A 63510-nucleotide genomic window follows, 5' to 3' on the forward strand; every position below is an offset into this window, starting at 1 on the left:
CAGCCGTAGGCGCCGTACGCAAGTGAGTGTTTCAGTACAGTCAAAGTGTACGCCATGCAACCTTTTCCATTTTAAATGTATGGACGTAAATTACGCGACTGGTTCTAACGATCTCGACAACAGTTCAAACGATTTTTGTTTTTGTAATCTAACTGGTTGTATTTTGACGGAATGCGGAAGGTTTCGTCTAACCACAATAACGCATACTGAAGTTATTTCGAACTCGCCTGCACTTGCTACTCGTCATGTGCTGTTCTCGGCATGTGAGACTGCGTTCTTTAGTAGTCAGTTGTTGCGAGGCAAAATGTTGATCACCGTATGTGTCGTGCAGCCTTTGAAATCTGGCACTTTCCGCTTCTTTCAGGCCACTCATTGCATTGTACGTTCCTTCCAGTTCCACAATGTCCGGCCGGGCCCCAGCAGGAAAGGCATCTAAGAACACCAAGGGCAAGTCTCGGTCCTCGAGGGCGGGCCTCCAGTTCCCTGTGGGGCGTATCCACCGGCTGCTGAGCAAAGGGAACTACGCCGACCGAATAGGTGCCGGCGCCCCGGTCTACATGGCCGCGGTTCTCGAATACCTCACGGCCGAGGTTCTCGAGCTGGCGGGCAACGCGGCACGCGACAATCACAAGACGCGCATCACTCCGCGACACTTGCAGCTGGCCGTCCGTAACGACGAGGAGCTGAGCAAGCTTCTGTCGGGCGTCACCATCTCGGAGGGCGGCGTGCTTCCCAACATCCCGCAGGAGCTGCTGCCGAAGAAGACCGGCGCCAGTCAACCACCGCAGGGCAGCCACAAAGGCAGCGACGGGCCCGGTGGAAGTCAGTCATACTGACCAGCCTCGTCTGAGATGCTCCGTTCAACGGTAGCAAAGTTGAAAATAAATTATTTTTGCTATGGAAGTTTTTGGTCGATTTTTGGGTGTGTAAAGTTTAGAGAACCTTGCTGTAGTTTCTCGGGGAGAGCACCCGGTGGGTCTTAATTGCTTATATATCAATTGCTGCATTCATATCGCAATTGTTACAATCTGTAAATGTAAAGCCGTTATCGACTATCCGTCTTTCAGTATTGGGAGAGCAAACATACACTACGTCTGTACGTACTCGTTATCTGAACGATAAAATAGACGCACCGACGTGGATCGGTTACGTCAACGCGATCGTCCCTGCACATTTGTTGGAGGGCGACAGTAACATGCAGACGTGCTTTTCAATCTCGCATCTTACTGCCACGAGTATGTAGTTGCTCGACAGCAATAAGCTGGCCATTCAGAGGGAAAATTTCGATATATAAGTTTGTAGACTGCCAAAGACGCGCGCGCGAATTATTTGACCCCGTCAATGGCTCAAGCTAGGACACCCGTGTATTCGAAAAAATTGCTGCAGGCCTGCTACTTAGTGACTGAAAGATGGAATAGCGGCCGTTCTAGAGCGAGACATCTTTACGGCCATTATAGTAGAAGTACTATCGTAAGATATGAGCCTGAACACACAAACGCGTGGCGAATACACTCGTAAAGAGAAGTTAGTTAAAATGTAGCAACTGCAAGCAAATAGGTAGTGATTGCAGTGGTTACTACCTATCTTGGACCGTTACTACCCTTTTGCTACCTGTTTACTACCTTCGTAAGTAAACAATACGTAACTGCAATGAAAAAGGTAGTAATTCGTTGGAAACATTCAACGACCATGCAGCTCGTTTCACAATTCGCGTTGAGCAACACCTTGTTGTTCGTCTATTTTAACAGGGCATTTACCAGCTTGGGACGATTCCTTGCTCAATATGACGGCTGTATAGGGTACTTTTTATGAGTTTGAAGCACCATCGTTGCTCTGTTGTAGAACGATCCACCACCACCACCCAGAGGGCTGAAAGTTTAAATCCCATTCGACCGTGTAAACCTTTTCTTTACATTTCAATTTTTTTTCTTACATCGGGCGATAGCGCGCGGACACCATTAGCGGCGGTGGACAAGTACCAGGGGTGACGCTAGCTGAAAAACACTGGAGGGGGTGAGCTAGATTTGAACCCCCTAAACTTTCATCTGGCTTCATGCCCCTTCAAGAGCGAACGTAACCAAAACGGAACGCAGGATTTACTCGCCGTCGTGCCATTACAGAGGAACTTGCTTGTGGGTGCCGCCCCAGTAACAAGAATCCTGGCACCGCTGCTTGCAAGTATACGGAAGCCAAATCGGCAGTTCTTGTATTGTAACACCTTTCGCCATGAAATCGGGCTACAGAAAGTTCTGCGCGCTTCCGCGGATCGAATCTGGCCTCGCGCGGCTGTTGCACGAGACTCGATGGGCGCAAAGGAACAAACAGACATGCTAATGCAAGTTTCGCAAGGAAGTGTGCGCCGTTTCATGATACTACGCAATCAGCGTCAGCCCTTCACTTTCCACCCGCCTTTTCCCTATCCTTAGATTTTTACATTACTTCGTCAACGTGTGCTGTCGAAACGTTAAAGATTGATCGATTTTATATGTGGGCTTTAACGTCCCGAAACCACCATATGATTGTCAGATACGCCGTAGTGGAGGCCTCCACAAATTTCCACCACCTGGGGTTCTTTAACGTGCACCCGAATCTGGGCACATGGGCCTACAGCATTTTCGCCTTCTTCAAGAATGTAGCCGCCGTAGCAGTGACTCTATCCCGCAACCTGTGGGTCAGCAGCCGAGTACCTTCCGCTATAGACCACCGCAAGGGGACGTCGTCAGCCTTTTCGTTTGTTTCGCGGCACACCACTCTCGCACATGTCCATACCTGGCTTTTTACTAAGAACTCGAAACACACCATTTGGAAGATTATAGAGATACCTGTATATTTATACAAATGATCGAGTAAAAAAAAAAAAAGCAGCACAGCGGTGCACTGGTCAAGTAGAAACAACTTGGTTTTCATTTCAGCCGCGTGTTCATAATCGCAGTGGGAGATGGAATGAAACATTCACATCCAATAATAATAATAATAATAATAATAATAATAATAATAATAATAATAATAATAATAATAATAATAATAATAATATAATTTCTTCGGCCATAATAACGTCTCGAAATATTATGATAATGAGAGTTCGACCCCCTGCACGGGGTTCTTTCGACATGCACCTAAATCTAAGCACACGAGCCTCAACCATTCTCGCCTCCATCGAAAATGCGGTTCAAATCCCGGCTGCGGCGGCTGCATTTCCGATGGAGGCGGAAATGTTGTAGGCCCGTGTGCTCAGATTTGGGTGCACGTTAAAGAACCCCAGGTGGTCAAAATTTCCGGAGCCCTCCACTACGGCGTCTCTCATAATCATATGGTGGTTTTGGGACGTTAAACCCCACATATCAATCAATTCATCGAAAATGCGACCGCCGCGGCCGTGACTCGACCTTGCGGCCTTGATTGTCACATCTCTGCAAAGAACCCTTTTTTTTTTTTTTTGAACGTCTACACCTCAGATGAGAAGCGCATGCAGGGAACAACATTTCGCCTTTGCAAAGCGGATGAGTTTTTACGTTCAGAGGACAAATGAGGTTTTAAGTTCAACGAACTTCGATAGAGTGTTCTAATCCAGTTGTGCCAGCGCCATGGGCGTCGGCAGTGGTTGGGTAGCTAGAATGCAAAAGGAGCACTTGCCCCCCTTAAGCTTCACCGGCCTTTGCCCTCAACCAAGCTGCACCACTGCTCTCCCCCTCCCGCAGCCGCGATAGAAACACTGGCTAGCAGTCCCCAAAAGAATACGCCGAGAACTGACCAGCACAGGATTAGAACCGGATGTGGACGTACACGGACATTTGGTTTTGTTCTCAGTGTGGACAGTGGTTCTTCCTCTTTTTTGCTTTCTTTTTTATTTTTTTATTTCATTCTTTTCGTCTTTTTGTTCACCTTTTTCCCTTTCTTTCTTTCTTTTTTTAGTTCTCTCTCACTCTCGCAAACATCTTCCAAGGCGAGAGGGACGCGGCAGCAACGAAGTTTGGAAGTCCATGTCAGTATAACTCATCCCCTGATGAAGGGAGGACCCCTCCCGAAACTGTTGGGAAATAAATATATTTATCCTCGTTGACAACGCTCCCGTTGTGCCATATATATATTTATATATATATAAATTATTCCTAAATTGGCCCTAAGAAAATCCTTGGGTTGCAACAAAAATCCATAGATTATATTTTAATGCCATTATTCAGGCTAATGGACTGTTACCAAAATATTAGGATAGTGCCCTCAGTGGCCAAGTTCTTCTGAATCTTTTTAAATCTTGTTAAAAGTTATTCTGAATCTTGTTAAAAGACCATCTATCAAGCTTTTTTTTTTCTACACCTACTGTGGAGTTGCATATAAAGTGCTTGCAAATGGCACCTGTTGCCACTGAGACAGATGTGCATGTCAAATTAACTTTGCACATGCATTGAAGACATAGATGTGATCATTTGGGTCAACCGCAAGTCTGTAGCCGCGCCTTTCTTGTGCTTGCAGCTTGAGAGCTAATGATCTATTCTTAATTTTCCACGTTTGCAATCACTGTTGCAATATTTTCAGTTTATGTAAGTGGGGGCTCTATCACGGGCTGATAGCTGCGCTTTTCTACTGTACTTTCCATCAGCTCCCTGTTTGGCGAAATCTATTCGTAACTTTTTTGCTCTTACGTGAAGGGCATGACCGCAAGACTGAAACACCCTTACAGTCATGTTCCTTTCATCACAACGTTTCTGCGATATTCCAGCCGTACCACCTTACCAAACGTTCAGTCCTACTTTCGCTCTGTTCTGCTATAATATTCCTGGTTATTTCAGATGGAGACATTGCTCGGCAAAGGCACGCATTGAGCGTAATCTTAACACGTGTTCATGTGCACTATAAAACAACATTTATCTGTTTCACAGTGTATGAATCACTCAAGGAGCTCATGATATTTGACTGCTTAACTTTTATGACTACAGAGTTTAATTGTCTACACTATTCAGAGTATATACCAATCTCACGTCATAAAGCTGCTATCCCTTTCACGCGTACCACGAGAATGCCAAGACTGTTCTAAATAGAACAAAAACATGAAATAGCCTAAATTATCATTTTTAAGTCTTTCTAGTTGAAAGAGGATGATAACTTCGTAACGCCTTCAATCATGCTGCATCCAGCACCTTATAAGAATCCCCCGATTCAACAAAAAGACGCCAAATCTCTAAAGAAGAATAAAATGTCTAGATCTAAGGATAAATCCCTAGTGCTGGCACCACTGTCTACCACTTACCCCTGTTGTGTTGACGATCATCTTGGGTGGAGCTATCGGGTTTTCAGCATTACCAGCAAGATGGCGCAATAAGTGCGCGTAGCCACATCGTCAAGACGTGGCGGCACGTGCTCTCATCTCCCATGCGTACTTTGCCCCGCAGAGAGGAAAGGCCTAGACGCTCTCTCGCGTGCCTTTAACTCGCGGTGGGGAGGGTCATACGTCTGGCTAGCCTCGGGCTTTCCCTGGAACAATTTTGTTGTAGTTACCAGGCGCACAAGATTCACTACAATCATTGCAGCCCCCGTTTGCGAAAAGGGCACGCTTTTCAGACGCAGCGAAGTAACAACTGACACACTTATTCGCCTTCATTTGTACCTGCGAGTACGTTTCGTGCGTAATTTGTGCGTGAGAAACGCGGGGCACGTTCTGATCTGCTCGCCATTCTGCGCGTGACCTTCCAATTTGATGCTATCGCATTTATTGCTTTGCTTTTGCGGCAAAGCTGTGACTTTATTAAGTTTAAAAGCTTGTTAGACTGGCTCGTATGCTCTAAGTAGAGTAAATTTGAAAATGTAACATATACGTGTTATCACTTGCATTCTGCCGAAAGTGAAATCCTGTTATTATTCAAAGTTACATCTACTTCATTTGAATCCAAAAGAAGATGACACTTGCTCATGCCTAGTTTCAATATAAAAAAAAGAAATATTGCCAAAACTGCCAAAGAAATATTGCCAATATTGCCAATATAGTCACTTTTCTTTACGATATGTGATATATAGTACTTCGATTCGATTGAAAATTATTCGAACCAAATCAGCGTTTGCTTCTAATTCACTTTGACTCTAAAATTTACTATGCGCAAGCCTATCATTCTATGATTGTGGCCTCCCCTGGAACTTTTTTGGGTGGCAGCGACACAGCGTCTTTCTCATTTCTAGCGTTTGTCAGCGTTTGGAACGGCCCAATGAAAAATTCATCTCGGGATCATCGGAAGTTCAACGCATGTCTGACATTAAATTCTTGCAAAGTCAGAATTTTCCTAAACTGTACAATTCTAAAAGCAGCTAAGTTGTGTAATGTAAAGGTATCCTGAATGTCGTTGGGCGTATGAAGCCATGAAGGCTGAGAACCCTCATTGGTGAAAACGAAAGTGATTAAAATTGTCGTGAAGGGCGACAACAGATATGATGGATGCACTAGGCTACCCTGGTGCTCGGTGGACAAGTAGAGTAGCGTAAATATATCATTAAATATACACACCTCTAGGGTTATTCAAGGTGGCCTGTATTTCTGCTTCTGTTGTAAATACTCATTTTGTGATGTTCAATTGCATCAAGTTACTTCAATAAGGGCCACATAGCCATGAAAGGTGCAAACAATCTGCCTGCATACTGAATCTATATCCTTAGCGTCCACAGCAAAGCACAAAGGCAAATGTGGAAGTTGAAGTAGGCAGCCTGGTTTCACCTGGAACGCTCAAATTTTATTTGGTCCCATGACATTTACTTTTCAGCCGCATACCTTAAGGCGACAGAGCAGTGATTTTCAGAGTCCATGGGCTCATTTGAGAAACCTAAGCAGGACATCTCCATTCCCGCTTACTAAATCTGTCGCTATATTCACTGGAGCCCAAGTGTGTGTAGATGAGTTTGATGCAAAAAATGTTTTCTTATCTGCCACTGCCTCGGACGTCTCTCTGTCCAGGAAACATATTTGGCGTTCATATTAACGAGCAATATTGAGGTGAGGCGAGGGGGTCATGTTCACTCACTCCACTCCGACATCTTGACAACATTTGATGAGACTCTCGAAGAGAGAACCTACCTTTATTCTGCCAGGTATCACAATGCTTTCACTTTGTTGTTGTTCCTACATTTCTCGAGCTGTCTTCGCTGTGAATTCAGGCAGACACCCACAAGAGACAAGTGACAGCCCTAAGATGCATGACAAGCGGAGACAATGAGTGAAGCACCGACTGCTAACCTTGTCAGTTATGGCTGACTGAAGGAGCTTATGCATTACTTCAGACTGGAGTATGGGCAAATGCCTATTTTGTTTCTTGTTTTCCTATCTTGCCACTCTAATAAGTGAGCATGAATTAGAGGTCAAGAAGAGCTTTTAAAGTGTTCTTGTAGTGCCTATATAATGCTCATTTTTGACGTTTGTGCCTAAATTCCCCTAGGTGCCTATAAACGCCCATTTTCAAATTTAGCGCCTATATGAACCCTACTTAACTTCCGGTTTCGCTTTCGGGTATAGTTGGAGACCAGAATTAATATTACTGGCCAATATTGAGCTTTTGGAACTCCACGGGGCACAACCTACACTCTATCTCAGAAGTTTATTTCAGCACTGTCAAGGCTACAAGACCCCGTAGCGAATATAAACACCCATTAGCCTCCACACAGGAATTATCCGTGTTGCCTCGTCTGCTCGGCATCTTCCCAGCATGAAACAAGAGGTGCTTCTGTGCCGTGTCATGAGGGGATGATAGGATAGATAAAAAAAAAAAAACACATGTCCACAGATTTTTCTTCTGTTAGTCATTTATTTCTTAAAAGCACTGCACCACGTCACCAGAAAAATTTTATTTAGACACGAGATATTGTTGCCAGTCACCGCTTTGTACCATAGAATTCCTTGATTGGTTCATTACGAGCCAGGAAAGCATGATGCAAAAAGGTGAGCTTGACAAGTTTGCCACTTGCCCGGTGTAGACTTCGCAAGTCAAATTCCTTCCCTGCCCTTCTTGGTATTGGAGCAACTCGGAGCCAGAAGATCACACAACGCAGGTGCATCAACACACCATGCACATGAAAGATTACATTTGCTTGACACACCCAAGTCATTTCGACGTTCTCTGTATTCTATATGCTGCCTGTTTCTGTAGGATGCAACTCTCTATGCACGCACGTTTGGAGAGACTGGCATGGATCGTGTACCCTTACCACGACACGCAGAGTCCAACGCGGTAACTGCTCCAAGGGTCGACACGCTAAAAATACACCAAGCATTATCAGCGCTGGCACCGGCGCGATTCGAGAACAGCGGTAACACCAATGTAGACGAAATGTAGGCAGCTTAGTCTCGCATCCCGCTTGATACGAAGGCTTTGGCACACCCCAGCTCTGACACAATTTCCTGAGTAACACCATGCAACTTCCTCACTGATATACTCCACTAGTCGACTGTCACGGTAAGTATCGATCCCACCATTATGAACGGCATCCATGCCTTCACTGCGGTTCCAGAGAACTTGTTCGGTGTCGCATTACTTCGCACAAAATGCACACAGGCTCGTCTTGCCTAGGGACGGAGTGCATGCCTCCTCGGCACCTGTTAGCCTCTCAACCCTTCAAGCACTCTTATTGACGGTGTCCAGGCCTCCTCGGTGACTGAACATTGCTTCATGGACGCGGCAATACTATTGCACAACACAACAGATGGGTTTTGCTTGCCTTAGAATGCTGTTGACCGTTCCAGCCCTATCTCTTTAACTGCATCATTCAACAGCGCCGCTGAACTGCAGCACACTATCGTGCTACTCCGCGTCCCGTCTAGCGCCTTAATAGCGTCGAGCTTATAGCTCTCACCTGCAGCCTTGCCCGAATTGTATGCCATTCATGCCATGCTGGGTGTAGCTGCCACACATGACTTTGAGGCGAACTCACCCGAGAACTGCTGTGAGCTCCGGTGTTCTCTCATGGAGCTCTCAGTCGAACTGCGCTGCCTGGCATCAGCACACCCTGGATTTTCGCCTGGCATCTTACCATCGCCGCTTCCCGGTGGAATCCCACGGTTCCGCGTAGATTTTAGGACCATGCCAGGAATTGGGTGGCGACTATCAATGCAGTTGGTGCTCGCAAAGCCTGGACTGACCAGCAGAAGTTGTAGGTGGCCATCGATCACCTTCGCAGTGCTGCCAAAGCCTGCCACACCTATGAAGGCATCATGCTAAGATCCTGAACTGAATGGTGCACCTGGTATACTTATGTATTTCAGCCACTTTTCCATGCCTTCGACACTATTTCTATCGACCCAGGCTCTACCATGGAGGGGGCTTTGCGACACACCACCACGACAGTGCAGCTCTGGTGCCCATCAACCTGCCCTCCTTCGGAGGATAGAGCTCACCACGGTAGAGCGACAAGAAGTGGTACTTCTCATTTTGACTCGATTATAGAATAGGCCCCCAATTTCACGTTTGCTGCAGGTGCACCTGCAGACGCCAGCTTCCCTTGTGCCTGACATGCCACCGGAGTTGGGAGAGCCCACTACAATGATAAATGTGCATGCAGACCAACCGAGGCTGCTTCCACAGATTCGACAGCAGTCGTTGGTACTCGGTCACCTTCGGCCGAGCGGAATGGGTCACCCGGACAAGCCCAAGGAAGTTGCCGAGTCGAAGACCTTACTGTTCGTCGATGTGCCATTAACTATTTCTAGGAAGCCTGCAGTGGACTCCTCAGCCAGGCTACCTGCTGTGCTACCTAGCCACCTTCAGAAGTGCCAGACAATGATGAAGAGCAGAACCAGCGACGGGCCTCCTGGTACTATAACGTGGTTGCATTTGTAAAAAACAGTTTCTCTATGTTTCAGAAGCTACCAAAAGCTCCTTTTGCTGACGAGGGTTCTAACCGTCCACATAGAGTTGACCAGAATGCGAATGTGAACTGCCTTGAAGAAGCAGAATATAACAGCTGGCCCATTGCAAAGGGTGCTGTCTCTGCCTCCTTCTTTTACAATACAAATGAAATGTATGCCTATCACTAAAGAACAATCTATGAACCCTGAATTAAATTAAATTTGTGTTTTTTGGAGAGGCAGAGAAAGTATAAAACATGAATTTAGTTTGATTGGGGCATTACATTCATAGTTGTATGTCCCCTCAGTGACTTCAATCTACCTCTTATAATTGGTGAATGAATACATTCACCATGTCTAGTAGCATGAAGTGAATGTCTCATGCGAGCTTGGAGTAATCACAAGATACAAAGAATGATAACAAGCGAAAGAAATATACATTTCTTTCACCTTAATTGAGAAGATGGCTCCAATGCACCATTATTGGCAACTGGCATTAAGTGGCAGCACTCTAAATATTTTATAAACTGAACAATTGTTTCTGAAAATCGGTCACCTGAGCATACATGCTTCCAAATCTATAAGAACTTACAAATAAGCCAAGAATCAGCAGCAGCAGTAGGCCCATACTACATGGTCACACATCCCAATTCGTCAAGGTGTGGGAATACACCCCACACATAGTTTACTTGAAGCCCTCAGCCGGCCTTCTCCAAAAAGTATTTTTGTTGAATATATATACAAGCACTTCCTTCTTGAAGTGAAGTACAGTCGTTTTCATAATTTTTATAGATTTCAAAGAAATTCATGTTCAAAAAGGTGTAAGGTTCCAACATTTATTGATTATGCAGGCTTTGTACTGTATTTAACAAACAAATTGAGCTCAATAAAACCTAGTTAATTAAAGCTCGGTATTTCGAAATCCCGCGTAAGTCAAGGATTTCTGCGGTTCTGCGTTTTTCAATATAAACCTGAGTGGATAATTTAAAACGGCGGTCCGCACCACTTCGATTATTTGAAAAAACTTTTGATGCCGTGTGCATATTCCCGATCCCAATTTCACCGCGAATTCGCGACAACGGCGGCCTTTAAGAGTCACGAGTCGATAAGATGTAGCGACATTAATGAGTGGCAGATCAAGCACCCAAGCTACGCTGCTGCTGCAAAAAAAAAAAAAAAAAACAACTTGCAATCAATTTGAGCGTGCACCTGCGGAAGACGTGCTTCACTGCACTATAGTGGTGACACGCGGGCAGCACGTCACATGCTTCCCACTACGTCAGCGCATCAATATTTACCCATTATTTATGGGAATGAGATGAAATTGACCAAGATCAGTCCGAAGAAGTTCGCGATGTATGCGAACTTCCGATTGGTGGTTGCTCTAGCAATTTGCGCACTTGCACTGCTGGCGGAGTTCCTGCATTTAACGCCTAGTTCGAAAACTCCATCAGAAAAGTTCAATAATCACGTTTTCCAGCCGAAACACTTCGCGAATCTCATCACACTGACCATTATTAAATAGTTAATTTTACCGGGAAAATTGGGCAAATGGTCGCATCACGACGCGCTGACGCTGCAAAGAGCCGATTATATGCTGCCCGCGTGTCACCGCTGTCTTACAAAAAAGCAAATCCTCTTTTCCGCAGGCACACATTTCAGCGGCGGGCAGCAGCGGTGCCCGTCGCTTACCAGCGTTGGTGACAGAATCGGGCTCACGTATCGCGGGAAGCCCATTGAACTGCAAATTAGCCGACACATCAAACAACTACCTCTGAATACTTCTTCCAAGTTCCTTGCTTCGCACTTTTTAGTATGTTTAGTTAATTCGAAAACCCCCTCAATTCGAAGATCTTTCGTAATCCAAGTGACTTCAAATTAACGAGGTCTTACTTTATATTGCTTTCATCATCATCATCATCCTGACTACGTCTACTGCAGGACAAAGGCCTCTCCCATGTTCTGCCAGTTAACTTGGTTCTGTGCTTGCTGCTGCCTATTTATACCCGCAAACTTTTTAATCTCATCTGCCCACCTAACCTTCTGTCTCCCCCTAACCCGCTTGCCTTCTCTGGGTATCCAGTTAGTTACCCTTAATGACCAGCGGTTATCCTGTCTACGGGCTACATGCCCGGCCCATGTCCATTTCCTCTTCTTGATTTCAACTATAATATCCTTAACCCCCCTTTGTTCCCTAATCCACTCTGCTCTCTTCTTGTTTCTTAAAGTTACACCTACCATTTTTCTTTCCATTGCTCGCTGCGTCGTCCTCAATTTAAGCTGAACCCTCTTTGTAAGTCTCCAAGTTTTTGCTCCGTAGCTAAGTACTGGCAAGATACAGCTGTATTATACCTTCCTCTTGAGGGATAGTGGCAATATACCTGTCATAACTTGAGAGTGCTTGCCAAATGTGCTCCACCCCATTCTTATTCTTCTAGTTACTTCAATCTCGTGGTTCGGCTCCAAGGTTATTACCTGCCCTAAGTAGACATAGTCTTTTACTACTTGAAGTGCACTATTACCTATCTCGAAGCGCTTCTCTTTTCCAAGGTTGTTGTACATTACTTTTGTTTTCTTCAGATTAATTTGACATGCTTATTTGATTAATTGACATGCATACGTCAATTAACTCACAGCCCTCAGTCCCCAGCAGCTGCGAAGCAACTGACCACGGCGCGGGCAGATCTGCAACGCAGCAGAAGGTGCTAAGAATCTCTGGATCCGGACAGGCCGCCATTGGAACCTGAACTTGGCAACGTTTAACGCTATAACATTATCTAGTGAGGGAAATCCAGCTATACTATTCGAGGAGCTAGAGTGTGTTAATTGGGATATAATAGGGCTCAGTGAGATTAGGAGGACAGATGAGGCATATACAGTGCTACAGAATGGGCACGTCTTTTGCTATCGGGGCTTGGCTGACGGAAGAAAACTGGGAGTGGGGTTCCTAATTCACAGAAACATAGCTGGCAACATAGAGGAATACTATAGCATTATGAAGGGTGGTAGGTATTGTAATTAAACTGAATAAGAGATATAAGATGAAGGTGGTACAGGCTTACGCGCCTACATCCAGCCATGATGACGCTTCAGTTGAAAGCTTTTATGAAGACGTGGAATCAGCAATGAGTAAGGTAAAAACACAGTATACTACACTGATGGGAGACTTTAATGCAAGTGTTGGGAAGAAGCAGGCTGGAGACCAGGTAGTAGGAGATTTTGGCATCTGTACTAGAAACGCCAGAGGAGAGCTACTAGTAGAATTCGCATAACGCAATAATTTAAGGATTTTGAATACCTTCTACCGAAAACGAGGAAACCACGAGTGGACATGGAGGAGCCCTAATGGCGAAAATAAGAACGAAATAGACTTTATAATGAGTGCACACCCAGGCATCGTGCAGGATGCGGAAGTGGTTGGCAAGGTACGATGCAGTGACCATAGAATGGTACGGTCTCGAATTCGCCTAGACTTGGGAAAGGAATGACAGAAACTGATACGCAAGAAGCCAATCAATGAGCTAGCACTGAGAGGGAAAGTACAGGAATTCAGAGTTTCGCTTCAGAACAGGTACTTGGCTCTTAGTGAGGAAACCAACCTTAGCATAGATAGAATGAATGATAATCTGACGAGTATCATTACGGAGTGTGCAGTGAAAGTTCGAGGCAAGGCAGCTAGACAGGGACAACCACTACCTTAATGCTACAGGAACTAGCAGTAACCCAAATGACACCCCACCAGTAATGATAGAAGTCAGAAAAGCTTTGGAGAGCATGCAAAGAGGCAAAGCTGCTGGTGAGGATCAGGTAACATCAGATCTGCTGAAAGATGAAGGACAGATTGTGTTAGGAAAACTAGCCGCCCTGTTTACGAGGTGACTCGTGACGAGAAGAGCACCCTTGGAAGAATGCTAACATCAACTTAATACATAAGAAAGGAGATGGCAAGGACTTGAAGAATTACAGGCCGATCAGCTTGCTCTCTGTAGTACACCAGCTATTTACAAAGGTACTTGCTAACAGAGTAAAGAAAACATTAGAATTCAATCAACAAAAGGAACAAGCAGGATTTCTAACAGGCTACTCAACAAACGACCACATTCATACTATCAATCAGGTAATAGAGAAATGCTCAGAATACAGCCACCCACTATACATAGCTTTCATTAATTATGAGAAGGCATTTGATTCAGTATAAATATCAGCAGTCATGCAGACACTGCGGAATCAGGGCGTCGATGAAGCATATATAAACATCCTGAAAGAAATCTACAGGGATCAACTGCTACCATCGTGATTGATAAAGAAAGCAACGGAATACCAATCAAGAAGGGTCTAAGGCAAGGGAACACAATCTCCCCAATGCTATTTACCGCATGCTTACAGAAGGTTTTCAGAAGCCTAGACTGGGAACAGTTAAAGATAAGAGTTAATGGAGAGCACCTCAGTAACCTACGCTTCGCCGATGAAATTGTATTGCTGAGTAACTCAGGGGACGAATTGAAACTCATCATTACGGAGTTAGACAAGGACAGCAGAAAGGTGGGTCTTATATTGCTTTAAGCAGCTGAAACTCAGTGCTGTAGCTACCTGGGCAGGTTGGCTGACAGAGCAGCCATCCCTCAAAGGTTGTTTTCTTAGGCTCAGAGTAATTTTTTCCCATGAATCCCTCAAGTTCCTCAAAATTAAAACATTATTATTGATCCGTTTATAGCACAAGCTGCAAAGTAAATTGATTCACCTTGGTTTGGCATTTAAACGTTAGGCCTATATGCACCTTTCCAGGGCAATCTTCCAACCACCCGAGCTAACCATGAGGCTAACAAACGACAGCACAAGGCATGTTTTTTTGCAATCACAAGCATTTTCATACAATACTTGCATTTGTCTTTGCCTTAGAACACACCAAGTTGCTCAAACAGGCAGCTCATATATTTGGAACATAAAAGAAAGCTACTAAAGTGCCACTAAAACAATCTAGACTGTTTGTCACAACAATTTATTAGCTTCCTGTTTAAAAAAAAACAGAAAAAACTGCTGCTTGTACATGATAGTTGAAGAATTTGCCGACTGTACAGTGCATGAAATTATTTTATAGACAGGTAGTCTTGCCATTGTTTGCTGCACAGGTTACGGAACTATAGAGGAAGAATTGTGACCTCTTCAAGATGGCGTCGGTGGTATAGATCAGAACAATTTCTACATTACAAGATTTAATACAGTACAGGACTGTGAAAATGATATATTTCTTGACAAATGGCTGTATAAACCAACAGTATCAGGATTTGCTATAGCAAAAATTGAAATGTATTCACAGCAGGAGCGAATGTGTGTTTGCTGAAACATTTACTTAAAGATATTGTCAACCGAAACTGATGTTACGTTATTTTGCTCTGCAAAGGCCTGCATCAGTCAGCAAAAGCAATCAATGCTGTGACTTGGTTCCTCCTAGCTCGGTCATTACAAGGTTCAACTTAAAAAAAATATTCTCTTTCACAGGAGCCTCTTGTGACAGGAATAGAAGACAACAGCTGAAGAATGTGATTAAACTTACCTAAAACTGGCATTGCTGAAACCATTGTAGCCTGCTAAGAATAGTTGAGAGCAACACAACCTTATTTGATTAACTAGGACGAGCCCTTATTCAAACCTGCCCAACTTGTTCTTCTTCACTCACTGGCCTCCTTCATACCACCTCATATGGTTCTCCAAAGCAGCACCAGAAGAAAGAGCACACCATGGGTACCCAGCCCATCTTCAGACAAGCATCCATGGTCACTTGAAGAATTGTTACATGCTGACGATGCAGGCAAACTTGATTCTACCAAAAGTGAAAGTGTCCTCCAGCCCATTGCATAGTACACTCAACGAATGTGAAGGGGTCCTCATAGTGAAAATTAAGAGGACAATGAATGCGTTCATATGGATAAAAATATGAGAGGACATTCGGAGGCTTGAGAGCAGGAAAACATTGCAAGGACTCGTGTGAGCATGAGCTGGCAAAGGACGCAATGTCTGCATGAAAGCTTGTAAGCGATGGACGAAATACAATGGATAATAAGCGTGTGGTACGGGAGAAGCGGCAGCAAGATCACTGCACAAATAAAGGGCACAGCTGTGAACCATTGTGGCTAAAAAGCAGAATGTTGTGTTTTGAGCTATGGAACAAAGCGGGCAGTGAACACCACACATGATTTCGCAAAGGGCAGTGCCTTTATTTTGTTTTGTTTTTTTGCCTTCACTTGGCTGGCTGTACTATGCAGGAGAGCCCTTGTCAAAAGGTGGAGTGTAGTCCTATGTCATCAGTGGATGCTTATGCCACAAGTGGTGCTTTGAACTTCCAGTTCTACTTCAGTTCTTCTCTATAACTTTAGTGAGTTGGACCTTTCATGTCGTTTTAAATGTGCAGAATTATGACACCGCATCTTTTTTGACAACAATGGCAACTAAGACTACGTGGTGTTGCATTTAAAGAACCATTTACAACCTATCTTCACCCCCAAAGAGCCAGAGACAAGTAGCAAGCCACTGTGAGAAGTACGTTATCACTTCATCTGCATTTTTGTTTTTCTGATCATCAAAAATAGGGTGAGGTTGGGGGATGGAGGGCTGGATTAGAACTTGCCCCTCCCCCCCCCCCCCCCCTCAATTATGGAATGCCCGGTGCACACCTGTGCAAGCAGTGAAACTGTATGCAACCCAGAGGAGATGTTAGGGATGTGAAAACTGATAACTAAGCTTCCTTGCCATGATGAGTACTAGTCAACTCTTACAGGATCTCAAAACAGCTGACCCAGGTAAACAAGAGAGTATGGGCAACTATCTCAACAGTGACGTCAGGCATGAAAGCTGCTTCAGGCCACCAGAGGCACTGATAAGTAGACATAAGCAAAGATGTACAACTTCTAGGATATCGACAAAGGTTTGATAATATCCAGATGAATGGTGTAGAAGCAAGGTTATTAGGAAGTAAAAATTGTTCCTATGAAGCCTTGATGTGCTGTTTCCCTTTAAAGTACTGGTAGACTGTGCAGGCATTAACATTGTCATGCATAAAGTGAAGTAGTATTGGAGGCCAGTTCTGATGTTGGACAACAATGGCCTGTGTGACACATGGATCTGAGAGGCACGGAGTGCGCATTGAATGGGAAACAGCGTGATAAGCAAGAGATGGTTTGGAGATAGTGCAACCAGCTTAAATGTTCAGCCAGAGCATGATACCATAGTCGTGGCACGGAAATCATTACATTATGCCTTAGCGACGTAGAGGTCAGAAGCGTGGAAGGTCGGAGTCATGTACAAGTGTTGTTTACGAGCGGAGACAAGGTGAGATAAGGGGTGTACGTCACGTCCTTGGTGCTAAGCTGGCTCAAAGCAACAGCTGAACTGTTGAGGCTGCCTTTGGCGTAGCATATGTCTGTCATAAATTCAGCTATAAAAACAAAATGCCAAAGCTATTACTAGAGCCCTTTAATACATTTACTGGTCGTGAAGCTTCGGTGAAAGTTTGATATAGAGACAGAAGCAACCGCTAGGGGCGCCCTCGCCTGTGCTCGGGCATCAGAGAAACCTTGGCGCTGCAATTGTACAGGATGCATCAGCACACTTGCAAAACGTGATAAAATGTACCTGTGAAGGTTGATTACATTTTCAGAGTGATGTTACCTTCAAGCGAATCTGGGGACGCTCTATTACAGTGAAATTTAATGTCGTATGAGGCCATGAAGCTGAAAATTTAATGGAAAAAAGTGCATGCTGCTTCTGCTGCGAAATAGTATGCTACCGCTGTAAAAGCATGCTTCTTTTTTCCTGAGGCATCTAATGAATACTTGTGAACAATTCGAAGTCCTTCAAGGACTCTGGGAGATCTTAACGCATTGTGGAAGTGCAGTAGTTGCAACTCTTGACACCCCATTTCAAATCTTTCAGGCTATATTTACATTTAGTTATTGTATAGCAAGATTTCTAAAAATAGGTTCGTATTTATCAAACCAACAACCAGTCTGAATGAATCAGTTCTTTGAACATAGCAATTTATGAGGATCAAAGAATACTTAATACAGCTTTTTCCCTGTTTTTGTGTTTTGTTTTGTGTTGATTTATCACTATGGCTGCATAGCGCGTTTGAGGTTTGGTTGCTCATGCAATGTAGTTTCTCAGTCCTTTACTCTGCTGTGTAGCTTACTCATGCTGTGTTTATTGTTTTTATTGTTAACGCGGAAGCCTTAGACGCTTCATGAAACGTGAAAATTGATCATTGGCTGCATCCCTTGCTGGCGACGTGAACACGTGATGCAAAAAATTTTCTTCTCGTGCTCATGACGCTTTGATCTGAAATTTACATTTCACACTCTGACCGCCCGAACATGTTTTGTACAGTTTTTTGGTGCATCTTGTCTTGCGCAGTTACCCTAGCAAGCTTCAATTGGTAGCGCTGAAGCCTCTGTTCCAAGCAACAAATGTGTGCTTATAATTTTTAAAGCTGCGAGGAGCTGAATGTAGCTCCATCTGTTTGGTATGCCACCTCTTAACTTTCGGTCTTCTTGGCACCCGTATAAAAGCAAACAGCAAGAACTCCACTCATTTAACTTCTGTATTACTGGCATGCAACAAGGAAGAAGCGGTCAGTATGCGCACATTCACTAACCGCATCATCATCCACAGCATCTGTGTCAAAGGGGCTCGTGCACAGTGTCGGTTCACCCTCGACGGTCTCCAGCTCTGTCGATGGTTCCCAGCAACCCCTGGTAGGAGAGGCTCTGAACATTTTTGCATTAAACGTGCCGGGTGGCCATGGAAAAATCCTCAGCACAGCGCCCGGCAAATGTTTCGGTTCATCGGGCGGCAACTTCACAAATCTTCTGGTGAAACAATGGTCCGTGTGAAAGATCTCACTCTCATCCAAGTGCTTTTCACACACGCGCAGTTGCAGGGAATCAAAATTAAATCCACTAGTTCATCATACATTATGATTCGTTTACACTTTTCCCACTGTTCGCTGTATAAGCGGCCAGAACCTAGACATTTTTTTGTCATTTCCCTTGTAGCCGCATCGACACTCGGGTACACAGCAGGTACATGGCATCCTTTCCAATCTTCAGGCACAACAGGCACAGTAACAGGCATACAATGAAAACTGCGTGGTGGCATGCCACGATATTTGGCAGCAATGCTGCCATCTGCCCGATGCTACTGACGGCCCTTGCGAGGACGCAGCAACACCCCCTTCCACTTGCAGCACACAAACTTTTCCCATGCAGTTACATCGGAGCTTCATGATTAGTAAGTTTACTAAAGGACTCTGCTTTTAATATTATTAGGGAGAGTGGTTGGCATTGAGAAACATAGGGTAAAACAGGCTTGTCATTGCTAGCGGAGAAAAATTCTCACGCATCACTGCATTGCAAGCAGTTATGATATAAGGTGCTAAATTGAACCCCTTGATGAGAGACATGCACCAGGGAGCTATTTCTGTCTTTCATGTGAGGTGTCACTTATAAGCAGGGTACCACATTTGCATTTTCTTATCAACCAATATTTTAATGTGCGTGTGCATCTGTTATAATAAAATGTTTGTTACATCAGTGTCCCTTATAAAGGGTTCCGGCTGCATATCAGTGCTCAGTACCACACTACTTTCAAAGAAAATAAAAAGATGAGAACCCATGTACCAATAAGCCACCAATGAAAAATTCACCTTGAGGAAGGACGTGGCAATGAAAATTATCTTTGTTATTTATGAAGCTAACTGGATGAAATTCGGCATGCACATGTCATTTGTTGTGCTGATATCATAACTGAAATTGATTTTGAGCTATCTAATATAGCTTTTGAGTTACAACACTAGATAGACTCTCATTGTCACCCCAAAACTAATTAGCTAATTAGACACAAGTTTGTCCATTTTTTGCATGAGGATATTTACAAGGGTCAATTTTGTGCCATAATGCCATTGGTTTATTTTTAATATTTTTAATAAGTACACAAAATTTTTTTCTGAATGTCCTGGACATATTGTCTTACCAACAACTTTTACAAAAAGCCAATGACAAAAGTCTGTTCGATGTTCACATAAATATGGACAGCTTTACGGTGCTCACCAATGTCTCAGATTCCAAGTGCAGGAAACAGACTGGTTGATTGATTGATAAGTGGGGTTTAACGTCCCAAAACCACTATATGATTATGAGAGACGCCGTAGTGGAGGGCTCCGGAAATTTTGACCACCTGGGGCTCTTTAACATGCACCCAAATCTGAGCACACGGGCCTACAGCATTTTCGCCTCCATCGGAAATGCAGCCGCCGCAGCCGGGATTCGATCTTGCCAGTTTCGGGTCAGCAGCCGAGTACCTTAGCCATTAGACCACCGCGGCGGGCGAAATAGAATGGCTATAGCTTAATTTCTTGTGAAATGGCACAAGGATGACTGACCGCAACAACTCAAAAAAAAAAAAAAACCTGAGAAAATGGAGCTCAAAAAAATTGGAGCTACAAGCTCACAAAACAGATCTCTGAAAGAAACTGGCTTTATTTTTCATAGGAGAAATGCACCTTTGTGGCTATCTTGAGCTCCCATCTGTCATCTTTATGATGTAGCCAATATGGTGGCACTTTGCCAAGGGAAACTGCAAATTTGCATTTTGCTATGCCAAATTTGCACATAGCTTTTGACAACAGCCCACCAATAAAATGCTTGTTTGTCGACTTCTACAACTTATTTCAATCTAAAATCACACTATAATATAAAACATAGTTTCAGGATTACAGAAAAGAAATTAATTGAAAAACTGAACATTTTGACTAAATTTACGATCCCCATTGTCACATCCCAACTCAAGGGGGCAAAAACACAATTATTTTCATTTCTTACTTTCTAATGTCAAATGACAGGCCAAACCCTCAAAATCTCAGAAAAAGTAGTGCTAAGCATGAGTGAACCCTGAAAAAAAGTAATTACAGTATGTTTTCAAAAGCTAGTTTCAGTTCCTACGTCAACCTGGCGATGCAACACGGTATGAGCTTCTTGTCACATGCTCGTGCAAGATATACTGACGTTTTCATGACTGCCCCACCCAATGGCTCTGTTGGTGACGCACAAGCAGCCATCTTTGAAGTTCCAATATCTCACGTCATCAAAACTAGCCAGATTGTAATATGAAGTCACCAGACTTGGTAGCCTGCCGTCAAGGTATAGTCGATGTCTGTAAGTATCCCATGAAAAAATTGACTTTAATATTAAAATATAATATCTCATCGGCTTTTACTGAGCGTCACACAATCTCAAAGTCATCTCTATATACAGGAGATTTGTACGACAGAGTGAACTCACCTCCAAAAAAAAAAGGTGTAAGTACCCTTTAAGGTTAGTGAGAGCACACCATAAAGGGGTGATGCAGGAGGGTGGCTTGGCCAAGTTTGTCTTAACAATGGCTAAGCTCGGAACAATGAGAGAGTCTTATTGCAGCATAGTGTACTCACTTTACGAAGCATATAGGAGCACTTCAAGGGCTTTAAAAATGTAGACCATGTATGAATGAGGCGGCTATATTATTTGATGAGACTGAAAAATATATGCAGGCTCCATATGGATGCTGGTAGCAGATACAGTAAAAGCTTGTTAATTCGAATTCCATGGGAACGCTGAGCAATTTCGAATTAAACGAAATTCGAAATAATGAAAGTGAGCAAAAATGGGTGGATTTCAGGGGTGGGGTCACGAAAAATATTTATTGGCCAAAAAAGTCCGTGATGACCATCTGCTTCTTTTCTCTGAATGCCACAGCTGCGGCACTCTGTTCCAGCACGCGGACGCGGCGCAGGGAATTCTCTTCACCATCTTCAAAGCTGAAAAAGAGACGCGCCACATTAAGTGCCTCCATCACCGCAGAAGCCGACGGGCGCACAGGCGCTTCGTCATTTTTGTCTTCCTACCTTCTGGCTCTTCAGCATCAGGCTGCGCACCGGCTACTTGAGCGATAATGTCCTCATCAGTCAGGGCATCACACACCGATGCACCGGTGTCAACATCAACATACCTAATCGGCAAAACGTACGCCCAGAAGAGTGTCGCGCAATGCCAGTGGCATGAGCTCCTCAGCCCCATCCACATCGACGTCACAACTATCCTGCACACTTCCAGCTGCAAATCCACTGTGGCGGAAACAGTTTGCGATTGTGGTCGCGGTCACCTGTTCCCACGCGCGCCAACATGTGCATGGCAGTGAGCAGAGTAATGCCGAAGTCCTTCCTGTCGCCCGCGCACAAAATCATTCTCTCCAGCACGTGATGCCTACAAAAGCACTTAATGTTCCTTATCACACCCTGGTCCATTGGCTGTAGGGCCGCAGTCGTATTTGTTGGAAGGAACACCAACTTGGTTGCTCTCAGCTCAACGTCGACTTTGTGCGCTGAACAGTTGTCGACGACAAGAAGAACGCGTCTGCCGCCCAGTTCCATTCGCCTGTCGAATTTCAGTAGCCACTTCCTGAATAAGTCACCTGTAATCCAGGCTTTCTTGTTTGCGGCGTACTCCGTCGGCAGTGAGCGAATGTTTTTGAAGCACCGTGGCTTGAGTGCTTTGCCAATCACAAAAAGGGGGACCTTTTCCGTACCGGTCATATTTGCGGCGACCAGAACAGTGACACGCTCTTTGCTGCACTTGCCACCGGCACAGCTGTCTCCCTTGTTTGTCTCCCTTGTTTGCGATCGTCTTGTCTGGCTGCAACTTGAAAAATAACGCTGTCTCGCTGTGAGACAAAAATAACGCTGTGAAAAATAACGCTGTGAGTAGCTCTCCAAGTACTGCTGCAGGGTGTCGCTTCTCCAAGTAGCGCATGTTTTGGCGTCCACTTCCTTTGCCTCGCCGAATAACGCGCGGAATACGAGATTGTGCCGCTCCCTGAAACGATGAAACTATCCCTCGGAGGCGACAAAGTGTTCAATGTCCAAGCGCAGGGCGAAATCGGCTGCCTTGGCCATGATGATAGAGCCGCTCAATGCGATACTCTGGGCTTTCATTTCTTTAACCCAGATAATCAAAGCTGACTCCAGTTCCGGGAACTTCACTGTCCTTAGCCTTTTTCGACTGGTGCCGAAATCCTCGGCTTCATAGGCGTTTTCAATGGCCGTCCTGTTGCGTATGTAGGTTGACAACGTGCTCGGAGGTATGCCGTGCTTCCTCGCGATTTCGTATTTGCTCGAGTTTCCTTGGTCAATCTCTCGCAAAATCTCCACCTTCTCCTTGACAGCCTTCACGCAGTAGTTTCCCCGTGGCATCTTGCAACTTCGATGCGGAATAAGGCGGCTTGACGGCGTGAATGAACAACGTGCTCGAGGAACAAAGTGACGCTGCCGGGAGCGGCCTAGGACTGCTAGGACTACTCCGCCGACTCCTCAGCGTCCCGTGGGTCCCGCGTACAAGTGGCGCCAGGCGCTGAGATAGCGGGAGGGCTACGGGAAAAAAAAAATTGCACCCTGGATTTTGGAGGCCATACTTTGCTCGCCCTTTGCTTGGAGGCCACTTGAAGCTCGAAAAAACTGGTCGTGCCACCTATCGTTCGACCGTAAAAGCTTCCACTAGTGTTTGACGATGATGACGCTCGGCGGCGCGCGCTTCGAATTATCCGTAGAGGCAGCAATTTCTGTTCGAATTAACGAATCGTTTTACACATGGTCTCCTATGCACTGCGGACCGGACTGCGGCGACCATTTCGAATTATCCGAAATTTTGAATTAATGAGGTGTGAATTAACGAGCTTTCACTGTAGGTGATGAAGGCCTAGACATTGTCAGGTCACAGAGCCCTACCTTGCATTGAGATGTAACATGCCAAAACATTTATCTCCAAGACAACCAATGACCAACAAACTGGCTTCTGCTAGTACTGATAATGAAGTGATAATCACGGAAACGAGCGAACAGTTGAGAGATGTGCTGTGTGTATCTCAGCCACCTTACCAGTGAAATAATCATCAGTGTAGATGAAGCACAATGATAAACACCTCGTGACTTCACCAATAAAAAGCTAGCATGTTTGGGTCATACTATGCAAACTAAAAAGTGTATACAAAAAAGACTGTTGAGGGTACAAACTAGATAGTGATAGCACTTTTTCTGAAGTTAGACGGTTAGACCGGGACCTGGTAATAACAATAGGCCTTCATGATGTATACCTTTAAATACAGCAGACTCTCAGTAACGAAACTATTGCCTCTGCAATGCTTGGTTTCGGGCTTGTATTCTTCTCCCATGTTCACCTCTCAGTAAATGGAACTTTTGTTAAATGGAACACATTTTCCTCGATTATTCATGTTCCGTTTACTGAAAGTCTACTCTATACAGTAAAACCCCGTTCATTCAAACTTCGCGGGACCGGAGAGAATGTCCGAATTAATTGAGGGTACAAATTATCGTGAGTACAATCAAAACACTTGAAAAATGTCTCTTACACCATCAGACTTTTATTTATTAAAAAGTCTGTGATTGCGGTTTGCTTCACAGACGCAATGTGCGACGAAGTCACAATTTTGCGAAGTTCCTGCAGGTGGCTTAGTCCGCGCACACTGTCCAAGGAAACAACCTCTAAGACGGCCAACGCATGAACACTCTCCGTCATTGTGTGCCGTGGACGCTCGTCAGCATCACTTACGTTCCCCTCAACCGAGTCCCCTTCGCCGTCCAAGACTTTGGCGACGATATCGCTGTTGGTCACTGTGCCGGCCATGGCAACATCACTGTTGATTGCAAAGTAATCGCCAAGGAGCACATTAGCTGGCATCATGCTCACATAGCGGTCGTCTTGCTCTTCGCCGGTTTACTCATCGGCCACCACACCCGGATCAGCAGCAACTTGCACGATGCCACTATGCCTAAAGCAGTTTGCAACTACTGCAGGCGGTTTGTTGTTCCACACGTATGTAGCATGTGCATTTCGCTTAGCACGCTTACTTCGTACTGCTTGCCTGACTCCATGCAGAGCAACATCCGCTCGAGTGCCTGCCGTTGATACCGGCTTTTCACGAACTGTATGATTCGCTGGTCCATCGGCTGCAGGGAAGCCGTTGCTTTCGGAGGCAGGAATAGCACTTCAATGTTCTCGAGCCCGGACACCTTCATGTGCGCACTACAGTTGTCTAGCGCGGACAACACCTTCTGAGCTTTGGCCGTAAAGCGGTGCTCGAGCAAACGCAGCCAGGCTTGAAAGAGTTTGGCAGTCATTCAAGCTTTTCTGTTGAACCAGTACTCGACAGGCAGCTGCTTGATATTCTTAAAACATCTTGGCTTTGCAGCCTTCCCTATCACCAGCAGCGGCAGCCGCTCTGTGTCGGTCATGTTAGCAGCCAGAAGAACTGTCACGCGCTCTTCGTTTTCCACCGACGTACGGGTCCCATTAAAAGCAATTGTCTTGTCAGGTAGAGCCTTATAGAATAGTGCTGTCACATCAGCGTTGAAAATGTTGCATGGCTCGTACGTAGAAAGGCACACAGATAGTCCAGACCGCCAGTCCAGCACAACACTTTCGTCAACCGCACCTCTTTCACCACACCCGTTGCGGAACACCAGCCCGTGTCGCTTTTGAAGCGGTCGAACCAGCCTTGCGATGCACTGAAGGAGTCAATGTTCATGGTCACCGCGAACTTCTCTGCTTCTCCGCAGATAAGGGGGCCGCTTAAGGGCAAACTCGCATCACACGAAAAGGCAATCCAGTGCAACAGCGCTTCTTCTAGCTTGAAATGGGCTGCTGTTCGATGCCTCTTTCTTTGGTCGCCAAACATGTCCCCGTCATGCGCTTGCATATTCTTCTCTTCGTTCTTCACGTAAGTGCTCAGCGTGCTCTTCTTAACATAGAACTTTTCCATCACTTCTTATAGAGATGCTCCCGCTTGCAATGCCTTCAATACTTTTACCTTCGCAGCCAAATCCTTTGCTTCATACTTCGCCCTCTTCGCTGCGGGAGTTGGGGCGGCAGGAGACGAAAAAAAAGCTATCCTGGCACTGCACGCGCGCTGGACACGCGGGCGCACAGGAAGTAGGCAACACAAATACACACACACTTACACACACAAAAACGCACAGTGATAAAAACAAAATAAAAACTGGCGAACTTTTCAAAAAACAGCAAACAGTAGGACTGCAGATGGCACTGATCATGTACAGATAAATAATTTAAAGCACACTAGAGGTGAGCAATCCAACTCAACCGTCACGCAAATGTTTTCAACGCGCGAAAAAAAAAAAGGAAAGGCAAATCCGTAGGGTACCCGTTACTTATGACAGCAGCGATACACTGCCTTCCATTTTGGTTGTTAAGACTACCATGTGTATGTGTGCGTTTTTTTTTTTTTTTTTTTTCGGTGCCTCCGAGATGTACTACCCATGGGCGAAGTTTCGAACGTGAGGCGGCATTCTGATCCCAAAGTTGTTTAGGTGCGCTGTCGATTTGGCCGACGAAATTCGCTCCTGCTTCCCCGCCATGGCTCGACCCTGGTCGAGCGTTCAATTAACCGAAGCACGGCAAATTTGTCGAAATTAATGAGTTTTCAGTCATAGGACAATGTACATTTTAGACGGGACCAGATGCAGTGGCCAAACTAACCGAAATTCCGAATTAATGTGGTCAAATTAATAAAATTTTACTGTATATTGTGATGCATCAGGATGAAAAGGCTCTGCAGTCCTGAATGTTTGGTGCTTTGTAGTCTCAACAGAAAGCTGAGATTTGTTTCTTAGTTAAGTTTTTTTAAGTCATTCTCAAGCTCATTGACCAACACAAGCTTGACAATGAACAAGTAATACTCAATTACAAGATTGACTGAAAGTGGGCAGACTGCATGACCCCTATCCCCTATCAGAAACATCACACTATACTAGACATCGAACAGATAAATGTTCCGTTAGCCACTACCCTCTACTACATGCCAAGCTAAATAAAAAACAGACAGTAGCCTAGAGACAACTGCTGACACACGTATTCAAACTTCGCAGTCTTTCACTTCTGCTGCCCAGATGTTTTTTCATCCGATGAGTGTAAAGTGTGTAGAGCCAAAGCAACACTGTAGCACACAGCAAACCCTTTCTAATCGACATCTAATTGCCAGTTTATAGTATTTCATAAGTTCTACCACAGCACGCTCAATCACACACTGTGTACTTAGCCACCAACACGCATATCCTATCGCATTGGCCACCCCTTTTAAAACTCCCCTTGTCCACACGCACGTACAGTCACCTTTGCATCCTTTTTGTTTCTTTGAGCAGCCAAACACTGGAATGACCTCGCACAATATTCTTTCTAACACAAGCTCATCTGCCTTCATGGAAGCAACTGCATGTAAAAAAGCTTTCAGCACGAATTACATCTTGTAACCACTTTTACATGCACAGTTACGTCTTGTATACCCCCAGTCGGGTCTTTATGAAAGTAAGATGAAAAGGAAGTGTGAGAACATACCTGTATTAAACAGAAAGAGGCATCGATGAACAAGGTAGACATAGCAGTCTCGAACCCCGGGGCGCAATGGGAGGTGGCCCTGCTCAGCCACGACCTTGACAATCAACTCTGGTCTCCCTGGCCACCTTGCTGCCAATTTCTGCGCCGCTGCTCCTCTAAAGCTGCCTTCCCGAGCACACGCTTTCACCAACTGGCGCTTTTCCACAGTTATTGCTTTTTGCACAGCTGCAATCGCCTTTCTTCTGCAACAGAAGAAGCCATTGCCAAGACTGCCATTGCAACCATCACCATCACCACACACACGAGAAAAACCAGATGGTTGGATGACATTTTAAAGCTTGTGTGTCACCCGCCACCTTGGGTCATTATGGTGCTACCAGCGTGTGCCTTGGGGCCCGTGCTACAGGCCGCATTATTGTGGTATTCAGAGTGATTTGATAAGCATGCCTCTCTGTTTTTGTGGTCTAGAGTAATAAAATGTCCCAACAGTCTTCGGGCAAAGGTGTCTGACTTTGGAGCAGAAGTTCTGCTGATAGAAGAAGTACAAAAAGGCAGCCAGCAGAAAACAGACAGTGCAAAGGAATTAATCATACTGCCGTCTACTGTGTCAACTGTGTTGAAAAACAATGAAGCTGTGCTCAATGACTTTGAAAAGAACTTCTCAGCAAAGAAAAAAAGGAATTGCACTTCAAAATACTCCAAAGTGGACGGTGCACTTCTACAATGGCTGATGAACGCCAGCAGTGCAGAATCTTCCAGCGCATGAACCTGCACCTAATGCAAAAGGCGAAGATTTCACTCTCCTAAATGGGCCATAAAGAATTCAAGTGCAGCAATGACTGGTTTGAGAGGTTTAAGAAACGACATGATACGACCTAGAAATTTATCGTTTATGAAAACGCAGTTGCGAACCTCGACACTGTAGACTTATGATACCAACATAGGCTTCAAGCTCTACTTGAAAAGCATGAAGGCACAGACATCTACAACCTAGATGAGGCTGCATTTTCCTACAAGACACTACCAAATCGCACATTCAATACCACTAGCAGATTCTCTTCTGGAGGAAAGCAGAGCAAGGAGCACATTGCGGTGTCATTTGGTGCCAATGCAACTGATAAAAACAAGCTTTCTTTGTTGATACTTTAGAGGGCAGAGAAGCTGCGGTGTTTCCAGAATACAACTATTCCCGAGGAATGCAGGAACAGAAGCGACAAGCGAACATGGATAACTGTTGGTATTTTTGAAGCCACGCCGCGGTGGTCTAGTGACCAAGGTCTTGGCTGCTGACCCACAGGTCGTGGGATCGAATCCCAGCTGCGGCGGCTGCATTTCCGATGGAGGCGGAAATGTTGTAGGCCTGTGTGCTTAGATATGGGTGCACGTTAAAGAACTCCAGGTGGCCGAAACTTCCAGAGCCCTCTACTACCGCGTCTCTCCTAATCATATGGTGGTTTTGGGACGTTAAACCCCACACATCAATCAATCTACTTTTGAAAACTACGTACGCCTCAAGAAGGTTTGATGCGAAGAAATGGCAAGCACTTTTCTTAAAAGACTATTGTCCGAGCCACAGGAACATCAACAACTTCAAGGCGACTGCTTTGGAATTTCGGTCTGCAAACACAATTGCGGTATGACAACGAATAGGTCACAGCACCACTTACATGTATCGGAAGCTGTACGGCAAGGCATTTTTTCAGAGCATGTCCACAGCATATGATTCCAGCAAGAGGTACAACATTGACTGGCTTGGTGCGATCGATTTGCTGAACTTTTCGTGAAAAGGACTTGTACATTCGAAGGTCCCCAACTATTTTGTGCATACCTGCTTTCCCTGCGCCATTGTCAGCGAACCTGACGATGACCAGCCTGGCGATGATCGAACTTGCAGCAATCTGTATGAGGCTGTTTATAAAATTGCTGGGCAAGAGGTATAAGGTAACTTCGAGGCATTTCCATTGGCTGACAGTGCTACTGATATGGTCACCCCTGCGATGAATGCGGGGACAGCCAATGCTGCTGGTGGCCCTGACAAGAACAACGAACAGGCAGGCACAGAACCGCATGAACTCCCAACCATGTTGGAGAAGACACAGGAGTGCCTATGCCTGTAGCGAAATGATGTTGAATCCATGGGCGGTGACAACAGCCTCGTGGGACACCTGGTCAAATTGGAGCCGGGGTTGCTCGCACCCAGCTGAGAGTTTGAAACAGCCAAAGCTCACTATTTTTTGTCATTTTTTTGTGCCTGAGCATAGTTTTGCTTACCTGAACACATTTTGTATTTGATTAGACTTCCTTGCAGTATGGGTGCAATTAAGGCTCAACTGCTTCAGGTTCTCTAGAGTGGTCACTTATTTTGAAATACCACCAGCACAAAATTTTCCCGCTATCCTGCTGACTTTTTTGTAACGAGGGATCACTGATTTATATACAATCCTTGGTGACAATCATCCTACCTGTTGACTGGAAAACTGCGTTTGTCATTCCAATCCACAGAGGGGGATCAAGAATGAATGTTGGAAATTACAGACCAATATCTCTAACCACAATAATGTGTGAGGTAATGGAGCACATTTTATAGACTATATTGACAAGGAGGCTGCCACTTTTCTCGCCGCAGCACTTCCTAGCATCTGCAACGTTTCACCGCCCTGTCGGTGTGAGGGGATCTGCGGCAGTCTATGCAGTGTACACACTCAGTACACAAGGTATTGCTGTTCTTCGTGGTACATGGCCAAAACACAGCAACCCTTCGCAAGTGTAGAGGCGCTAGTCAGCAATCGTTAAGCTGTCAGCTTCAAAATGGCAGAAACAGAAAGCAGCGGCAACCCATAAGACATCGCTGCAGCAGTGCTGATGACAGACAAGAGGAAGGTAGAATTGAAATGCATTCCTTGAGCAACCCGTGTAAATTGGTAATTGGCTAGCATTTTTGTTATAGTTGGTTTTGTTAAATTCTATAAGAATGCACTGGCATTAAATTTTCTGACAATTCTACAACTAATGGGCAAAACATGAATGGAGACAAACCAAAACGTACGCCTTTGTCCAGCTGCACTTCAATTGCATGCCTCAGCGTTGAAAATGACTCTTGGGTTTCTTAGCTGTGATTCTTTGAGTTTATTGTTACTCTGCAATCCTTCGCAGATCATCTGGTTCGGCTCAGAACGTCGTAATACAACGTTTCTGCAATGAAGCAAGCCCAAACACCGATGATTGTGTTGAATCGTGTCGTCATCTTAGTAAAAAAATTGTGTCTGGTCGTTCCGTAGGATAACAAATGGATGAACGACAGATGAGCTCGAACTTCCATAAAAAGCAACACAAAGCGAAAATTAAATAAAATCCTTACAGATCTGTAAGCATAGCATGACATAAGTTCATTTCGGCACGAGCAACCCCCTGTGGCGATACACAAAAGTGCTCCCGTTTTCGGTAACATTGTTGTCGTTCTTTTTTAAAAAGCATCACGACGAGCGAAAGCGTCAAAGTAACGCCCTAGCTTTAACGATTGTGGGTTAATTATTTACGACACTCGGGCTGCCGCGAGAAAAAAAAGTGCAGTTGCCATAGAACTGCCCCAGTTATTGTCGCAAAATTGACAAGTCGACAAATGGCGTGCCGTCGAAAGAACGCTGAAGGCACATTCCTGAGCCAAAGAACAGTTTTGTCATGTGAGCCTTTCTGCCATGCAGTGTGAAAAGTGCTCAATCGATAATCTTGTAATTGCACGCGCTTCAATTTCGGTAGCCGCAGGCATTGTAGTTCGAGTGTTGTAGCATGAAAATGGGGTATGTTGGTGTTACAGCAGGCGAATTCTGGGCAAAACATTTCCAGTATTAACCGTCAGCTTTGGCTTCGCTTCTCTTTGCTGCAAATGATGAAGTGTACCAGCACTCCACAAGAATCACAAACTGGTGTAATGAAGGAACGGCCACAAGGACAGACACCACATATTATAAAATATTTGTTGCAAAAGGAGGCCTGTGACCTAAGCAAAGCCATTTCGAAGGAAGGTGCATCTCGCAAGTCTCGAGTGCCAGCGTTCTGTGCCTTTGATAGTAGTTGCCGCAGCCAAACACAGTGCCGTGGCAGCCTGTCGACCTTTTCTCGTCCGATATTTGAAATTTCGGCAGCACGACTGCTTTAGTGCATCAGAAAAAGAAGGAAAAGAAATAAAACCCATTTACCTCTCACGGGGCCCACATGAACAATGCAGCAATCCGCAATCACCAGCGGCGGTGGCCGAACGGTCGATGGAGAGAGAGTGACAGAAATGCGCCGGTTCGAGGCCACGCTCCTGCTCTCCGTGAAAATGGTCTATACTCTGGAATAACAAAACGTTTCATTGAAAACAAAATCTTAATAAATGCGAAGGAGGTTCATGTGCACTTTATCATGACATAGTTTCTAGGCTTGTGTGAATATTTGAATGCTTTTAATATTGGAATGAATAATACAGTATTAGAATTTGCTTTGAACCGAATTTAAGTTATTGAAAATTTCGAAGTGTTCGAAATGAACAAATAGATGCACATCTATTTGTTCATTTCACAAACAATCGTGTAAAGCTGTTTCATGGCAGTAGTCAAATGCTAAGCGGTAAAAACATCTATTAAAATCTACCTATATTAGTTCACATGTAAACTCCTGTAAAAGTGGTTTCATTGCAATAAAATATTAAGCCGTGAAAAAACATAATCAGAGGAAATCCACACTACCGTGAAGCCCCTTTTTGAGGTTAAATAAAAATATTACCCTCACAATGATGAATAATTTAAGTTTAAAAGCTTGTTATACCAACTTACATGCTCTATCTGTAACAAATTTTTAAATACAACATATTATACAAGTTATCACTTGTATCTTACAGGAAGTCAAATCCAACAACTATTCAAAGTGGTCTCCACTTCCCATGAAGAAAAAAAATGGCATCTACATAGGCCTTCTTTCAATTTTTTCATAGAAATGTATAGGTAGTTAGGTAATGATAAGTACACCAATTTTTTATAATATAGGATGTTTATACTATTCACATTGGATTCGAAATTATTTGACCAAAGTTACTACGTGCTTCAAATTCACTCGAACCAGAAATTCACTATTTGCGCAAGCCTACTGGTTTCCACTAATGATTCAGGGGGATGAATTTACAGTGTGTTTTTAGACTTCCATAAGGCATTCAACACAGTAACACATTCGTTTCTTTGCAGCAAATTGAAAAAGCTGAACATTGATCCTGTAGATAATTTATTTATTTATTTATTTATCACATACTGCGGACCAAGTATGGTCCATGCAGAAGAGGGCAATACAGTTCAAAATTCTTCTACATACATACACTTCTGCTGCAGTATACATTCACTGCAGAACAGAATTCATGTACATTAAAAATTCGTGAAAAACAAGGGACAAATACAGGCAAAGAAGCAGACTTAAGCGACAAGAAAAGGGTATAGTTTCATCTCGGCGTGTCGAGCATAGGGGAATCATGGGGCAGAGAATTCCAATCAGAGACAGTTCTCAAGAAAAATGAATACTTGTAAATGTTAGTGCGTGCAAATATAGGTGTAATGCTACGACTATGTTTATGACGTGAAGCCCTGGTTGAGTCCTGTGTTATGTAATCTGGTGCATGCAATCCTGATCTGGAAAAGTATAAAAGGCGGAAAAAGTTAAGCCGTGCAGTTTTCCTTCGATCGGCCAAAAGTTGGAGGTTCTCATCCTGCAACAGGGCTGACGGTGAATCGCGACATCTGTACCGGTTGTATATAAATCGAGCAGCTAATCGTTGTATCTTTTCTATTTTCTGTATATTACCAGCTGTGTGGGGGTCCCACACAATGCTGGCATATTCAAGAGAAGGACGAACTATGACTTTATAGGCTCTAAGCTTTAGTGAACTAGAAGAACGACCCAATTTATATTTTAGAAAGCCATAATGTAGACCATCATATTGTTATAAATAGTAGATTGGCAAAACAGGACAGCCTGTTAACATTAAATTAAACAGTCATCATGCGGAGAGGACAAGAAAATATACCGAAAACAGTGGCACAGCATTTCAATATAGCAGGACACAATTTCAACAATTTCAAGCTCTACATACTTTAGTCAAACTTCCGGTGTGCAAAATATACAAAATCATACCTTATCCATGAGTTCAATACCCTCCAGCCGGTAGGCATAAAAGTTTCTAAAAGGGCTCTTAAATGCATTCGGCATAATACATACACAAAGAAACCCAATGTGAGTTAAGCCCTCCATCTAGAGGAGAGAGAGAGAACACAAGGAGAAAGGCAGGGAGGTTAACCAGGGCTGAGCACCGGTAGGCTACCCTGCACTGGGTAATGAAAGAGGGGAAGGAAAGTTATAGAGGAGCAGATAAAAGGTCACTGACTGGGCCAACGCGTAACAGTTTCACTATTACAAATGATGAAACAAACCGGTGTCTTTGAGAAAATGCAACAGTGCTTTCGTTGCCTTTCGGAAATTGGATTGGCAGTGCCATGGTCCCAATACTTTCTCGACAGTGAAATTACTTCTGTCCAGTTGATTTAAAACACTGCACAGTTGGAGCCTCTCGTTTGTGTATGCCAGGCAGTAACATAAGATGTGTTCAATAGTCTCATCGACGGCAGAGCCGTTGCACTCCGCGCTGCCGGCCATCTCTATCTTAAATGAGTAGGCATTCCTGAAGGCGACACCCAGACGCAGACCGCACAACACTGTACCTTCCTCCCTAGAAAGACCAGAGGGTAGCCGCAGTCGTAGAGATGGATCGAGAGAATATAGTCGATGATGTGCGAACTGTGATGACTGCCACTTCTGGAGTGTCATGTCCTGCGCCAGCTTACTTAGGTATCTAGCCGAGTCAATCCTAGATAAACGTACGGACTCAGGGTTTGCTTGTACGTGTGCATTTCTGGCTGCTTCATTGGCGAGGTCATTGTCGGGGATACCGCAATGACTTGGTATCCACTGGAACACAACGTTGTGTCCTCGTTCGGTCACATAGTGCAGCATTTTTCTAATCTCCCATACTAGTTGTTCGTAGGACCCAAAACGAAGTGCCGAGGAAAGAATTTGTAGAGCCGCCTCGGAGTCACAGAATATTGCCCATCGATTAGCCGGTTGTTGCTTGATATAATCGATGGCACCTCGCAGGGCAACAATTTCCGAACATGTCGATGTGCTCACGTGACAAAGTTTGAAAGTGATGTTGATGTGTCGCGATGGAAGGACAGTGGTGCCGGTGCAGCTAGTCTGGGTGGTAGATCCATTCGTGTATACGTGAATTCTGTCAGCATAGAAAGTGTGTAAACAGTCCATAGTCGCTTGCTTCAAGGCCAAGGCAGAAAGGACTTTTCTATTTCTTATTCCTGGGACGGAAAGGCGCACGTCAGGTTGTCGTAGGCTCCACAAGGCGGACGGTGAACGCGCCAAGGGTATAAAACCGGATGGTAGCAAAGCGTAGTGGGAGCTGACGACCTTAGAGAACGACGCCTGCGGCCGTTGTTCTGGCAGAAATGTCAAGTGGCTCGATACCATCCGTGAAATGTGCCGAACATGTGCTCTCAGCACGTCAGTTGTGACGTAAGTCATAACCGGATGATCCCAAGCCAATATCACTGTTCCAGCGGTTGAGGTAGTTCGTGGTAGGTCGAGACAAACACGTAGTGCCTGTGCTTGCACGCTCTGAAGTGTTTGAATGTTTGTCTTGCAAGTTTTAGAAAGCAGAGGAGAACTGTAGCGCAGTACACCAATAAAAAGTGCTTGGTAAAGCTGTAGCATGGAACTCAATGACGAACCCCATCTTTTTCCAGCGATGACTTTCAGGATGTGTACAATAGATACCAGTTTCGCTTTCAAGCTAGTCACATGAGGGCTCCAAGAGAGGTCGCGGTCAACAGTGATACCTAGAAAACGATGGCTACGCTTGTAAGAGATGGGCTGGCCATCAATGCTTATCGGGTAACTTGCCATCGCCTTGCGCATGAAGGCCACCAGTGCACATTTTTCTGTTGAGACTGTTAGGCCTTGCGTGCGAACATAGTCAGATGCTTGCGACGCTGCCCTTTGTATCCTTGCTCGAATTTGTAGGCGTGTCAATGCAGATGCCCAGACACAGATGTCATCAGCGTATATTGAAACACTGACTGTTTCAGGAATAGCTTCCGCCAGGCCAAGCAAGACAAGATTGAAAAGAACTGGGCTTAAAACACCACCTTGCGGGACGCCATGGCAGGTGTAGTGGTCTGAGGTAGGGCCACCTTCAGTATATACAAAAAAGGATCTTCTTGTCAGGTAGCTTCAGATCCATCGAAACATTCGCCCTCCCAGTGCAATGAACAGCAGTGTGTCTAGTATAGCTTGATGGGAAACGTTTTCATATGCACCTTTCACATCAAGAAAGAGCGAAAGTGCTAGTTGTTTTCTAAATTTATGCTGTTCTACTGATGACACCAAATCGATGACGTTGTCAATCAATGAGCGGCCTCGTCGAAATCCCGCCACGGAGTCGGGGTGAATATTGTGCCGTTCAAGGAACCATTCCAGGCGCTCCACGAGTTTCCCAATGCAGCTGGCGAGAGCTACAAGCCGGTATGGTGTCAGCACCAGAGGGGACTTCCCTGCTTTTAGAAGTGGCACAAGACAGTTCCGTTTCCATTCTTGAGGTACGGTGCCATCTTCCCATGACTGATTAAATAAATTTAGCAGTCGTCATCTAGCTGCTTGGCCTAAGTGACGCAGAGCCATATCGTTATCCCATCGGGCCCTGGTAAAGAAGAACGCCTACACAGTGTTAGTGCAGCTTCTAGCTCTTCCACAGAAAATGGAGCATCCATACTTATACCTCGTGGACTGGGGATATTGCTTAAAAGCACATCGGAGAATAGGACTGTCCCGCCGGTGATGTTCATCTAGGAATTTCAAACTTAGCATTGTTAAAGAAATTGACAACTGATTTTCTTCTACCCAACCTTTTTTCTGGTGCGACCGAAGGCTTACCCTTCGCCGTGTTCACAGCTGCAGTAGTTACTCCCAAAAACATATAGTTATTAAAGACGATAGTCTTTCTTGAAACCTTCGACACAAAATATTGGTCTGTTTGTCTGTCCGTCTGTCTGTGCACTTCTCCGTTTGTTTGCCCTTATTGGCACTTTAAACGACACCAAAGTGGCCAAACGATACTCCAAACGGCCGACCCCATCAGCAGCACCCACCAATACTGCTCAAAATTCAGCGTTCATACTTGTGCGATTGTCAATCAAAAAGCAACTATTGCGCATATCTAAGGCACCATAACAACATGTCAATATTCTGCATGTGTGTCTCTAGCTAGAAAAGGCATACATAAGTAATTCTAAGGATTGTAGATTTTATCACATTGCGCTGACCATGCAACGCTTGCACAAAAAGGCAAGTGTTTCTAACACTTTGCTAAGATAACACGGTGGTGGCACCTACCCGTTGCCTTGCGTTCTACACCTTATCACCTCCAAGTCAGGCGCGCAGGACGCGCGCGCTTCATTTTCCAAGATAACTGCTAGATAGCGCTCACGTCTCCCGTGTGATGATTTGATGTACTCGTTAACCTCTGCTGCACGCTCGAGGCACTCTAACGCAGCATCTCCAAAATACCATTCACCGATTTTCTTGCGTAGAACATCAAATAAACATTTTGTTCACTCTCTCTAAATGCAAGACTATCATCTTTCGACGACAATTGCAGTGTAACATGCAGATACGAGGCCAATTTTTTTATAAGCATCATTTTTCGACTTAAAAGGTACTGAACACCGATGTGCCTTTTTGTCCAGCAACGCTCAGTATTGATGGCAATGCTGGTAGCCCTTCTAGTGACTTGTGCATGCTGTCATTGTTCTGCCTTCACAGGAGTTCCTGTACCTATGCTTACCCACAATTATTCTGTACTTTACAACTATTTTTGAAAATAAAAAGCCATTACAATTTAGGATGTGGTTTTATACAGCTTCCCTGTATTTGTAACGCGTTGAATACACCTGCGCCCAAGGTTGATGTGCCTGTGTCGTGGACTAGTTGTCCTGTCACCGTTACTCTCTCGACACACAAGCCAAGTCAACTCACTTAAAACGTCATTGCATGTCATTTCTGGGACAAAGTGTAGGTAAAAAAACACCCCATCACTCCAAAATCTTAGCGATCTGGAAACTGCATGCACTGTTTCATGAGCACACAGGAAAGTTCTTCAAGATGCTCTAAAGAGCACAGGATCATTACGTCAAGCGAAGGCAGCGCCAGTTTATAGCGCACTAGTAACGCAGGATTATAAGTACATCTTTATGGAGTAATATCTTTTACTATAAAGAAGCGAACAATATTCCAATACTAACAGAAAAATTGTTGGCCGCATACACTAGTTTACGGCCACGTGACAGGGCACATCGGATAATTGAAGTTTCAACCACCAAGCGGTGCCACAGGCTATTTTCCCGATATTCAATGAAGAAATAAAAATATAACTTCACTTCTCACGAGAAAAACAGGGTTGATTTGAGTCACTATGAAAAACAATCTTTCCATCCATGCAGTCATTTCATTTCATGTTCTGAGCAGTTGTCGGTCCCTTTAACATCTGACGACCATGATTCAGGAAAACGTGTACCTCCCCGTCACCTCCCTTCTTCCTTCTTTTTTTTTTTCTTTTTATTCACGGAACACCTGTTCCCCTTTCACATACACAATTCGCCACAGTGCCTCCTCCCCCATTTCTGTATTCAATGCTGACCCTCCTTTTTTTAGGAGGACATTAGCGAGTCTACGAAGTGCAAAAACGCTAGCACTACAGAAATCAGTTCTGTTCCAGCCTTGAGGAAGAAAAGTCCACTCGTCGAAATGTCGACTCCACACAATTCGGCTTTATGAATTTTTTTCATTTCACTTTTGTCAGCCTCCTTACAGTTTGCTTTGCATTCGAGAAAACAACTGACTGCACAAAAAAGGATACCACAAGGCTTCAGGTGAATACTTTTCAGGCACGTACCCAGGTTTCATTTTTTTTAAAGGAAAAGGAGAGGCGGGGGATGGCAGCTGTAGGTAACTTTTGATAACAATTAAAATGAGGGGGGGAGGGTAGCTTTGCTAGTACAAACGTGAATAGCACTCGCTGTTGACTATAAATAAAGGTAAACTCGCGCAAAATAATGAGGTAACGTATCTCCCTGGTATGCTTGTGAGATAGACTTTACAGGGAGAACAAAGAAACAAATAGCAAATTAAGTGTACCCATGCAAAAGGTAAATTCAAAAAGAAAACCTGCTAAGGATAAGCAAACAACAAACCAAGTCATCACATAGAGCTTATGAGGAATTAAAAGAAAATTACTACAGCCGAGTCTCACTGATACTTTTTTCACGGGTCTGTAAAAATAAAACTTAGGAGCAAGAAACTGGCAAGCCCATAAACTGAAAAAAATGAGAAAGTGGAGTATGCTAATAAAGAAAAACCTTATGTGAAACCTTTCTCATGAAGAAATTGTGCAGCGCCAACTGGCACATTTTCCCACTCCCAATCAGTAGTACCAGGTGTCTCACAAGCACCAGCAGTCTCATGAGGCCTTTGGTGTCGTCACTGCACAAGCCCCCCACAAGAAATCAAGTGCAGTTATGGCTGATAAAGCCATCGGATCAGCAAAGAGAATGACTAAGGGAAAGAAAAACTCATTTCTAAATGTGTACTTTTATGCAAAACATACAATTTTGAGTGCCAGAACTGGTCATAGACACCATGTTTAGATGAAAAAATACAGTTGTTGGTGGTCATGTTTCTGGTGGCGGAACTTAAAAATCCATCGCAGATTTCGCTCACAGTGCTTTTGGCGGCCAATTCCATCATTAAAAAGCCAAGCAGACAATGCTAAGCCACGTGAAAAATTAACATGGCTGGCTGGGCCTTCTTGAACAGCCGATCGGCACCGTACAATGCAGGATTGGTCCCACAGTTGCTATAAAAGCAAGGCTCCCAATGCATGGGATTTTATGGGAGCTGTGTCAAATCTGATCGAAAACGACTTGACATTATGAGGTCCTGAAATTTCGGTTCTTTGTAAAAGGGCCAAATCGTAGATCACTAAAAGATATCACTGGGCCATTTCTGGTGCCAGCACCATTATATTTCTAAAGAAATAACAAAATACAATGAGAGAGGTGGTCATTTTCAGGTCCTTTTTTAGGTGGTGCTTTAGGAATGTGCATGAGGAGAGGTAGTGGGAATGTGTGTGCATGCTGCTTAATTTCGGGGAAGGGGCACAGAATTCCCTGAAGCACCTGCAGAGTACGTCCTCGACACTTTTTATGCCTTTCTCTTAACTCTCACCTCCCAACCTATTGTTTTTATTTCAGTCTACCTGTGCATGCGTTACAAAGGTTACATTGTCATCAGCCTGACTACGGCCACTGCAGGGCAAAGGCCTCTCCCATGATCTGCCAATCAACCCGGTATTGTGCTTTTTGCTGCCACCTTATACGTGCAAACTTCTTAGTCTCATCTGCCCACCTAGTTTTTTGTCTCTCTCTGATGTGTCTGCCTTCTCTTTGAATCATAGTCAGCTACCTTTAATGAACAGTGCTTATCTCTCCTACGCATTATGCACCCAAAAATGTCCATTTCTTCCGCTTGCTTTCAATTATGAACACCCATCTGTTCACTTGCCCACTCTGCTTTCTTCCTGTCTGCTAAGGCTATGCCTATAATTTTCATTTAAGTTGAGCCCTCTGTATATTTATAAAACATTCGTGTGAAAAGTGATTTGAACATTTATGTGAGAAATCGTTAATTTTATCTTGCTAACCAATATTTAACAAAATTTTCTTGAGCTTTTTTACCTGTGCTGTATAGTTTCATGGTTAAAAAGGACACGTAGAAGGAATGATAATACTTTTGCTAGTGTGGAGCCAACTTAATGCTCTACCTATCAGCAAACAACACTATATGAATAAAAAAAACTGGCAAAGAGACATTGCCTCAAAACCACATGAATATTCTGGTTCTTGACATTGTCACCTGCACTTTCCTGGTGCCATGACCAATAACATAGATACGTTTTGACTGAATTTCAAAACGGCATTCTTATATACGGGCTTCATCTTTAATAAATACACTAGCTTAAAACATTCAGGGGATCTATGTTTCCAGTTGTAGGAAAGACCAAGTTAGCAATTAAAGAAGAATTAAAGACCCTTTCCTGATTGAAAAAAAATGGCAATATGGCAGAAAGCGAAGCTAGACATACGATACTCTGAATTACCTTTTTTTTCCTTTCTGTTGCACCCTAACTTTTTTCTTCCTCCATGCCGGGAATCAGACATTCACTCAGGCACTCAGGACCACAATATTTCTGTTGCTACGGGAAACATCCACTGCCATATATTAAACAATGAAATGTAACAATAAAATTATGCACTGCCGTAATGTGAAAGGACACGTGACCTCACTGAAAGATTATATTTTTCTATCAGAAGCGGCTGATTGGCCACAAGCCCACGACCGAGAGAGAATCAGTTGATGAAAAATAGCGCATACAAATATACACCTGGCTAGCATACCTTCCAAGCACCTGTTTGTTCATGCTGTGATTTCCATGCACTTGTCAGTTTGTCGCACGTAACACCGCAGCCACCAACGAGATCTTCAACTCATAGAACCTTCACTCAATACCTACGTGTTCACAAAGATTAGTGTGGTGTCTGGGTTTTGGTTCTGGTTTGGGAACGGGTTCTCTGGCCCCCAGAGGGCGTTGTACATATGTATCTAGTAGCATGCTTGCGTACATAAACGGAGCTCCTGCTTGGCTGCTGCATACACAGTGTCGGTCGACGCTTCAGTGCCGTGCCCTGTGTTCTCTGTGTGGTGCGTACACCGCACGATACTACATTTTGGCAACAAGGATCTGCAATCCACGTGCATCATGGGATAAGGTGGGCATCGAGCCTTCTTCCTCGTGCTGTCGTCTCAGCACCCGTGCAAGCTACCCCACCGATGCGGTATTTTCTGCTGATCACCAGTTCGTGACCACTGAGACCATGCATACTGGGCTACGCGTCCGACTCGGTCCTCTGGTTCGGCTACCTTCCTACACAAGGATGTATGCTACGTTACATCCGCTCCTGTTCCTGCAGTGCACTGGTAAGCCTCCTATTCCATGGCAACAGTGGCGTCCGGTTATTCAAGCTTACACCGATGCCGCTGCCAGGGACGCCATGCAGGAGCACAAGAAGGCGTTGCTACTGAACACGCTGGGCGTTGAAGGTGTGAACTCCTACCTGCTTGCTGTGGAGGATGAACCGATTCCGGCAGTAGACCATGCAGTCACAGCGGTTGCGGTGCAAGGTGTGTATGCTGCAACGCTCCAGCAGTTCGACACGATTTTCGACGAACAAGTCGATCCGATGTGCCTGCGTGCCTCATTCAAGACGCTACGACAAAAAACGGCCGAGACCGCAGTGCAATACATTCTAGAGGTTAAACGGCTTGCTCGACTCTGCAATTTCGGTGCGAGTACTGACATACTGGCATTCCACCAAATTGTACAAGGAATCGCGTCCCCGAATCTGCGGAGAAAAATTCTGAAGATGGGAGCGGAATTCTCCATACAGAAGGCCTTAGATCTCGCCATGAAAGAGGAGTGCGCCGATCGCGGATTACAGCAGCTGGATGCCCTTTCAAGCGATGCTGTTTCGTCGGGACAGACGCTACTCGGCGATCTTCCTTCCACCATTCGCAGCGTTTCTCCTTCTCCAACTGCTTCGCAAGCCCGCGCCGTCTGCTCGACGACTGCGACTTCTCCCTCGGTTACCGGCATGTCCGACTACGTTCTCCGGCATCGCTGTCGACTCGCGTGGGAGCATGCTTCCGCTGCAGTTTGTCGCAGCACTGGGCCGACGCTGCCGCTTGCCCTGCCACGAGCCGGACATCTTTGTGGTGCGGACGTCGAGGACACTACGGTAGCGTCTGCCGATCCACATGGGATGCACCTACTGACAGGTCGGGCCATACTTTGGCTTCCTGTACTGCGACGATTGTGGCCCAGACTGAGCGTGTGCTCACTTGTACTGCACATGTTAGCATCCCAGCTGGCCGTGCTCCTGATGCGCCTGCTGCTGCCGTGTTGCCAGCAGTTGAGCGTACCATGGCTCTACCTGGTTCAAGTGGGATTACTTCTACTGCTAGGATGGCTGTTCTGGTCGGGTCTGCTGCTGCTGACCATACTTTATTAGTTCGCGTCTCAGCCATCCATACTTCGGTTGTGCCCGCTACTCCCGTTCTGCTTGCTGCTGCTCCCGCCCCGGCTGTCCTTTTTTCGGCTGGTGGTAGTCTCCAGGATGCTGGTTCTGTTCTCAGCCAGCCGGAGATGCATCCATCGAGCTTTCCGGCCGGGATTTCAGAGGCGGTCCCTGTTCTGCGTGCAACGGAGGTGTTTCGGCCAGTCACGGCTGCACCAGTCGGGCCCATTCCTGCTCTATGCACAGCTCCTGCATCGGTGGTGCCAAACCATGCCCCATCAGAACTTCATACCATGATTGTTCCGGTTTCTACTGTGCCAAAAGTGCACTGGAAGGAGGGTACATGGGCCGATTCTCACGCTCCACCGGACTGTTGTTGGAGGTTGCCCTTGAGACGCGTGTCGTTTAAATGGCACCACTACAGGCGTCGGCGCTGTACTCTGAAACATTACAGTGACTACCGTAATTACTCGAATCTAACGCGCACCTTTTTTCCCGTTAAGCGAGTTCATAAATCGCATGCGCGTTAGAATCGAGTACCAACAAAAAAATTACGGTCAATCTATTGCCATTGGAAAATCCAAAATGGCCGCCCCCTACGTGCGTCGGCATGGCCAGTCTGCCATTTCTGCCTATGTGTTTCCCATGCGCGGCACTTCGTACATTTGCTTAGGAGTTTGTCATCTAGTAGTGCATTAGCATCGACGGCGTGGAAGGGCCGACTCCAAAAACTCGAGTGCACCACGATGCCGTTTGTAAAAGAAAAGTCATCGCGTGTGCAGAAACGGACGGAAATCGGGTCGCATCGCGGTCGTTCGGAGTTCCCGAAACGTGCGTGCGGGACCGGCGGAAACAAAAGCAGAAGATTGTCGACAGCAAAGTTTCACGCAAAGGCTTCAGTGGACCACAGCAGGGTCGGTTTCCGCAAATTAAAGAGCTTCTCGGCGAGTGTGATGTGCTTGAGCAGCGAGCGGCACAGCGGCCCGTGACGACAGAACTGCTCCAAGTGCGGGCTATGCAATTAGTCTTAGAAAAAGGTCTAATGCGAAGCCAGTTTAAAGCGAGCAGGTGCTGGATAACTAACTTTATGAAAAGGAAAGGCTTTTCCCTTCGAAGGGGAACATGCATATGCGAAAAGTTTTGCAGAGGAGTACGATGAAAAGCTTCACAGTTTTCAGAGGTTCGTCCTAAGCTTGCGGCGCAACAACGGCTACCCGCTTGGGCAAATCGGGAATGCCGATCAGACGCCTCTTTACTTCGACATGCCTGGCACCAAAACCGTCGAGAAGAAGGGGGTGAAGCAAGTTCCCATGCTGACATCGGTCCACGGTAAAACTACAGTGACGGCAATGCTCTGTTACACGTCAGATGGGCACAAGCTTCGCCCGTACCTCATATTTAAATGGAAGACGCTCCCGAAAGGAGTAGTTCTTTCGAGTGGTGTGATCGTGTGGGCCAGCGAGAAAAATGGGTGCGCGTTGCAACCGATGTCTTACGTTGTTTTTTTTTTTCACGGTGGAAATCAGGTGCGCGTTGCAATCGAGGGCGCAGTAGAATCGAGCAAATACGGTATGCGGACATCCTCTCTCTGGGGAGAGGATGATGGGGAGTATATTTCATATTGTGCCTTGCTTTCGTGTGACTTGCTTGATTTTATATTGTGCCGTACATTCATATCCTTCGTTGTGCTCTGTGCAGTGCGTGCTTGTGTTATTGGTGGTGTTATCCCTTCTCAAGTGTACATTACCTTTCCATTTTCTTGTGTTTGCTGTGTAATTCTTCATGCGTTATCTTGTTCAATTTTTTACTCTTCTGTGTATTCTGTGCATTGTATTATTGTGCATTGGTTGCATGGAGGACCCCACATCATATTTATTTCAAGGGGCGGATGATGTGGTGTCTGAGTTTCGGTTTATGTTTGGGAATCAATCTTCTGGCCCCCATTGGGCATTCTACATATGTATCTAGTAGCTTGCTTGTGTACATAAACGGAGTTCGTGCTTGGCTACCGGCTGCTGCGTACACTGTGTCAGCCAGCGCTTCAGTGTCGTCTCTCATGTTCTCCGTGCGGCGCGTTCGCCACACGATACAATTAGTTTACTGGCAAGTAGTCGGACGAGTTCACTGGCCCTTACCATGTTGACTGCTTAAGTTAACTGATAGAGCATATGCAATTAACACCAAATAAAATTGTATTGTCTACATTAGTAAGGGAGTACCCAATGCACCCAAGTGCTGCAGCTGCTCGCATTGGTTTTTACAAAACTATTGGTCTAATGCAAAAACTAGTGGACTATGGGTGAGATAATGGATATATTATAGGTATATTCTTTGCAAAATGGCTTGCCTGCAATAGATGAAAAACCATGTAAGATATTACAACATTTCAAAATATCCCACCACTCGCAGCACTTGTGTGATATTCATTTCTGAAATGTAATGAAAAGAAAGGTATCAGGTTAAAACTTAAGAACCTTACCTCGCTTAGCAGGCCAAGCAAGGGGCTCCTTCCACTGCAATTCAGTCTCCTAAGTCCTGTCGGCACAGCTCCGGGAACATCCACAACTGATGTCATGCAGGCCGGCCAGTGGTAACAGCAAATCTGCGATTGAAAATATAGGGGTGCTTTGAATCTTATGGCAGATTAAAACCTCATGACAGACGAAACCAAATGTGTCACCACACGCTGCTAATTCGGTATACGAAATCTCTCTCGTAAGCTATGGTTCTAAACAGAAAGGCTGGCTACTTGATATTCCGTCTTTTGCTGACAGAATTCCTTAAAAATTTTGACAACACTGGTGTCACCACCCAGAGAGAGGTGCCTACAAAAGTGTCTAAGCTGTCGTCAAATAGCAACAAAGGCTGACGAACAATTTCTTGTAGCAAAAGGACAAAACCATAGACTCCATAGTGGATGACTGATTGAAATGCATGAGTGAGCCAGTAATAGAGCAAGGCTATGACGTTCTGCACCATTTCATCATCTTCATTCACAACACGGCTCTCACTGCTTGGTGTGATGTAGTGAGAGGGAATTGAGAATATTTAAAAAGACAAGTTCACGTGAGTGCAAAGAACATGATAGAGAAATAACCCAATGCTTAGCACATACTAAGCTCCAAGAAAAGCTAGAACAAATGCTTCCGAATAATATAACAGATAGTTCAATCATGTCGCTAACAAAAACGACAGCAGTAAGAAGATTATAATGCAGGGATTAGCAATCTTTTCACAAAGGGGGCCAAGTTGCACAATGCCGACACAGCAGGTGAAAGCCAATGTTACTAGAATAAACTCAGTTTGAAAGCTCCGTCGGAGAGGCGGGTCGCGTGGCGGTCACGAAAACTACTGTCCCTGCAGAACGATCTTGCTCCAGCGATGCGGCACACGCTTGTTGTGATCAGTAGCGGCGACGTTCAAGCGGCTACTACGAATGGTGCGCTCTATTCTCACATCACTTCTCAGACTGTTTTTCGCACTGCGTAGTAGAACGAAAATGGGTTCGCCATGCATGAGGCGTAGTGAGGAGGAGCAGATTTATCTACATTGAGGTATGCGAACAACCTTTGCACCAGTCTCCAACAGCGGCGACCGCAATGACGACTCCGCTCCACGCAACTTGTTCAATCACTTGTTTGTTTATTCATTATTTATTTTCTGTGTAAACACGGTGACACAGTGGCGTGGGCCAACCTAAAAGGTGCTATAAGCAGCTTGGGGACCTCATATACATAGGCTCCAATCTATTTTGCCCAGCGGTGACAGGCGAGCAGACGAACGATTCTAAGCAAATTTGGTGTCCAACCTTGCAGGCTACCCGAGAGAATTCATATTGTAGTGAATATAAAAATTATACTTCTATTATTATTATTATTATTATTATTATCTATGCAGTAGCAATTACCAGATATGGCAAAGGCAATGCCATTGAGTATTATGTATATTGTACGACAACAATTACACAACAGTTCCAAACACAACAATTACAAAAGTCAGAGAACACTTGAACTTCGCCTTCAAGAGCAGACCGCAGCGTAACTGCACCCTTTGTGAAAAAGAGCAGCGTAACTGCACCCTTTGCGAATAACCTTCTCAATTATTAGCCTAGCTTCCGTCTCGGTATAAGCCTCAACCATGTCGTGAGGGAACGAACAACTGTGCGTGCAAACTATCGTAGAATTTCTACTGTAAGTACAGTTGCGAAGTGCCCACTGCGTCATAATTGTTCCTTTTGTGAATCAGCAACATTTACGCATGCGTAACGCAACCTGCGAACATAAGTTTGAGCGCCCTGTAATGGCTGGTTTTTTCTCACACCCACTCGTGCATTTCACATGTTTAGACGCCCCTGACGGGATTCTATGCTTCTACACCTAATATTACGTAGATTGAAGAAATTCCTTCTACTACATGAACAAAAGAAGTGTAAACATAAGGCCTCACTTTTTTGGCTGGACACAATATTAATGAGAACTTCTACTACATGAAATTCACATTGTTCTTTTTTCCGAATAAGTTTTGACCATTGGCGTGCCTACGTGGTATAACACCTGATTGCCATGCAGAGAGCCTGGGATTGATTCTCAATCGTACTGAAGTTTTGTTGTTTTGATTGGCAGGTTTCTTCATTTTTTTTCGTCACGAACTAGATGATGTCTTCTCGCTCACAACCGGAGAAACTGACAGTGACTCGGGACACGGGAATTTCGGTGAAATGATCTAGTTGAAACTGTCACATTCAAATAATATACAATGCATAAAAATTATAAGTATAGGTGAAGAGACAGTCGTTTATCCTGCAACTTAATTTAAGAGCATGATCAAAGCACACAATGAAAGATAGTTCTAACCTCTAACTAAAATAACCCGGTAGAGTAACCAGAGGATAGAAGCAACTTAAGACCATGTTACTACAATAGAACTTTTAAATCAGGCATAGTAAAGTGAATCAATTGCATGCCATCATTTAGTCTTGATTGAGGTATAAACCAATTACTGTTGACTGTGACAGACCTCCGAAAAAATCCGGCGCATTTCAAAAGGTGGTACTAAGCTTTGCGTCGCAAAGATAGAAATCTCACTGCCAAACGCAAAGTCTGCGATGCTCAGTGTGAGAATGACGGCATCATAACGCACTACCATCATGTCTTGCTGGACAAGAAGTCTTGATCTCATGTAAAAAGTGGGAGTTCGCACCCGGCACCTATCCAGGCTTGTTCCCAGCGATTCGATTCCGTATATTGAAGCCAAAATGTTCATAACCAAAGCACGAATTCCTCCTCTACCCTAAATGCATGGCGCCCCTCAAATGCTCATTGCCCAGTTTGGAGAAGCCGCCAGAAATAAAACAGCAAGACGAAAAAAACGTGACGAGCAACGCTCTCAATACTTACATTCGATCAATTGCCAACTATCTCGCTGTTTTAAAGGCAGTGGATATTTATTAACTAACACAAGCGTATGTAAGTGGTAGTGTTCTGCCAGTGACCAGTTTTTGTTACAGTTCCTTCATATTACAGCAATAAGTATTTTTGTCAATCGCAGTGTTCTCATTTCTGAACCTTACAGCAGGTAACGGTGGTACATATCGGTGTAACTTCTCGGTGCAGCGAAGTACACCAGGAAGTAGCCCGCCATGAGTGTTCTGCATCTGTAAGTACTTTGGTAAAAAAATTTAATATGTGACAACATGTAAAGAGGTCGTCTGGCATCTCTCACAAGCACCCCTGGAGCAGGCGCACCCAAACCAAATGAAAATGTACTCATTCAGATGAGATGTCTTCAAGAAGGCTGCTTAGATCATTCCTTACACGGCCTTCTTTCTACATTAAAAGCAATTGAGAAAACTGTCGAGAGGCTTTTCATGAAAACCACCAGGTTGATGACCTGTTTTAGATTATCCTTGAAAAGTTGGAGTGGCTGCCACTACATCTTTTGAGTTGTATTGCTCACCATGAGAACATGAAGGTTATGTTTTAAAAAACATTGTTTGTGAATAGTATTAGTTTTTTTTTTTTTGCAAGAAAACTAATCAGAAACTTTCTGAAAAGGTGGAAAATGCGAGAAAGGAGGTGAGGTTGCTGTAATATTTTGCACTCTGCTATCGATTGGTAGCCGTCGCGAAGATTTGTCTGGTCAACAGTGTGAATGAAGCACGGGTACTGTTTTTTGGAGAAAGTCTTTTATTTTTCATAACTAGTAGGAGACACGAGTATGTTTTTTATAGAGCATTTTTGCATTCTATTAGGTCAACTTGTTTGAGGCTTTTACAAACGTTTTGGGCCGTTTTTCGTCTAAGCAAGTTGACAGTGGTTAAAATGGTAGCGGTTGTCATGAAATTTTTACGCTGAAAATGCTCATTCACGTAGAATTTTCTGTACTGGAGGTTAAACCGAATGCAGATCGCACAAATACAGGCAAGACATCAATTCTTAGCCAACATGCAATGAGCAACACATCTGGGCCAATCTATACAGGAGACCTTGACCAGTCCACAAATGCAACGCGAAAATGTCGACTGGAAGCGCATGATGAATGGTTAAGTTCGATAACAGGACAACAGGGAATCCGACGCGAGGAACAGCGCAGCAAACTGCCGCGGTACGCCACCGTAGCAGACGATGCACCGAGAGTAGCGCAAGATCAGACTGCAGCGCCGCTACTTCTCCCGACTGCTGTTTGGCCCATCCTCCTCCGCTGGTGGAAACACGGAGCTTTGAAACTCAGTTTATTCTAGTAATGATGGGTGGGAACTGCATAGCGAATTGAGGGGGGAGGGGGTGCTTTAAAGACAAAGATAAAAATTCAAAGAATTGTGATTAAATTAGAAAACTATATTATAGTTAGAACTGTAAAAATAGCAAAATTTTGCGTGTGAAGCTAACGAGAATATTGAAGTTTGAGTGCGAATCGAATAAAATATTCTTAGAATACTTCTGAAATACTTTTGATTAATTTGAAGAAAAATTACACAGAAAATGTTGCAGAGAGTCCCTAAGCATATTCTTATGATATAGCAACATGAAATTGTTCATTTTTGCTAACTTGGTGAAGCACTGATGGGTGTTGTTTCACAGTTGTCTTATCATGAAGGAGACAATGCAAAAACTGAATTGAATTTATGTAGATGATTTCGTGCCTTAAAGTATTGTTGGAAAACTGAACGCTTACTGACAATATTATTTCTTCAGTCCCTTCTTTTCTTTCAAGCCCAGCTGACGTGGCAAACAAGGACATGCTCCCTTCGAGATCGAAGTTCAAAATCTGGCTCATAAATGTCAACATATAAGAACATGCGAAATTTCGGATGCTATTCATCTTCGGCGTCAATTGTTTGGGCTTTCTTTCAAAATTTCATGTTCAAAACAGCATTAATTGAGCCCTTACTTGTGCTGCATATATCAACTCTGTGTTGAAGCCAGTGTTTTCTTTAGTCAAAGAAGCTTTGCCGCAATACGAGAATGTGATGGGGTGAAACATTAAAAATCTGAAGGGGCCACTTTTACTGAACGTTGACTTTATTTGTATTTAGGAACTTTGAATACTCCAAATAGTAAAATTTCAGTGCAAGTCAAATTAAATAGTGGACACTATTAGAAATATATTCGAAACTTCAAATATTCAGACACCCATAATTATAGCTCATTTATTTTACACGTGCATATCTGAAAGTTGCAATGAAACGTAGGTTACAAGTGAAAATCCCATTTTATATACAAGCTGCCACACTGGCCTTCATGTTAGAAGTGATAAGGAAAGAAGGGGGGGAGGGGTTGAAGTCATACCGGGGGCCACATAACACTGTTCTGCTGGCTGCAGGTTGTCAAACCCTGGTATAATGCATGCAAACAAACGAGCGATACCATATGTCGCAGTGAGCGTTGACTGGACCAGTCTGTCTTGCAAAGTAGATCCAATATTAAGCTTTCGGACAAGATTTGTAGCTGATAAGGGTAAACAGTGGTGACAAGAATGTACGGGAGTGTGGATAAATGGCATCACAACATTACTTGTCAGTACACACTTTTAAAATGAAAATTCTAAATGCCCTAATTTTATTTCTGAGCATGCCCTGCACGGACAAAGACTAAAGGGTAACACAGCGTGGCAAGGCTTCTCCTCTCATTCAGTTCATGCAGCGTTCAGAAAACTTATGCGTTATAAAAGAAGTCGCATTGCACTCAATATGGAGCCAAAAGAAAAAAAAGCAGATAAAAGATAACTTCTATTCTGCATGGAAACCAATATGGTGTGCATTAAATATGCACATAATTAACACAGAATACACATTACACATGCATATTACATACCGTAATTACTCGAATATAACGCGCACCTTTTTTCCGGTTAAGCGAGTTCATAAATCGCCTGTGCGTTAGAATCGAGTACGGGAAAAAAAAAAGAATACGGTCATTCTATTGCCACCGGCATTTCCAAAATGGCCGTCCCTTACGTGCGTCGGCATGGCGCGTCGGCCATTTCTGCATATGTGTTTCCCATGTGCGGCACTTCGTACGTGTTCTGAGGAGTTCGTCATGTTGTAGTGCATTAGCATCAACGGCATGGAAGGACCGACTCCAAAAACTCGACGAGTGCACCACGATGCCGCTTTTAAAAGAAAAGTCATCGCGTGTGCCGAAACGGATGGAAATTGGGCCGCATCACGGTCGTTCGGAGTTTATGAAATGTGCGTGCGGGACTGGCGGCAATAAAAGCAGAAGATTGTCAACAGCAAAGTTAAAGGCTTCAGTGAACCGCAGCAGGATCGGTTTTCGCAAATTGAAGAGCTGCTCGGTGAGTATGTGATTGAGCAGTGAGTGGCACAGTGGCCTGAGACGACAGAACTGCTCCATGTGCAGGCTATGCAGTTAGCCTTAGAAAAAGGGCTAATGCGGAGCCAGTTTAAAGCGAGCAGGTGCTGGATAACTAACTTTATGAAGAGGAAAGGCTTTTTCCTCCCAAGGCAAACGGGCATATGCGAAAAGTTTCCGGAAGCGTACGATGAAAAGCTTCACAGTTTTCAGATGTTCGTCCTAAACTTGCAGCACAACAACGGCTACCTGCTTGGCAAATCGGGAATGCCCATCAGACGCCTCTTTACTTCGACATGCCTGGCACCACAACCGTCGAGAAGAAGGGGGGGAAGCAAGTTCGCATGCTGACATGGGCCACGGTAAAACTAGAGTGACGGCAATGCTCCGTTCCACGTCAGATAGGCACAAGCTTCCCCCGTACCTCGTATTTAAATGGAAGACGCTCCCGAAAGGAGTCTTTTTCGTGAGTGGTGTGATCGTGCGGGCCAACGAGAAAAATGGGTGGGCGTTGCAATCGATGTCTTACTTTTTTTTTTTCGTCGTGGAAACCGGGTGCGCGTTACAATCGAGGGCGCGGTAGAATCGAGTAAATACGGTAAATGAAAATTCACGCAGATTGAGGTTGTAACTAATTCACACAGGACCTACGTGCTAGATAAGCTGAATAGGCATTTTTATCATGTTAGTAATACGTGCGGTAAACGGTACCCTGGGCATTCAAAACCCAAAAAAACAAGAATGCTACTAGTACAGCAAAAAGTTATGTTAAAGGGAAAAAAGCACGAAAAAATTGTTATGAAGATAAAAATGTTCAGTTTTGCAATGTGAATAAGCTGCGGCAAGAATTTCACGATCACCGGCTATATTGAGGAAGTCAATGAGGAGGGTGAAGGCATAGCCCGTCATCATGTCTCGCAACGGGGCACGTTGCCAGCTACACATAATCAGTGAGCAGTCAATGACCGAGCAGGCCGTCCCCGACGTAAGCACGCATCATAGCGGCATGGGGTGGAAGCGCAGTGCGAGGAGCAGCCTTCCCCTAGCGTGACACTTTTTTATCTCGGTGGCTTTTACTCTGGCATTACCAGTTCTCCCGGTAGTGCCGGGCTGCACAAAACGGCAGAGAGCAGTGCAGGAAAATGAAAATGCAGACTGCGCACCCGAGAGAGCATCACAGCAGAACCAAAGCGCCGTTTTATGGGCAAATGACCTATAAACGAGCTCAGTGGCACGTCAAGTTGCCCATGGGCAAGGTTGCATCTCCGAATGTATGAATGAAAGAGCCACGGGAATCGTTTTTTGAAATGGAGGGTCTATGCAGTGTACAGTGCTGTAATACTTAAAAAGTGTGATCACCGTGTTCTACTGTATGAATTGGGGAGCTTGTTTGGAGGGTTTAAAAAAAAAAGTGAGAGCTTGCTTACTGGCTCTTTAAACAGTCTCGCGTAGTAATAGAAAGGGGATACATCTTATTTTTTTTCTCTTGCTCTTCTGTAGAGCGAAGAATGAATCTGTAGTTTTCTAATTCCTTTCTGATTTCTTCAGTCACAATGTAAAAGAAACTCGGTATAATGTTTTTGTAGTAATCATTAGGATCCCTGCCATTATCACTCGATACTTGCATACATTTAGCTTTCGTCTGTGAAAGAAATGCGTAGTAACATAAAACTCTGGCAAATTGTCACTTCGATCTCCAACTATCACTCTACTGATTAGTTGTGATGCGCTGGCACTCGTAACACAGACGTCTATGGTTGTACCTGCCTTAAAACCAATACACGTGGGAGCAGAAACGGAATTCTTAAATCCATGCGACATAATGAAACTCTTGAAGTCCACCACAGACCGGTCATTGCTAACTGTATTCATGTTTGTGTAACCACCAATAAAAAAAAGGCAACATATTGGTCTGAAAGATTGCAGCTATTGCAGAAGGAAGTCTAAGAAATCACGTTTAGAGCCAGCTCGCTGCCAATATATGGCTGAAAGCTGAAACAAAAATGTTTTAACTAAGCACTCAATGTTTACATAGAGCCTTGTGTACTCGTTAGTGATGCTATAAGTATAGCAGTTATTGATATACATCACAACACCACCCTCTTTTCTACCTTTGCGATCCAAGTGTATGCTCGTGTAATTGTTAAAGACGGGGATGTCATCACTTTTGGTTTGGCCAAATATCCATTAAAGTATAGCTTCTAGTCTCAGGAGAAGAAACTTAAGGAAAAAATTTGCAAATCGTCAAGCTTGTTTTCTATACTTCTAGCATTTATGTGTAACACAGAGAAATCAGATTGATTAGATCTTAATGTGGTGCTAAATACTTGCAACGTGTAACAAACATACTCGTCTACAAAAAGGAAAATAGCTTGTCAGTTAACCGATGCCAGCTTTAGTCGTTTTTGGAAGGTCGTTAGAGCAAGACCTTTGCAGGATACCGTCATCTTCATTTTTTCTTGCGAGAACTTTTCCACCATCTGTCTACACAAGTTTTCTGTTGAGCTTTCTTTTTCGCTACTGTTGCTCCAAGCAACTGCTTGTTGTACCGTGTAAAATGTTCATTTGAAGGGGCCCTGAAACACTTTTTCAAGTACTATAGGGTGGATTCTCTAAAAAGCTTATTGCCTCGCGAATTAAACGCCGCAAAAATTTTAAGAATCTGTCCAGTAAAAGCAGAGCAGCAAAGATATGCCGCACGCTGTAATCGCATTCTCTCTTCTCTCGTTCCAACGAAAGCGCTGGAAGCTAAGCAAATAGGAGTGACATGAGAAAGGAAATACGTAAGGCGCCTCGCGACCTTGAGTACTTTCTTTTCTTTTTTTCCTTCGAATACACGGATTTTTAGCGCACACACGTGGACAAATCACGGCCTTTTGCAGCAATTTATGTATCGACCAAGCGTTCCACGTCCAAATCAGCCAATGGCTAACAGATAGATAGCCTTCTACAAGTGATTTTTGAACTTCTATCCTCATTTGTCCAGAGGAGAGGAAGCAACATTTAGTTGAATTTTATAACCGATTCTGAATTGCAGAGCACGTGCTGTGCTAAGTTATTTGTCTCAAGCGTTCTCGGGAGCTGATCAGCAGGGTTTTCAGACCATGCTGAAAAAGTGTAGCAGGGCCCCTTTTAAGAAATTCCACCGCTATTCATGTCCATGCCAATCTCCTTCATGCTAATTCTCATTTTTTTAGCCTTGGAAAGTATCGAGTCTCTGTTTCCATGCTGTGCGCAATGAAAAACGATGTTGGTTGCTCAGTTGCAGTTGGATTTTTATACAGACATCAACGCCCCTCTCATCAACTGCGTCAAACAGTTCATAGATTTTTCTGACCAGACAGTAGCATTCATCTGGAAGACCTTCGATTTCGATGTTATTACTACTTCAAAACTGTTCCGACTCCTGTAATTTCATATTAATCTGCTTTTCATATCTTAGTTTTCATTCTGAGAGACCAAGCTTTTTAATTTATTAATATGCACAACAAGCTAGCTGGTGAGCTGAGTGTGGTTACCTATATACATCGGTATATAACCACATCTAGCCTTCATACTTTTTTTTTTTAAAAGCCACGTGTTCTTTTGGTGCTTTTGTTTGTGTTGATTTTTCTGGTTTCTTGTGGTATTTGTCTTATGCCCTGCTGTCAGTGCACCTGTTCTTTTACATAAGCCAGGTCTTTTGACACTAAATCATCAGTTACAGTACAATGCTGGTGTTTGCGTCTTCTTGTGTGTGCATGTTTGTTGATGTCCTTCTGTCCTCTGCTTCTTCGAAAATCTAATTTATTTACTATTTCGTTTAGGTCCTGCATCCCGTCTATGAAATTATTGCAAGTGTCACTGCAGTGCTGAACTGATTTGTTATGTCTTCCAGTTCAGCACGTGTGTACCACCTAAACTCTGCGTATAAGACTGCAACATCCCTCTCCCTCTCTTTCCTTGCTGAGATTGTAAAGTAAAACTGGTATCAATATGAACACTTCACCCCAAAAGCACGAAACACAACTAGCATGTCTTAAGAAATAAGTCGTAAAGAAATCGAAAAGCAAATAAGCACTCTCTCACCTGCAAAAAAGATGCAGTTTGTCACAAGTGTGTTGACTGTCCAAAGCGCCGCCACCGAAGTAGACGCCTAGCCGCAAGAAGTCTGTATTCAACTTATCAGGAAGGAACAGCATTGTCCACAGCAGCCCTGTTCTCACGGTACAGTAGAGCATTGGTGGCTGTAGCAGATCCTTTCCGTGGTGCTGCCTACCTCGGCTGCTTCTTGGAGCTGCAGAACGATGCAGTTTGTCATAAGCACGTGCACAGTTTAATGCGCTGCCGCTGAACACTCATTCTAATAGACAAGTGTTGTGCTTAGCATGCGGAATCAAAATGCAGGTTTCGTCTAAGCGCTGTGGATGGCGTCCTGATTTTAGCAGCAACATGACTGCCAGACCATCTATAAGAGGGTTCTTCAGGAGGAGAGGTGGCAGAAGGGAAACGCCTTTCTGTCACCATGTCAGCTTTGTGATGGGACAAGGTCGTAACACCAGTGGGAATGTCGGACCACACTTAAATTTCCCTTGTGCTTCAGCTCTGCTGCTACGATGTTCTCTCAATGTAGATTTGCCTTGGGCCATGCAAAGCAGCAGGCAGGAATCAAAGCACTCCGCCTGCATTATAGGGTTTAGTTTCTGTTAAAAGTAGATGTTACCGACATGTAAGAAAGGTGCCTATTTCGCAAATTTTCACTGTACACGGGCTTGTTCACAACTAAAAACACAGCATTTACAAAGACTTCCAGGTCTGCGTCCTCCCTTCTTTCTGGCTACTAACAGTGGACTCGTAATTTTTGTCATCTTGCGTTATGTGTGCGGTTTCTCGCTCGCCTTTTTGTCGGCTTATTAGTACGTGCATTTCTGCCACTGCAAATATTTGTGCCGCAGCTCAACCCACATAAGATTTGCGCCGTTTTATAAGCTACTCAGAAAATGAACAAACGATTTTGCAATGTATATAGAAGTGCATTCAACAATTGTAACCAGCAGACAGAGTTTAGCGCAGTCAACTTTATTTTATATGGCAAGGCTCATGTACTACAGCAAAAGCATCACTGCGGTAAAGGAACAATACGAATGACTCACAGTTTCTCAATGCACAACGGCGTGCAATAATAACGGACAGGCGCAACCCAAACAATATGTGATCACTAATCAGAAATAAAATGTGGCAAACTGCCATTTCCACACTGTCTCATCATAACAAACAACATGGTGTTTGGGTTCCCAGTGATGCATTACACAGCACCACTAGAATAAACGCACCAGACTTTCCTTGCATGCTTTGCCACGCAACAATATAACAGCTTCGAAGCTTTCATTATTTGATTTGAACACTAATTCTTTGAGATTCAATTAAAACACTTGAACATCCCACTACACTTAGTGCCAGAGGCGATGTGCATGAACACAAGCTGCAAAATGATAAAGCGTGTGCCCCCCCGTGCTGGCAGCCAGCGTCAAGACAAGCGACACATACCTATCAGACAAATGCCTTAAATGTGCAAGAGAATTTTGAAGATTTCCTGTACGTGCACTTGCCATTTCAATGACTGGCAATTAGTAAATTTTAAGCAATGTATGAACTATTAGAGATCATGAAAGCTATGGGAACTGGGTCAAGCAGATCTAACAAAAAAAAAGCCATGCCATCTGCATTCCACAAGCAAGGATCACAAACTACGACTAGTTGCTATCACAATGGCGTTACGCGCGACATCCAAAACAAACCAGTTGCTGTTCTCGATGAATTTCAACACAGACGAAGAACAAGTATTTGGTACTAACAACAGACATATCCGCAAATACTGCCACAAATGAGTGATGTTTCTGAAGCTGCTGTGACGATAGCATCCTTTGTTTAATTTATCACAGTGGGCAGAAGAGAATTATGTGTCAAAGTAAGCAGCGCCGGCTAGTGAAAAGCAGGCTTAGCCCTAATATCAATGTTTCTATTTCAGAGCCACTATGCAAGCCACCGAACCTATGAACGGCCGTTTAGAGAAGGTGTTGTGAAGCTTACGTTTTGTTTTGTTTTTCAGATTTCGCAGCACTTAGAATGACGGGCTATCAAATGTTATAGAGCAAGAGTTGAACTACAGGAACCATTTTTAAATAGCAAGAAAAGTGTCACCGATTAAATAGTGGCTTCAAACATCTGCACAAGGACATCACACTGAAAAAAAAAATCATTGTACAAAAATACGCACAACACATAGTAGAAGAGTTTGGTGTAGCATGTGCACATTTTTAAAAAGAGCAAGGTTGATAGCATGTGCAGCACCAATTTAACAGATGGGATACGGTTTAGCAAAGCACTTTGAGATGCACCAAGTGGGGCAGAAAAATGGTGCTCTCTATCACTCGAGTGTGGAAATCTGCCTCCTGGTTTAATTATCGACATACGTAGCTTCATAGCAAAGCACGAATACTGGGTCTGATAAAACTTCTTATAACGTGATTATAGAACACACCATGGGATAAGAAATGCAGTAAATCTACAAAGACAAGCAATATCTGCTCCATAGAATTATTCAAGCTAACAAGAAGCTATCGATAAGACATTTGGCAGATAATTCTTGTTATCATCTGGAAGAATAGAACAAGTAAAAAGGGGGTAAGGAAACTGCCCGGACTAACGAGGACAAACACCGTACTTCCTGTGAGCACATGGAGAAGTGGCATAGCTCATCACAAGAGAGAGATAAGTGGCAGGTATTGTTTTTCTACGTGGTATTCGGAGTAATAGAGAAGAACGAGAACTACAGGCTTCACAGTCACACTTAAAGACCACCCCCACTTCTGTCGGGGGTCAATGTCCTCGAGTACTCCACGTCAACAACCTGGGCCAACCGGCTTCCAGCGATGGAGCCAGTTTTGATGGCATTCATCAACTCTAAGTACTCACTAAGCTCAATCTGGCCGTTCTTATTGAGATCCACCTCGTTCAGCATTTCACGCAGCTGCAGTTCTGACACAGATTCTCCCGCAGCCTTGAGGCTTCGACGCAGATCAACCACACTGATGTAGCCCTTGCGGTCCTTGTCTATGGCCTGGAATTTCTGGATGTACTGGTCCACCTCGGCTGTCGTGAAAGTCATGGGGAGTTTCTTCTGCGACTCCTTGTTCACGTCGCCACCCATCTCGATGTCGAGAAACTGTTTGGCCTTTTGCAATTCTTGCTCCTTCCTCTCTTTGGTCCACTTCAGCTCCTCAGCCATGATGTCAACGACCTTTGGCAGACACTCGTAGGCCGCTTGGACATTGAGGAAAGCAAGCCGCATGCGGCGACCAATCACATCGACAGCCGTGCAAGCGTATTCTCGCACCGCGTAGCGCACCTCTGCCTCAATGTATGGGAATTCCTCATGTAGTCTCCGTCCCAGGACTGGCCAGCGCTTTCCAGTGAGCGCAGCGAGCTTTGCGACAGACACTGCACGGTCACCGTAACTTCTGGATAGGTGTTTCGCAACTGCCGGTTCCAGCCCAAAGTCCTGGACAAGACGTATGTACAACGTCGGCGTCCAGGTGTGACCGCCCTCGAGCATGAAACCAAGGGTCTGAGATTTCTGCTGTGGTTTCAGGCCACAGGCCTTGATCGCTGCATCCATAGTGTGCTCAGCCATGACACGGTAGGTAGTCCACTTGCCTCCCGCAATGGTAACAAGATTCGAGTCACTAACGTAGATTATGTGATTTCGCGCAATTGCTTCCGTCTTTCCCGGCACGCTCTTGTTAAGATCAACGACAAGCGGCCTGATGCCAGCCCATGCAGAGAGGACATCCCCTCGGCGCACAACCACATCTTGGTTCAAGTAGTGACGAACTTCGCTCAGGATAAACATAATATCATCTTCTGTAGGTGCTGGGTAGTGCGTGACTGCACAAGGCCTGTCGGTTGTTCCTGCGATGGTTGTGTTCTCCCAAGGGAGGAAAAAGATGACGCGTCCGTCACTCGTGTCGGGATCGAGTAGGCCCATATTGTCGGGACTGTAGTAGTCGGGCAAGATGATGTGGACGCCGGAGCTCGGCAGGCAGATGGGCTTGCAGTTGGGGTCGTCCATGCGGCGTATGGTGTCAGTAAAGGGTCCTGTCGCGTTCACCACGCACTTGGCGTGCACGTTGAACTCCTCTCCCGTGAGCATGTCCCTTACCCTCGCCCCGCACACGACCTCCTTCCCGTTCTCGTCCTTTTTCTTGAGCAGCGCGACGGCGGTCGTGTGGTTGGCAACGCTGGCTCCGTTGCGCGCGGCCGTGAGCGCGATGCTCACGTTCATGCGAGCGTCGTTGTGCTGACCGTCGTAGTAGACGAGGCCGCCGCAAAGGTGCTCCTTCTTCAGCATGGGGAACAGTTCGAGGCACCGTTTGGCCGAGAGGAAGTAGCTCTTCTTCAGGCACTGTTTCCCCGCCACCACATCGTACATCTTGATGCCTACCCAGTAGTAAGGTACCTGCCACCAACGGTAGATGGGCAGCATGATGGGCAGTGGGCTGGACAGGTGGGGCGCGATGGCGAGCAGATTCGCGCGTTCTTGGAGAGCTTCGCGCACCATCCTGTACTGCTCCATGTCAAGGTTCATGATGGCCTTCTGGAGGTAGCGCACGCCGCCGTGGATGAGTTTGGTGCTCCGACTGCTCGTGCCGGCCGAGAAATCGTACGTCTCAACGAGACCGGTCCGCAGACCTCGCGTTACGGAGTCCAAGGCGACTCCGGCTCCCGTCGCACCGCCTCCGATGACGAGAACATCGAATTCGGGCGTTTCGCGCAGGCTCTTGAGCTGCGCGGCGCGGCTCGGCAAAGGGAGGTGTGGCCGAGTTGGCGTGTCCTTCGGATCTGCAGCTTCGACGACTGCAGTGGCGGCTGTTCGCCGGAGTTCGTTGTAGTGCGTGAAGCCGTACGCTGCGACGATTGAGCCCCCGCCGATCCAGGCCACCGTTCGCAAACGTCTCGCTGCCATGTTTTCGAAGCGCAGCGAGCAACTGCAGCCTCAGGGGAGTGTGCGTCCTGCAGCTTCGCGCGAATCGAGAGGCGCAAAAAAAAGGTCACCCTTTTGAAAATGGCGTTCTTTAACTGGCCCACAAACGGAGCCGCAGTTTCTTAATTGACGCTGAACGTTTTCAAATTTAAAACTAAAATTTATTCTAACTACGCAAAAATGTTTTTCACTTCTATTACTCACAACTAAAAATAGTTAATACAATCACGTTTTATGAAAAACGGCGCGGCCATCGCGATTCTATGACCGCCATCTTTTCAAAGACCGTGAAGGTGCGCCTGAGCTACTTTCTCCGCCTTGATAACGGTCAGCTGTCGTACTAGCGTGAGAAAGTGATCGGCGCACAACTGAAATTATTCAAATGAGCATGAACCGAACCAGAAATACTATTTCGAAGGAAGTAGAAGAGGAAATCTCAGCCTTACTGCCATGTAAAAAAGTTAAAACATAAAAAGGGATGAAATATTTAGGGCTGGGTGCTAAACATATGGGGGTTGATTATTATCACAGGTGGGTCTAAGATATTCTAGCTTCCCGAGTTCTTCAACACAACAACCTATTTTGCTAATACCGAAAGTGAATATTACATCGGAACTTGCATTCTCTAATCAAATGTGTTTTAATTTCAGTACTCATATCGTTTAATTATTAACTATAATAATTATTTCTGGGGTATTACATGCGAATTCCATATATCTTCATGACACACGCCAGAATATGCTTTAACCCCTCGGTATTCTTTAACGCGCACCTAAAACTAAGTGGACGTATATATTCCTGCATGAATTTGCGCTCCATCGAAATGCGGCTGCTGTGGTTGAGAATCGCACCCGCGCCGTTGAGCTTAACGTAAAGCGCGACATCTTATGTGCTAATCTACAGAGGTGTTCGAATGACTAATTATGTGTCTGCAATTTTTTGTTGGATCTCAGCACATTTTCTTTATTTATTTGGTGCCACATTTTTTCCGCTATAGTCCCTCATGTATAAAATAATAATGGTGATAATATTATTATTATTTTATTATTATTATTATTATTATTATTATTATTATTATTATTATTATTATTATTATTATTATTATTATTATTATTATTATTATACCTTGATAATTGATTCCAAATCAGCAAGGTTTTCACATTGGCTACTCAACCATAGCACAGAACAGTGTCGGTGCCGGTGGTGGGGTAAGGGCACAAGTTCGCCCCTGTGGCCCCCTCCTTCTTATAGAGCACAATTAAGTGTCCCTGGGTTCCTTCCACTCGAACCAATCGGCTTGGCAGTAAAAACAAATCCTTTAGACTATCCCTGGCCCGTAGACAGAAATTTTTTTTCAGAGGGCGCGGGGGGGGGGGGGGGGGGGTGTCTTTTTGAAATGATAAGTTCTCGCTCTGTTCACCATGGCGAAAAATTTTAGGGTTGGGGGGTGGGGGAGCAGTGTGTTATTTTTTGGCTACGCCACTGGGCTATCAAGGAACACCATTCATGCTACTGGAGCAGGCAACAGCACGTGGCGACAGCAATTACACCGAGAGAAGCGATTGGAAATAATAAATAAATAGATAAAAGAGAACAACGAATTTCTCTCGTTTATAAAAACAAGAAAATACAAACCACACATCCGCTTTGCAAGTGTGACATCAGGTAAGTACACGACATTCGTACTACAGCATGTTCAGTAGTATGAATTGTGCGTTGGTTTTATACGCGAAGCATTTCTTTCCGGACTGCGCTGCAGGTACTTTTGACGTCTATATATCTACGTATCCATACCTATCTATCCAGCCGCCTATACGTCTGGGTGCGAGTGTAAGATGGTTTGACGAATTTGCTTATTTTATTTATTTATTATATATTTATTTAGTTGTCATACTGTTAACCCTTAGTTGAGGGTCGTTACAGGGAGGGTGAAGAATTGAGTTGCACATAATTTAATATTTGAAAAAAAAAACTGTAAGATGAACTAAGTAACATCTAGCTTAATTATATGAGAAACACAGTTACATGCTTTTTTCACTCAATACATTTACAACATGATATCTATGACCGATGAAACATTTGTAAGGAAACACATACATGAACACTGATAACTATACATTTTCAAGAAAATGCCTATCAAGAGCAACCTCAAAATCACTCAAAGTTCTTTTTTGCACCATATCATTCGGCAATTCATTCCGCATGTTAATAGCATCGGGAAAGAAGGAAAATCGGGAAATCGGAAGAAGGAAAATCGGGAAATCGGAAGAATATGACTCGCGACGCCGTCGGGCACGCTGTTGAACCGTTCCCGCGGGCCACATATATCCGTAAACCACGGGTGGATATGCGCCGCATGTATGCGGGTTTGTGCCATGTTTATGTCAACCTAAAAACGGCGCGAGAACAGACATTGGTAAATTTAACGTGAGAGCAAAAAGCTGACATCAGCAGCGTAAATACGGCAGCTTAAAAGAATAAGTATCAGGGTCCCAGCAGGAATCAAACCCGAGTATTCTGCCACAGAGCCACGCCTGGCTTTGATACTGCTTTGGAAGAAGACACCAATTAGGCGTACACTGTTTAGTGAAAAGCCCATTGTGGTTACATTGCCGACAATCCAATTTCATAAAAATTACATATGTACTCCTATGATATAGCGGTCACGTTGAGTTAACGTCAATAGTAGTTAAGCGCCCTGCGCCGAGCTTGATTCATGTATAACAGTGTCCAGGGCTATCCTTGCGGGAACCAGCGCAACATCAGCTAGCTTACCGCTTCTGGTGTTACATCTATGTTGCTGTTGGTATCGTTACGCCAGTGTAAACAACTGTTTTTGCAAAACATATGTATATGCGATTGTTCAACACGTGTCTGTGCGTACGACATTGTTACGTATCTTTAGCGTCATTTCGTAACGTTTCATTAACTACGACACAGTCACCCTCCTTCCACGCGCTTCGCATAACGCCGATTTCCAAGTGGAATCTGGCAATTTTTTTATTAGTATGTCTAAAGGATATTTTACTTTCATAATATAAGCTTGATGCATGAGATTGTTGTGATTTTTCATAACATATATCCTTGCGTGTTCTGAAATAAGTGTCGTTTGAAGTTAGCTCTTGTGCTCTTACGTCTT

The 63510-nt window shown here is 44.6% G+C and overlaps 3 protein-coding genes across 3 annotated transcripts in view; 1 reads left to right on the plus strand and 2 right to left on the minus strand.

Annotated features, from left to right (window-relative positions):
* The window catches only part of LOC119170674 (histone H2A), a 1017-nt gene extending 114 nt beyond the window's left edge, over window positions 1-903 (plus strand). The window contains exons 1-2 of the mRNA XM_037421905.2: window positions 1-22; window positions 395-903. The exon at window positions 1-22 is cut by the window's left edge and continues 114 nt beyond it. Of these exons, the coding sequence (XP_037277802.1) occupies window positions 402-836 (435 nt within the window). The 5' untranslated portion in view covers window positions 1-22; window positions 395-401 and the 3' untranslated portion in view covers window positions 837-903. The remainder of the gene's footprint in view (window positions 23-394) is intronic.
* Window positions 904-21514: 20611 nt separating this feature from the next.
* Window positions 21515-56242, minus strand: LOC119170673 (uncharacterized). The gene is made up of 5 exons (XM_075886917.1): window positions 55418-56242; window positions 45016-45138; window positions 31461-31597; window positions 27265-27506; window positions 21515-25819 (listed from the first exon to the last, which is right to left on the minus strand). Exons 2-5 carry the CDS (start codon window positions 45109-45111, stop codon window positions 25743-25745), a joined length of 552 nt encoding a protein of 183 aa, XP_075743032.1. The 5' UTR covers window positions 45112-45138; window positions 55418-56242; the 3' UTR covers window positions 21515-25742.
* Window positions 56243-56391: 149 nt separating this feature from the next.
* Window positions 56392-60471, minus strand: Gpo1 (glycerophosphate oxidase 1). Its single transcript, XM_037421904.2, has one exon. It carries the CDS (start codon window positions 60351-60353, stop codon window positions 58179-58181), a length of 2175 nt encoding a protein of 724 aa, XP_037277801.2. The 5' UTR covers window positions 60354-60471; the 3' UTR covers window positions 56392-58178.
* Window positions 60472-63510: the final 3039 nt, after the last annotated feature.

This window comes from Rhipicephalus microplus, chromosome 2 (genome assembly GCF_043290135.1).
Source record: "Rhipicephalus microplus isolate Deutch F79 chromosome 2, USDA_Rmic, whole genome shotgun sequence".
Taxonomy (NCBI): Eukaryota; Metazoa; Arthropoda; class Arachnida; order Ixodida; family Ixodidae; genus Rhipicephalus; species Rhipicephalus microplus.

Bases quoted from the DNA above. Each gene is read 5' to 3' on its own strand.
- LOC119170673 (XM_075886917.1), bottom strand. From the start codon at position 45,111: ATGACATCAGTTGTGGATGTTCCCGGAGCTGTGCCGACAGGACTTAGG. The intron at 31,598-45,015 runs GTAAGGTTCTTA...TTGTTATTCCAG, and splicing joins TGCTTGGCCTGCTAAGCGAG to AGTATAGACCATTTTCACGG. The intron at 27,507-31,460 runs GTAAATGGGTTT...CTTCTGTTGCAG, and splicing joins TCATGTGGGCCCCGTGAGAG to AAGAAAGGCGATTGCAGCTG.
- Gpo1 (XM_037421904.2), bottom strand. From the start codon at position 60,353: ATGGCAGCGAGACGTTTGCGAACGGTGGCCTGGATCGGCGGGGGCTCA.